At 28.4% G+C, this 72089-nt stretch overlaps 1 protein-coding gene across 2 annotated transcripts; it reads right to left on the minus strand.

Moving 5' to 3' along the window:
- Positions 1-12005: 12005 nt before the first annotated feature.
- LOC111282156 (translocon at the outer membrane of chloroplasts 64-like) lies at positions 12006-26652 on the minus strand. 2 transcript variants are annotated; one of them, XM_022870143.2, is made up of 13 exons: positions 26252-26652; positions 25013-25165; positions 24365-24489; positions 23809-23934; positions 20755-20937; positions 20496-20640; positions 19003-19171; positions 17810-17944; positions 17513-17713; positions 13812-13939; positions 13672-13723; positions 12810-12879; positions 12006-12455 (listed from the first exon to the last, which is right to left on the minus strand). In XM_022870143.2, exons 1-13 carry the CDS (start codon positions 26452-26454, stop codon positions 12373-12375), a joined length of 1773 nt encoding a protein of 590 aa, XP_022725878.1. In that variant the 5' UTR covers positions 26455-26652; the 3' UTR covers positions 12006-12372. The 2 variants fall into 2 exon arrangements, with proteins under 2 accessions (XP_022725878.1, XP_022725887.1); XM_022870152.2 differs by having other exon boundaries at positions 12006-12623; positions 26252-26643.
- Positions 26653-72089: the final 45437 nt, after the last annotated feature.

A 72089-nucleotide genomic window follows, 5' to 3' on the forward strand; every position in this document is an offset into this window, starting at 1 on the left:
CATAGTGAAGGTATTTTTTTGCCAAAAACGCCTTCAATAATCCTCTAAAAATTTGACTACGAGATTATTGAAGGCATTTTTACTAAAAGATGCCTTTAATAATCTAAAAAAAAATTGAAAGGTAATTATTAAAAGTATTTTTTTTAAATACCTTCAATAATCTGATATATTTTTTAAATAGCATGTTTATTGGAGGCATTTGATGCCAAAAAGACCTTCAATAATTATTTAAAAAATTTGAAAAGGAGATTATTAAAGGCGTTTTTAGTCAAAAACGCCTTTAAAAATCTCATCTTTAAAATTTAAGAAGATTATTGAAGACGTATTATGAAAAAAAAAGCCTTCAATAAATTTTTTTAAAAAATTTGAATCAATTAGTGAAGGCATTTTTAGTCAAAAACACTGTAATAATCTCATCGCATTCATTGATATAAAAATTATAAGTGAAGGTGTTTCTGCCAAAAATACCTTCAGTAATCGCTTTAAAATTTGACTATTAGATTATTGAAGGCGTTTTTACTAAAAGACACATTTAATAATCTCACAAAAAAATTTAAAAAAATTATTAAAGGCATTTTTTTTTTAAAATGCCTTCAATAATTTGGTTCATTTTTTTAATAACTTGTTTATTGAAGGCATTTTATGCCAAAAACTCCTTCAATAATCCAGTCTAAAAATATTACGAGGATTATTGAAGGCATTTTATAAAAAAAAAACCTATAATAATCTCACCGTCTTCACTAATATAAAAATTATAAGTGAAGGCATTTTTCAACCAAAAATATCTTCAATAATCCCCTTAAAATTTGACTATGAGATTATTGAAGGTGTTTTTACTAAAAGATGCCTTTAATAATCCTAAAAAAATTTTTAAAAAAAATTATTGAAGGCATTTTTTTTAGAAAATGCATTCAATAATCCAATTCATTTTTTTCAATAGCTTATTTATTGAAGATGTTTTATGCCAAAAACGCCTTTAATAATCCAGTCCAAAAATATTATGAGGATTATTGAAAGTATATTATGCAAAAAATACCTTCAATAAATTCTTTTAAAAAAATTTGAGTGGATTAATGAAGGCATTTTTCGTAAAAAAATACATATAATAATCTCATCGTCAAAATTTTAGTGGATTATTGAAGGCATTTTTGGTATAAAATCGCCTTCACTGATATTCCCCAAATAACAATGAAGGGAATTATTGAAGGTATATTTTGCAAAAAAATACCTTCAATAAATTCCTTTAAAAATTTTAAGAAATTAGTGAAGGTGTTTGTAGTCAAAAATTACCTTCAGTGATATTCACCTGATAAAAATGGAGAGAATTATTAAAAGTATTTTCTATAAAAAAAATGCCTTTAATAAATTTCGTTAAAAAATTTAAGGGGTTAAGTGAAGGCAAACATTATTGAAGGCATTTATTTGTTGAAAATGCCTCTATTTGTCAGATGTATACGAGTGTGCCTTACAAACTTCAATAAAATTATCACCAAGCTTAACGCATCCAATCCCCAACTTCAAGCTTCATCTTCATTAATCTATTATTTCTCTTTCCAAACCAACTACAATTTACTTTCCTTTTCTTTTAACTTTTAGTATTCGAGCTTTGTTTTTTTTAACCCTATTTCGACTATTCCTTAGTTATTTACTTTAGCTTTTACTTCATTCTACTATTCTTTCAGCTTTATAATTTACGATATTCTTTTTAGTTTAAATATTTTTCCAAAACCCACATTCCTTAAATACCCATTTGGAACTCATCATCCACTTCTCTTTCCCTTTCATTTTTTTTTAGGTTTTTTTTTGAACCAGTTTTATCTTATTTTAACCCCAACTACAAATACTATAGGCTAATTCTGGGTTAACAGTAGAGTTTTAAATGTTTTATATCAGGTAGCTAAGGAAATACTTCACAACAAGGGGTTCTAACTTCTATAAGTACTGGTTTTGTCATTATTTTTTATTTAAAATATAGTAAAATTAAGTATTTTACATGTTTGTTTTCATATAAATTATTTATATAAATTTGATCTGATAATATAGCAAGTATTAAATGGATAAGAGTTGGATACAAAAGTCAATATTAAGTCAAGTACAGAGATGGAGTGGAAAATTTTTTTAATTTTACATTTGAGAATACAAGTGAAGATAATATGATATTATGTCCATGTGTGAAGTGTGCTAATATCGATTGGTAAATGCATAAAGTTTTTTTTTGAACATTTAATTTGTATTGGATTTATCTCAGGATATATTAATTGGTATTTTCATGGAGAGTTTACACTGTTAAGATCTTTCACTAGAGTTCCTTCAACTTCAAAGGCTCCCAACACCAACATAATTCTTTTATAGCAGATGATATTAAAGACATGTTGCGAGATGCTTTTAACATTTATAACCAACATTTCTGTAATTCGTCTCCCTAAAATGATGGATTTAATGAGTCAAATGTTGAAAAAAATGAATTTGGTAAACATGAGATAGGTGTAGGTGACCAACAACCTAGAGGAGAAGCATCAAAGTTTTATAGGTTGCTTGAGGATATGAATGAAGAACTTTATGAGAGATCAAAGTATTCAAGGTTATCTTTCTGTATTCATCTTTTTCACTTGAAATACTTATGTGGATGAACGAGAATCTCTTTGACTTTATTATTGGATTTTATAAAAAAAATATATTTTTTTTAAATCCCTGAATCTTATAAGGAATTAAAGAAGATGATCAAGGATTTGGATCTTGGATATGAGAAAAATTCATAGTTGTCCCAATGATTGCATATTGTATTGAGGCGATAGAAAAAATCAAGAATCTTGTCATTTGTGTGGTATTTCTCGTTGGGTGAACAAAAATCTCGATGAAAGGTTGAATGAGGATGGTGATGCGGTCTATGTATAAAAAAAAATCTATAAAAGTTTTACGCTATTTTCTATTAATACTAAGACTTCAATGACTCTTCATGTTTTCCAAAACTATGGATTCTATGAGGTGACATCATGAGAAGTGAATGGATTATGGATCATTGAGGCATCCTGCAGATTCTTTGGCATGAAAATCATTTTATTCTAGGTTTTCAAACTTTGCATCTGATCCTTGAAATATTATGTTTGGACTAGCATCTGATGGATTCAACCCGTTCAAAATGATGAGTATTTCTTATAGTACTTGGACAGTTGTATTGATTCCATATAATTTACCACCATAGATTGCCATGAAGCAACAGTCATTTATCTTGTCTATAATAATTTTTGGAAAAAAAAGTCTGAGTAATGATATAGACATCTATTTACAACTTCTTATTAAAGAGTTAAAGCAATTATGAGAAGAAGTTGAACCTATGATGCATAAAAAAAAAATTTAATATGCGTGCTGCTTTATTGTGGACTATCAACGATTTTTCTGTTTATGAAAATTTATCTGGTTGAAGCATAAAAGTCGTTATACTTATTCATGTTGTGCTGTGTAGACATATTCGAAGTGATTACCTAATGGTAGGAAGTTCTATTATATGGCACATCATTAATGGTTAAATGGTAATTATCAATTTAGATTTTAAAAACATCTATTTGATGAAATTGAAAAGTTGAAGAGATCGCCTTTACAAATCAGTGGGTTTAATATCTTGTCAAAGTTAAAAGATATTAATTTCACTTAAGGAAAAATGACTCAATCAAGGAAAAAAGTGAAAAGACATATTTGAAGGTGTCTGGTCTTATATTATTCAAGTTGGTGATCTTGATGTTCAAAGTGATGAGGAGGACAATGAAGAAGATGACCCCAATGAGTCTGAGTTGTGAAAAAAAATAAGTATCTTTTTTAAGTTGCCTTATTAAGAATATAATTTATTACGTTATAACCTTAATTTGATGCACATAGAGAAAAATATTTGCAAAAATTTCATCGAAACAGTTCTCAATGTGAATAAAAGATCAAATAATGACTTAAAGAGTCAACTTGACTTAGTTGATATGAAAATTCACCCTGACCTTTATCCGAAGTTGCTTTTTAATGGCAAATATCAATTGCCTTCTATTTGTTTTGGGTTTTTAAAGTTGAGAAAGATGTGTTTTGCAAGGTTTTAAAAAATGTGAGTTCTGGATGGCTATGCGTCAAATATATCGAGATATGTGAATCTGAAAGAGCAAAAACTTTCTTTATTGAAGTCACATGATTATCACATTTTAATGCAAGACTTACTTCCCCTTGTTTTACGTTCATCAATGTCAAAGCAAGTCACATCAGTGATAATTAAATTGAGTAACATATTTAAAGCTCTATGTAGGAAAGTTCTGAATGTGGAAGAGCTTGATAAACTTTAAGATCGAACTGCGATTACTTTATGCTATTTAGAGAAAATTTTTCCTCTGAACTTCTTCACTATTATAATGAAATTTGGTTATCCACCTTCTATATGAAGCAAAAGTCGGTGGTCTGATTTATTATCGATGAATGTATACTATCGAAAGGTATTATTTGTTAATAGCTTGATTATATTGTTAGTGTTGATCATTTCACTCTAGTTAAAAAGATATATGACAAATGTTTTATGCCATAGGTTTTTAGGGAGGTTAAAGTTTTATAGTTGCAACAAACGCTATCTGAAAGGTTTTATTGCTGAAGGATATTTAGTAGAAAAGTGCAGACAGTTTGTTCTCATTATTTGGAAGATGTTGAAATAAGATTTAATAAACCATCGAGAAATATTGGTATGCAGCATAATGACTTTGCCTACAATTATCTTTTTGAAAGTTTTGGACAATCAATAGGCAAAGCTAAAATAATGGAGTTACTTGATAAATCTTGGGCACAAGCACATCAATATGTTCTTTTTCATTATGACTCAATTGAATCATTTCGCACGTAAGTTTTTTTGCAAGGAAATAATTCATTCCATTAAGCATAATTTATTATATTTATGTTATTGTTAATACTTTATCATGATGCTTTGTAGTGAGTATAAAAATAATTTGAGAGCTTGTGCACATTATCGACGATCAAACCCTCAAAAGATTGATAAGTTGTTTGTCGAAAACTTTTATGAATGGTTAAAAGCAACTGTAAGTAATGCCATACTTTCCATTATGAGAAATCTACATAGAATGCTTATGGTATAACTAACATTAATAACATATATATATTTATTCCACTTTTATAGGTTTGGAGTGGAAGGCTTTTTAATGAATAGGTGAAGTGTCTTTCATAAGGTTCAAACAAAATTATGAAACGATACAAAGGTTTCATCATCAATGGATTTAGAATTCATACTAAATCTTATGAGAGATTTAGAAGTACACAAAATTCAAGAGTTGTTGTTACTTCATCAACTACTAGCAATGCTAGTGCTAGAGACACAAACCCTTTAGAGGGAAATATTTACTATTATGGCATGATTAATGACATCATTGAGTTGGATTATTATGGCAAGTGGAAAGTTATCTTATTTTGGTGTGATTAGGCTGATGTGAATAGTGTAAGGGATATTAAGAAAGATCGATTTGGATTTGTACTTGTGAATTTTTCTCGATTAATTCACATTGGACAACAGTTCATCGATGAACCTTATGTTTTTTCATCTCAAGTCAAACAAATTTTTTATTTTAAAGACCCCAAAGAATTGGGTTGGTTTGTTATTCTTTGAAACACACATAAAGACTTATTTGATATAGGGTTAGATATTAGGATGATGTTGAACATGGAACTGAATGTTATCTTTTTGCTGAATAAAACTTGGATAAAAATATCTCTAGTACCTCTGCTCAGTAGGTCTGCTAAGATGTTAATGAAGACATTTATGAACCATGATGGATCATCCATATTTTGTAATTCGAGTGTTTAAGACATAATGTAATAAATGCTTGTATGTAATTAATATTGCATTCATTATTGTATATTTATTGTATTGTAAATTATACATTCTATTTTAATTTAATTAAATCGATATGTTCTTTATATATCGTTAGTTATGATTTCTTAACTTCTCAATGTCTTTATATTTTTCCTAAACTAATATCTTTTATAAATTCGCTTTTATGATGCAGCTAAGCTATAATACGAAGAAGTAGATTGAAAGGAATACATATAAGAGATATTAGTTCAAAATCATCTGTGGCACCTGTTGATCTTGGCTATAGATTGAATCTTTTGAAGGGGAATGAACATACTGTCAGTTCTAACTCATTCATTTCTAACCCTTCAACTGCTATTAGATCTAGCAATATGGGAGGTTTAGGTTTAGATAGTATCCTATTAATCGATTCTGCTTTTAATTTGAATGTAGGTATCATATACCCCATATTTAGAATTTGATTATAATGATTAAAGTATTGGCATTTTACAAATTGATTTTTTATTTTTTACAGTTGATAATAATGGTCAACGGAGGACTAAAGGCCGAACAACTTTAAAGGAACTATTTGCACTACCTCCGAACGAGTGTATTGTAATATCTATAAACTCTAATAAGCAACCAATTGGTGAAGAGGCTTAATTGTTGGCTGGATTACTAGGCATGATTGCCCGTAATGGAATAAAATTGCCTATTTATTATGAAACATGGCATAAACTTCCAGCAAAAATTAAGGTCTACGCTTTAAACTTTATCAAGGTATTAGTATAATTAATTACATATAAAATATAATTATTTTACATTTAGTTTATTGATTCAAACTTTTCTTTTTGCATTATTACAATCAAGATTTGTACTTGTAATACCAATTTCATTTGTGCTTAAGTCATTAAAAAAGAAATGGAAAAACTATAAACATAATTTGAAGTATTTCGATTGAAATACTACTATAAAGGCTACAAAGGAAATTCTACCCTGTAATGTGATTAGGTGGCAATATGAATAATTAGTTAGATTTTGGTTCTTAAGAAAATAAGAGGTACTAATTTATAACTTTTAATATTAGTTTTAAATAATAAGTGTTTTATGCTTTAAGTTGGTAATATTTGTATTTCTACCATATACACAATTATTTTTTATGACATAAAAGAGAATAGATTGGGATTGATAGTAGAAAGTAATAGAAATATAGCCACACAAGTGGATCAAAAAATTTTGCAAGAAAGGAAAAAGAAATAGTAAGTTTATGATATTAAATTTATCCCAATAAATGACCTTTTTGTGCCATTAAAAGGAAAAAATACAAATTAACAATTATTGTTTTGTTTTAATAGTTTTGATAGTTTCAATACATGATATTAAACTTATACAAAGTATTGAACTTAGTTTCCATGGTTGATATGTATAAAAAAGTTATTATTTACATCTATTTAGGACTTTTGTGCTGTTAATAGGTAAAAATACAAAATTGTTGTTATTGTTCTATTTTAACAGTTTGGATAGCTTTTATACATGATATTAAACTTGTTCGAATGATTAAACTTGGTTTCTACATTGATATGTGCGAAAAAGTTGTTTACGTCTATTTAGGACTATTTTTGCCTTTTAAAGGTAAAAATACAAATTAAACGTTTGGATGGCTTTTAACAATTTGGATGGCTTCAATACATGATATTAAACTTGTCTAAATAATTGAATTTGGTTTTCATAATCGATATGTGTGAAAGGCCAAAATGCTTTTATTGTTTACATTTGTTTAAGACTTTTGTGTTATTAAAGGGCAAAAATATCATTTTACAGTTATACTTCTATTTTAATAATTTAGATAGATTAAATACATGATATTAAACTTATTTGAAATTTTGAACTTGATTGACAGACTTGATATGTATGAATAAGTTACGGTTGATATGTATTTAACAATAACATATGTTTTTATATAGGAGATTGAGATGGGTGACAAAATTGGATGTGTGAAACTTTTTCACTTAACACAAAAAAAAAGACAAATCTTACTTGAATGTCGAAACACAAAAAATTGAGGTAATTTGTTACATCTATTTTACCAAAAAGTAAATATTTACTATTTTTAACATATTATGAATTAATCATTAAACTTGATAGTTTTATTTGATTAATTTACAGAAGAAAGCAAAAGAGAAAATGGCTGCTAAGATTGAGTAGTATCTGATGATTGTGTTAACATATAAGAATTAAAAAATCAAATTTTCACAAAAATTGCTGGAAAAGAAATGCATGGATGAGTTTGGGGCCTTAGATTGTGTCCAACACCATTTATCTACTATGGACGTAGCTTTCAGCAATTTACATTTTTAACAAGTCAGTCTTCGTGAGATATTTTCACATTGAGAGAGGAGTTGCAAACTATGCAACAATGTTTCTAGCAAGTGAAAGCAGAAAGAGAACATGACCATACTAAAATTGAAGAATAACGTGCTAGAATGGACCAAGAGCGTGCAAAATTTCAATAGTTGCATGATCGATTCGATCATTTTATGAATTTTAGCAAAAATAATTTTCAGGAACTAATCTCGATGGTTCACTAACTCAGGTATTATATTTAGTAAATATTTATATTTTTTTAATATAAAAAATAGCTTATTATTAAGTGTTAAAACTTGTATGATATTATTCAGTAGGTTTTTGAGCACTCTAGTGACCAAGGTGAAAAAGTTCTTTCATTAAATGGTAGTCTTCCAAATCTATGAATCATCAATTTCATACATTTTAAATTTTTTGGTTAATGTACTAAAATAATTTGAATGTTATTATACTAATTATTAAACTTTGTGTTAATTACATGCATATTTGAACATGAATTATGTATTTATTAAATTTAGTTTTTGAATTTAAGTTCGTTTTTATTTATTTTTATCATTTTGTATTATTGAAAATAATAAATATTAAAAGACATTTAAAAAAAAATTCTTAATTTTGCAACTTTCGTGTTTAATAATTCTACTAAATTCTAAATTTAGTTGCATTTATACCATAAAAAGCCACTAAAATTAGTAGCGTTCTTATCATAAAAATACTGCTAAATTAGTGTCATTTTTATGATACAAATGCCGCTAATTTAACGACAATTGTCTTGACAAACATCGCTTAATAGAGCGGTGTTTTATGATATAAACGTCATCATATTAATTACGTTTTTCTAATACAAACGTTATTACATGAGCGATATTTTTCAGATACAAATACTACTAAAATAACAACGTTTTTTATAAAACATTGTTATTTTCCTCGACGCTTGTATAATTGATACTCTTAATGGTGTTTTTTACAAACATCGCAAATTATTTAGTGGTGTTTATAAACTTTGCTAATCATTGAAAAAGATATCCCTAAAGACCTAAAACCTTGTAGTATATACATTTTTAATTAATTTTATTTTTAAAATTTTCACCTAATTAATTTAAAAAATGACTCACAGTTCCTTAGGTAACTTCAAAATGACTCTCAGTTCCTTAGGTAACTTTTAGGATAAAATGCAAATTTACTTTTATAGATACTTAATTGGGTAAATTTACTATCAATCTTTCAATTAATATAATTTACTTTCTTACTTATAATTTGGAAACAATTTTATCATCATATTTTAAATTTTGTAGCAATTAAAAAATATTTAGTAAAAAAATTATGTGAAACCTATTTTATAGATAAAAAAATATTTTTGAAGATGATATGACAGGAAAAAAAACAACTATGAGACTAAAATTTATTATTTTATTTTATTTATTCTTTTATCATGGTATTTTTTATTAAATATAATGTTACATAATTAGAATTTTATTTTGTTTTATTTTATTCTTATTTTATCATGACATCTTTTATTACATATAATATCACACCATTTTGTTCGGTTAATCTTCACCTTCTTTCCTTGTCATGTTACTTTTTTAAACAAATTTCTTTTCTGAACTATAAAACAATTTCTTACAAAATTTCCTAATGAATATTCTTGATTGCTTCAAATTTTGAATCATGATGATAAAGTTACATTAAAATTAAAAGTATAGTTGCAGCAATTGATAAATTAATGATAAATTTAGACTACTTACTAAAGTAAAATGATAAATTTTACCCTATACCTAACTTTCATTTTTCTCTTTACTCATCTTTTTCTTTTTCATTTTTTTTCCTTCATCTATTTCTTCTCTTTCACCCACATGATGATGGGTGTGCCAAAATCTAGTTATTTATAATCTTCCTAATTGAGTTTAATGTTACGAGTCAAGTAAAACAAACTTCTTTTCATATGCGGTTAAAAAAAACCTACTCACAGTCATATAATTTCCTTATCTTTTTAAATATCTTTTTTAATTCATTATTTTCACCTTAGGTGGATGTTAAAAAATCTAGTTAATCATAAAACTTCTAATTGAGTTAGTGTCAAAAATCAAGTGGTATCAACTGATTTGGGAAATTGACAAAAAAAAACAACTCATTATATAATAAAATATAAATTAGGAAGATTATTTTAGTCTTTCACTATTTTTGAAAATATAGTTTAAAGGTATATTTAGTATATAAAACTATGATAAAATAAAATAAAATGATATCATGAATAAGATTAAATTAAATAATGTTATCTTATCTTGTGTTTGATATGTGTAAAAATTAGAATACGGTAATTTAGTTATTGATCAAAATTATTTTTTCTCAAAGTTTATATAATTTAGATTATTGATATAATTTTTAAGCGTATAATAAGTATGTAAGTTCAATTTCATAAATTATAAATAATTCTCTTTATTTTTAAAGTATTGAATCATTATATGCAAAGAGGATAATTAATTATCTTTGCAATTCTATTTTTTTTAAATACAAATAAAATATGATTTAAATTATTATTATCTTATCTTATCCTTATTTTATACATCAAACATAATCTAAATTCATTTATTTTTAAACTTACATTTTTACCTATTTTAAATTATATGCGAATCACATTCCTATTCTCTCTATTTTACATTTTTAAATATCTATATCTTTTGCTTTTAATATTTTATCTGAATAATATAAGTGCCTTTTACTTAACCCCAATAAGAGTGTTAAAGATTAGTTTGGTTAAAAATTATCAAAACTAAAATATTTTATAACATAAAACTCAATTGATATCTTTAAAAATCAAGTTCGACCTCCATCTACCTACTTAAGTTAGGTTTATAATTAAAAAAATCAATGCTTTAATTCAAATATATTTTAGATTTAAAATTTAATTAAAACAAGGACAAATGCCCTCTTCGCATCAAAATCTATATAATATATATGTAATTTTTAAGTGATCAAGGTGATTTTTTAAAAAATTGTCTTTGGGGTTACAAGTATCACTATAGAATGTTTTACAATCATAAAAGAATTATTTCAATATTTAAAAGAAAACGTAGTTATAAAAGAAACTTTCTTTACATTTATCAAGCCACTTTATAAAATCAATATATATATATATATATATATATATGACACAATTATAAACTTATAAATTTAAACCAAAAATATTAAAATAAGAGCGAAATTCTAAAAGAGAAATTTAATATTAAAATATAATTTACCAAAATAATTCTACACATCTATACATAAAAAGAGACATTCCATTTGCAACCATAATTTTGGTTATCGCAGCCAAATATTTATAATTTTTTATTATAAAATTACTCTTATAAACCTAATAAAATTACAAAAGTAACCCTCACCTCCCGGCCACACCTAATTATTTTACCTTTTCTCACAACTCGACATCATCTAAACCAGACTTTATTTTCTCCGGTCCGGTGAAGTTAAAGGACGCCGAAAATAAGATATAGAAAGCGAAAAGAAAAATCAAGTGTTGTAACATTGAAGAGGGAAAAGATATACCTCAATTGTTTCTTGTGTGCCTAATTGTTGGGAGCATTGTCAATGTCATCTGGATGCTTTTTCTTATCAAGGTTTTTCGTTGTTAAGTGCAAAAATATTTACTTGGCTGTATTAACAATTTTTAAGAATAATACTAAGCAAAATCATATCGAATTCTCCAGAAACTAAAAGAACAACTTAATTAGAATGCAATTGAAATTCAGAATTCATGCAATTAATGCCAACAGGGACAAAAACCAAAAAAATAAAAAAAATCTTTACAAAGAAAGTTCTCAGCACCTGAGGACAAGCCAACAGCTTCATATAAACCAAAAAAATATAAGAAAGATATCTGTAAAAGCCAGTCTTAACCGAGATTATTGTGTAAACCTTACACAAGAATACAATATACATATATAAAAGAAAACAAAATTGACCTACACCTGCAAATTTCTGACAATAATAAATTAATGCTGCAGACACAAGTGAAGAGATGAAATGATAAAATCTCTCCAGACCTTCACAAGGACGAAAGCATATCTCACAACTCATCCTGGGACCATCTGAGATGCTTGAAAATCTCCATCTAATTAGGGCCCTTGATCCAACAAAATCAAGGAAGACTTCAAATATATGAACCACCCGGAATTTGATTATCTTCCAACCACCTACTGAAACACCTTCCTTAATCTCTCAGCAGAAAGGGCTGCTCTTTTATTGGTTGGCTCAAGCACCAGGGCATAACTAAAATCTGCAGTGCCAAAGTCCCACTACTGTAACACAAATCCAGTTCTATATACTCACCCTAGAAGCATTAAATTTTGAAATGTTTCTATAGGAAGGTCACAACTTGAATGTAAGCAAAGTTCAATGCTTTCATTCTAAAGTTCAATGCTTGTATGTGATACGACTTCACCCCCTTCACCAAAAACCATAAGCATGTTATATTTCTTTCTTCACCAAGTAAATAAATTTCAACTGCCAAGACAAATAATATCATATTGTTTCCATGCTACAAAACTTTTCTCAAAACATACAATCCACACAGGCCATGAGCACTCGTAATTCTCCATTCTGACCTAAATATCGCAAAGAAAAAACTCACCTTCAATTGCCTCCTTATAGTAACCAAGCATTTCTCTAGCAGTGCCTCTCCGTAAATATGCCTTTACATTCTGAGAAATATAATACGAAACAATATATTATAGCAACGAAAACAAAGAGAAGAAGAAAATACTAATAATAATCAGCATAAGGAAATTCTCCACTAAATCCAAGCATCATGCAATCCTAATGCATTCACTAACACGTTAGTCAATGGATCAAAAAAGGTAATCAAAACTGTAATTGGGAACTAAATGAATGGAAAAACATACATATTTGCTGCTTGCTTAAAAAAAAAAAAACCCACTTAATATGTCCGCTTCAAATCAAACAATTCACAAGAACTTATTTTCATATGCATGCTCTTGAATATATCACCCTTTTTCAAGAGATAAATTTCTGTAATTGTCTAAAAAATAACAGAAGAAATTGCAAAATTTGTTTCATGATAATACAGGCAACCAGTTTGATATTGGCAAGCATCTTAATATCAAACCAAACTCATATAAAGAAAGTCCAAATGATTAATAGACACATTTCATTTATCCATGAAAGTAAAATTTTTAAAACTTTTACTTCCTACAATCATCGTTCGCTTATTTGCTTTAAGAAGCAAAAAGCAAGTAGCAAAAACAACAATCAACTGGATCCTTAGCATGGATTAAATTACATCATATTATTAGAACAGAAATAAAACTCATTCAGTAATGTTGAAACAGATATCAGGAAAATTGTAGAAATTACGATTTTGAAGTAAAATCAAATCCTAAGCCAAGACAATGCAAAAAAAGAGCCATACATGGCCTAAATTATAAAACAACAGTTATACAATCAAAATAATTATCTTTCAAGAAAGAAATTACCTTTTTATCAAGGTTGATGGCTTTGGTACAATCTGCCTCTGCTTGGAGGAAACTAAATGGAAAACCAAAAAAAAAAAAAAAAGTATCAAGTACCAAAAAACCTCAATGGAAGGAGTCAATACTAAAGTGTAAAATATTACCTTCCTAATTCAAGATATGCTGCAGCCCTGTTGCTATAATATGTTGCATTATTGCCACTAAGCTTTATAGCTTCAGTATAAAACCCAATAGCCTTCTGCCATTGTTTATCTTTGTATGCTTGGTTGCCCTGAATCATTGAATTCGTAAACAGAATAAATTTACATAAGACAAAGAAGAAAATGTGCAAACCAAACAGTTTGTGCAAGACTGCTAACTATGTGATACCACACACTAGGCCCTAAGAAACAGCATGAGGATAAGCATATAACAAATCATGCACAAGAGGACATATGCCAAGCCTTAGCGAATAAGCTCACAAAGGGGGCAAATAAGTAAACATATAGACAATTTTTACTTAAAGAAACATGGTTTTCTCTGTTCCTTATCAAAAGTTAGCACTTAATGGCATGCACAGTGATCAAATTTCCTACAGCTACAACTACTTTTCAGAGCAGTCTTACTCTTAACAGCCCTAGCAAGCAATTACTTTTTTCCGTAATGTATCATATTCTATCCAATACTACTCCAATTTTTTCTCAAGTTTTTCAAATTGATTCATCTAGGGCTGTAAACTAATCAAACATGAACAAACAAACATACGTCTGTGGTTTGGTCATTTATTTTTAAAGGTGTTCGAGCTCCATTCATGTTCAGTAAGAAAATTACTCTATTTGTTCGAGTTCGGTTTGTTTAAATGGTAGGATGTTTGCATTTGGTTCGATTAAGTTAAATAAAATTGTTTGTGAACATGAAACGAACATGTTTACAAACATATATAAATGAACATTTCCATGAACAATAAACAAACCATAACCAAACAAATTTAAACGAATGAACCCTAAACGAATATAAATGAACCCTAAACGAATATAAATGAACCCTAAACGAATATAAACAAACCCAAACGAAATAAGCGAACCTTAAAATAGAATTAGGGTAAAAGATAAAAATATAATTTTGTTATTATTATTATGAATGAATAATAAACAAATGAGTTTTAAACGAACCTTAAACAAGCTTATTCACAAACATAAACGAACAAAACAAACCTCTGTTCGTATTCGGTTCATTTAATAAATGAATGTAAGAATATTATTCAAGATCATTTGTTAAAATTAATAAATGAACAGAAACCGAACATGTTCACAAACGGTTCATCAAAAGCTCTGCTCGCCTACACTCCTAGATTCATCTAATGATAACAAACAAGATATATAATAGGTAAAAGTACATGAACTCTAATTTGACTTGACAAAGTGAACTGTGACTGCCCCTCAAATTCCCTGGAACAATGATAGCTTCAGGAAAGAGTTATTAGACATTTTCAACAATTGGTGAGATTTAAATCTGAAATTTCATCATATATTATCACTCAAGTTCAAAACTGACAACAGTACTAAGGAAAGCCCCAATCAGTCTTCATGCTTACCATGATAAATTAAGAGACTGAAGACTTAGTGAATCATGATATTCCCATTGGTTGATGTTGTAATGATAAGGATAAATAGTAACTCATAAGGGGTAGAAACTGAAAAATGACACTCAGTTACTTCAAACACATTCCATGCCAAAAAAAAAAAAAAAACCCTACAAGAAAAGTTTCTACGTAGCAAAATAAATTGATACATATGATAATCTAGTAAATTTCAACATAAAGAAAATCCAACACCCATTTCAAAAGGATTTAAGCGCTTGCTAAATGAATGCTGACCAAGACACTGTCTCCTGACTCCTTTTCCCCAATGTCTCAAGTTTTGATAGAAGCTGTGGCTAGTACTTGGACTACTCAATTTTACAGTTCCAAAAATCTTGTTTGATGCTAAAGCAATAAATTCTAAAGAAATAATGATGCAGAACATAGAGATGATAATTGAAGAACTATATTATTTATGAGATGTCATCTTGCACATCAACTTCCACATATTCATCTGCGTCTGCAATCCATTCAGGAATGTCATTGGCCACATCAGTTTCTGCCACATCATCAAGTTGACAAGAGACCCGTTCCCTCTAGTTTGGATTTGTAGATTACATTTTCTACATACATTTTGACAGATTCACCATCTAAAATTCAGTATGATAAAACATCAATTTTAAGGTTTTAGAAGAGGCATTATCATGTCTCCAAATTGAGAACTTAGAAGAAAGCCTATTTGTATTTTAAAGAGCTTCTTTTCTTGTAAAATTATTATGGTTCTGAGAATCTTATCCTTTAATATTTTACAGGTATGGTGATCCCAGAAAACATATAGCCCTAATTGCTTCAAAAGGGAAAAAGTAACGTGCTACGAGCAATGATTACAAGAAAGCATGTCTTCAGGATCTTGATCTTGTTCCTCAAATATGCTTCAAAACAAGAGGCAAGTTGATAAAGATGTGAATCAGATAGGTAATAATAGTTGAGAGAGTGAGAGGTTCAAATGATTCAAAAGGCTAAAGACAGCATTCCAACAAATGGAAAGTTTCCTTCTATTATCCATATAAAACTCGATTTGATCCTTGAAGCATACCCTAGAATCAAATCTTCATAAGTGATTCACTAATTAAACCTCCAGGAATCTATTTTTGTTCTTTTATTCCAGGTAAAATTTCCTTGATGTATCAGCTACTGTAGGACAGGAGTTCTAATAGACAACCCACTCATTTGTTCCCCACAAATGGAAAGTTTTGGATACAATTCGGATATCAGGCAGATTACCATATATAAAAATAAACAAATCCACAGATTCCTTATAGTCGAGCTCCTAGTCAATTACTATACCCCAAGAAGTAGTAAGAATTACAATCCCCATCCCACCTAAAATCTGAAAATAATGCCATAGCTTCTATTGCTCAGGTTAATCAAGAATTCAAGACGAAAGTTTTGAAGAATCAAAGTTGAGAAGCAAGAGAAACAAGTTGACAAATCAATGTAGTATGACCAGAAAAAAGATACATGAAACAACCTGATTTGGGTCTAAAAAGATTTAAGTTTATGCAAGTGGTCTCAAAAAGATTGAAGTTGTACAAGTTAGGTTAGAAGAGTCAGACACCAAATTCTTAGTGGTTCAAGCAGATGATTAGTCTAGCAAAAATCAAACCTCTATAAAAGGAAACCAGGATCCATTTTTGTAATGGAGCCACAACACTTCATTTTATCGGTCCAACCAATCCAACCATAAATTAGTCTAATTCAAAATATCTGTGACAAACTACTTGGTGAAAATTATTCGATTAGTTTTATTCTACTAGACTAAATCAGTTCAGTGCTGAGATGAAAGAAGCTCTATTGACCATTGATGCCACAGGAAATTTGTTGTTGACAGTGCCATTCATGGGTTTTGCTGGAAGTTGTTTTGCATTACATTTCAAAACTTGAGGTCCACTTTTCTACAACGACGGGATAATGATGCAGGACATCAAAAGGAAAATTGAATGATTAAATTACTTAGGGTTTTTGTCCAAAAAGAAAAAATACTTGGGGTTTCTTTTATTTGTTTAGTATTCTCGATTCTTTATCTTAATTAGTCTTTACTTGTTTACCATGAGCAAGGTTTAGAAGCAGCCCATAAGTTGTCTTTTAATCATCATCGAAAAACCCCAACTATGATAAGAATCCACCAAGACATTCCATATTGACCTTATCGAAAATTTATGAGCCATATTAACTACAAGAGGATGAAAAATTGGCAAGTTTGAAGGCAAGAAAGTTGACACTGACCTTTTCTTTGGCAACCTCAGCAGCATGTTCCTGGTTGACAGCATTATGTGATAATTTAGACTTAGCGACAGTATCAGCATGCTCTTGCAGAGACGAATACATAGTCTGCACTGTATCCAGTAAAAATCGATCACCCCCATGTCTGGCTATGAAGGAAACTGAAACAGGGCACTTATCATGATATCCAAGTGGCAGTGTCACCTGAATCATTAACGAAATACATATAATTTTATATTCATAAAAATACTTCTACAACAATGTGCTTTTTACATACATCAATATATGAGAGAATTTCACCTGACAGCAACCAGATATGCTAGCGATACTCAACAGACTAAACATACAGTTCTCGTAGTCCTCTGAAAAGATTTCCTTGCTACCAAGTTTCAGAGGGGGATAAGCAGTGGTAGGAATCACCAGAATTCCATCATCCTGAACCCAATTCATAAAAAACAAGTTACCTCAAATAAAGCAGGCCAATAGAACCAAAGTGTGAAACAATACTACAAATAAGAGAACTGTAGGTGGACCCTGTAGCAGTGGCATGCATGTCTAGAGCAAAAAAGTGGAAAACATATGCATAATAATGCAACATATAAGCCTATCAAATGTAGCACTGAATCATAAACTAAAAAGGGGAAAAAAAAGCAATTGCAAACATCATTAACAACTATTGAGTTTTAATATTAATGCAAATGTTCTCAAACCATGTTGAATGATAAATTTGCCCATAACATTGCTTTCTATTATGTTTATAGGATGAATACAAAAAACCAAGTTTGAAAAGAACAGACAGTCTCTGAGAAAACTATCATCTCCAGCTTGTCAAACTAACAAAAGAAATTGTACACTCTAGAATCACAGATAAAAAGAACATATGAATCATGAGGTATTAGCAAATACTATAAACAAAAATCAGAAGCTCACTAGAATTGTCAGCCATGTCTTAAACAAACTAAAATAGTAGCTTGGTCTTCTCTCTCCCCTTCCTGTTCTTCCTCCTCCTCATAGCTGAGGGGTAAAACTTTGCTCTATCTGGTACACCATGCTTTGTAATGATGTGACTTAGGACAAACATGAAGGACTATGTTTTAAGTCCTTATCAGTAATTAACTTATTGATCTGAATAGTGCAAACATACAGTTCGAATTCATAAAGGAAAAAACAAGACTAGAGATCTGGTCCATATAAAGCTTAGTTGCAACTCAGATGACTAAGAGTTAGGGAACAATTACATGATTAAAATTAATACTACACCTGAGCTTGATGCACAACACAAATTCACATGTTTATGTACTTGGGTGTGTGTTGTGTATCAACTATGAGGTTAGATGGGGCAATCATCTTTCAACTGCATACCAGAAAGGATATATTAAGTTGAATTGAAATTACATGCAAGATAAATTGCATTTTTTAACTTTACCAGGAAATGAATTGTTATATCTAACAATATATCTCCAACATAAAAAAAATCTAATAAAACTCCTCACCTTCAAAAGAGAATTGACTGCCAAACGCATCTCAGTCCTAATCGATTTGCAGATTTCAATCTCCTTATCTGTCATATCCAGTGTTTCATTTATTTGAGCAGAGATGGAAGAATCAAGAACAGGCCTTTTGGAATTAATCCATTCTTCATGCGTACATTTAAACTCATATCTGCATTAAGAAAGGGTACAAAAAATCTCACTCAAGGCTATGGCCCCTATGGTGTTAAATAAAGAACTGTTCCTTAGTAGTCTGAAGGAAGACAATCTGGCAGGTCAGTTACAGCATCAATAGATATCATTCACTAATAATATTCACCAGTTTACTACAGCACAGAAGAAGACATTTCAACAAGAACTTTCCTACCACTCCAGATTCCCAATTTGCACATCAAATTGCATGGCATTTCATTGTTGCATTTATGTTGTTAAATTGAAAATAAGGCATGGGAGTACAGAAAACTTTTCTGCAATACTAACAAAAAAATGAAGATATGCATGCTCAGGCCTCAGTGTAATGTTTAGTTGATGATGTGAAATTATGGTTACGTAAAACAAGATGAAGAACACGGGATAGAAAAGGAAAAACACAGAGAATAAGGATCAGGCTGGAGAAATAGTGGAACTCGGGAAGGTATAAAAGAAATGAGAGAGATATATCACAAAGAAATAAGAAACAATAAAAAAAGAAAGAAAATCCACTCCAAATACTTAAATTTCAGTAACAATCTTTTTGTTTTTGTACAGACAATAATACACAATCTAAAGAAAATCCACTCCAAATACTCAAATTTCGGTAATGATCAATCTTTTTGTTTTTGTACAGACAATAATACACAATCTAAAGCTGCTAGAAACTAAAATAATTACTTATAAGCTACACCATGAACCTCAATGCAGATACAAAATAAAAAAATAAACCCCAAATGTCCTAAAATTGTCTAGTTACTAGAAGTTACAACCAAATATATAGAAAGATACAAAAATTAATAAAATAAATATCTGAATGGTATAAATGTGAAATAGTTATACCTTTGTACAGCAAATTCATAATCTAGAACTGATAGAAATAAAAAAATGCAACGAACTGTATATTGCACCCTTAACCATCATTTGCAAATATGAAATACCAAAAATGCTAAATGTCCTAATAGTTCCTAAATAATAGAAATCACAACTGAACCTAGAAAATATATAAAATTAGTAACACTGTCAAAATGGTTAATCCTTCAACAAGGATACTCTTGCCACACCAAAAAGATTCATAACTTCATGGTTCAAGCCACAATGAGCTTAATAAAAAAAAAGGGTAACGTGTTCCAAAAATCACACTACAAACAGCAAAAAGAATTGTAAACCATGAAAGTTTTAGAACAAAAATTTTAAATTTTTGCACAATAATGGAAAAGAAAAGGTGAGAAAAAGACGCATTTGTCATCATAGGAAATAACATCAAATGCTAACATGTGTACACACATCATTAAGATGAAACTCACCTTTGAAGAATCTGTGCAACATTTGCAAGCAATCTCATGGATGAAATTTTTGAATCACCATTTATTTTCTGACCATAAAACTCCTTCAAGCTTGGGACCTTAGAACTAAAGTATTTGTCAAGATTTTCATGCTTCAATACTTGTCCTTAAGTAAGTCAAAAGAAAAGTCAGCAATTTTCGCACAACTCTAAACAACAAAGCAAAACAAATTCATTTACATAAAAGCTTATTGCCATAAGGCATATAGGAAAGAACATACTTCCAAAATGCTTCCCAGTGGAATTAATCACCACTTGCAAAACTCTGTCCATGGGAATCTTTAGCAGTTGAAAACAATTGTCAGCTAATAGAATTTGCCTAGGATTGCGTTGAACCGAAAATGGAAGTTGCAAGAGCACAAGGCCAACTCGATGTAGAATGTTAGGATCCTTAGCGAACAATCCTGCAATAGTAGTTTCACAAGTCAAATACAATCAAGTTTAATAAGTGCAAAATAGAATAGTGACAAGATTCTAACTAAATATACCACAAATCTAGCAGAAACATGAAAATTAATAAATAAAGAGAAAAAAGTGCAAAAGAAAATACAGTGCCTAATCAGTGAATGACCAATTGATACACATAATCATGAGTTATGATCATTACCCATACTATTCTGCTGAGAGCCTAAATTCAGCTCCGTAACGTATAACTAACACTATGTTTGGATTGAGGAGAAGGGAGGGGAGGGAAAGGAAAGCAAGGGAAAGAAGGAAACCATTCCCTTGTTTGGTTATTATTCAAATTAAAATAAAGGGAGGGGATTGAGTACCCCTCCAATTCCCTCAAAAGCTGCAATTTTCAATTACCCCAAATTGGGAGTAAACAGAGGGGAAAGGAAAGGAGTGAAATTTTTTAAAATGTGAAATGACTTCTGTATCCTTATTATTGTTTGTTCCTATTTTTCCAAAGAATACCGCTATAATCTTCAAAGCGACCTATGGATGCAATCTTTAAATCTTCAACATCTCATTCATCAACTATTTTGTTGGTCAATAACTTTGGTTTCTACAAGTTTTTTTAATGTATGCTTGGGTCTTAAATCTTTTTTTTTTTTTTCATTTTGTTAATACTTCACAAATTCTGGGGGAAAAAAAAAGACATGGAGAGACAAAGATATACAAGTTTATAATTAATTTTATCCTAATAAAAAATATTTAGATTCTTGAATTTACTCAAGGGAATAATTTTGAAAAGATATTGTTGTATAAAAATAATTCCAAATATATATTCTCTATGGATTAATAAAAAAAATCTTTCTTTAATTGATATTGTTTTTCTTTCATTCACTTTTGAATTTACTTAAGATAATTAGTCAAAACTATTCACATGATAAATAACAAAGTCATTTAAAAACAGTATAATTTGAGCAATGCAATATAATATACTCTTTCCTTTCCTTTCCTTTCCACTACTTAACCAAACAAAGGATTTTCATAATCCTTTCATTTCTTTCCCTTACTCATTTGAGGCTATCCCAACAAGGAAGTGAAGTATCTTTTCCTTTCCTTTAAAAATCTCTCTTTTCCTCTCCTTCAATCCAAACATAGTGTAAATTTAAAACCACACCATGTCAAAATCTTTTAGAAGCAGAGTACACATGCACGGTAAATGCTTCCATTAGTTCAATATGAGAACATGCAAAGCATTTTGTTCAAATCATACATCAATATGAATGTAGCTTATGCACGGAACATGCGTCGTTAAAACTTTAAATCCATGAAAAAGGTTCTCAAGTTTTTCAACCCCAATGTACCAAAATTATTGGACCAATGTATCAAATTGGGTTAATTACATCTTGGTAACTATAGTCAAATTCTCAATTTGGAACATAAAGTTTAAAAATTCACAATTATGTTTGAACTTTGCTTTTGTCCATCAATTTGAACACAAGACCAAAACCGATATCAAATGGATGACATGTCCAAAAACAGACAATAAAAACATGTTGCATGCCTCAAAATGCTACGTTAAAATGCCATGTGTCGTAATTTTATTGCATGCTTTGGACACTTCACCCATTTTACTAATGGTGTTAGTCTTATTTGAAAACTAATGAATGAAAGCAAAGTTCCTAATTAAAAATTTTTAAACTTTAGGTACCAAAACAGGAATTTGACTATAGCTCAGGTACCAAAACAGGAATTTGACTATAGTTCAGGTACCAAATGTGTAATTAACCTTATCAAATTTATGCAGTATGTAATGCATCTGTGTCTATGTACACGTTTTTACATGGCTTAAGAGGTATGCAACCTTAGTGGAGACTATATTGCACTTTTTTCTTTTGAATTTTGGTTGAATTACATTTATGATATTCTATTTTTATTAATTAATAGTTATTATTTACCTTAACAAGTTAAAACTCTAGAAACTTAAACTAGAGTAAAAAATAAATAGTTAGAAAACTTCAACTGAAAATAATTTTTAGTGAAACTTACCTAAAGAAATGAAAGAAGATAATGATTAGAGTTCATGATTAAGAATTTTTATTTACTAGAATAACTTGTATGTGTATTATTTTTATAAAAATAATTAAAATAAAATTCTATAAAACATAATATATATATATATATATATATATACGTGGACACACACACACACACACACTCACACAAACATATATAGGTACACACATAGAAAGAGAGAAGTTGGCAGCAAGTTTCTTAGCCAGAACTACCTCATGGGGAATTTCTATATCAGCATAGGTTATTGCTCAATGTTTATCTACCAATAATTTTATATAACTGGACCAACAACACAAGTAAACTACAACCTAATTGTTAGTAGAATCAGTTCGAGAATAAGACCAGGAGAAAAGGAAAATTCACCAAAAAAAGAAAAGAATATGGAGAAAATTCAACTTAGAAGCTGCTTTGAATAGACAACCATGACCAAACTAAACTTTCAAAGCCAAGAGAGCTAATAGTACTAGCCCCAACATAAAATTAGTTTAAAACAAGACTGATTTAGACAAGCATCTATACATTCAAAATTATCTTCTTTTTGTCACTAAATTAAGAGGAAAATAATAGAAAGCAAACAGAATTGCTTTCATTTTTATTCCATAACTTCATCAAAACATAGGCAAAGAACTAGAGCATATTACAAAGCCTCTTTCATACAAGGAAATAATAATCAAAGAAACTTGAATCAAATAATAACCACTCTATATGATATGCCGAACTATATAACTGCATTTTCCCATATTCCATATGACAACATACAAAATTTACATTGCATATCACCACACTTGATATTTCTTCATACGTACCAACAGTGTCGAGACTCGATGAAACAGGTATAATTCCAGTGTGAGAAACAACACCATATGACGGTCGGAATCCAATAACACCACAAAAAGCCGCAGGTACCCTCACGCCACCAAGAGTATCAATGCCTGCACAAAGTATGTTACATGGAAAATTAGAGCCAATATTACAAAGGATCTTCTAGAATATAATTTTATACAGGATCACGAAGATCTCATCTGTTTGATCAAAGTGACACATTAGGAAAATCAGACTTCCATTCAATAGCAAAATTAGATAAACAAATATCACCAGTTAAAAAGTAGTGTAGTAGAATATCTTAAAATATTACAATTAAATTAAAACTACAGAGATTTTAGTGAATAAGATTAACTTCATCAAACTATCACTTTAGGGATATTCATTCTTAAGATTATATAGAATAAGCTCAATTGTCTAAGGCAACTAATCAATAACATCAACATTTCCCTAAAAAGTCATATATTATATATATGCCAAGACCAACGATGCAACTTGCAGAAACTGAGAAAGCTAAGCATTCAGAAGCACAAAGCACACCTAAAGAGAAGTCCACAAAATTAGCAGCAACAGCAACAGCTGCTCCACTAGAGGATCCACCTGGAATGCATGCAGGTGCAGTAGGATTTGTTGGTGTGCCATAGTGTTTATTTTCTCCATGGATGCTGAAAATCAAACACGCCAAAAGCAGCTAGCATCATGCAAATCTTAGGAACCAAAAGATTAAATCATGTGTGAGACCAAAAGATTAAATCATGTGTGAGACTATTATGCCTAGACCAAGAGAGATTTCCGTCCTTAGTAAATACGGACCAACAATATGCTTGGGAACCATGAGGGAAGGAAGGATAAAGTAAAGAGGAGGAAGGAGAGGGTTTGGTTCCCCTTGTTTGCATGGCTTAAAAAATAAGAGGGAAAGGGAAGGGGGTACATTATCGACCTTGTTTGGTTAAGGAGAGGAAAGGGAATGGAACAATAACTTGTAACTTCATTTTACCATTATATCATTCAGGAGTTAAATAAAATGAAAAAATAAAGATAATTTCATCTTTGCATTAAAAAATTAATAAGTAATCATCCCCCTCCAATTTTCCCCTCCTTTCTTTACCTTTTCCCTCCATTCCCCCAAATCCAAAACACATTGTTGTATACCCAAAGCCTGCTATTTACAAATATAATGGCAAGTACCTATATGCCAGTTCATCCACAACAGTTTTCCCAACACAAGTTGCACCTCCTTCTACAAGGGCCAAAACCACAGGAGATGTCTGAGACGAAGCTTCATGCGTCCTCACCCAGTCTGGATGGCCAAACCCAGTCACATATCCTTCAATGTCAAATCTGATAAGCATGATATACACATCAGCTACTAGAAGCCAAATAGACAGTAACAGACATGATGTTGAACATATGAAAGAGCAAAACCATGTCGATATGCATGTGTAACATAAATAATCTGAATTGACAACTTAAATGCCTAAAACACAAGAGAATATCAGAAATTGAAAAGTTCAATTGAATTTTCCTATTCAACTCTTTAACCATTTCCCTCAAAAGGAGACAAAAAAAAAAGAATGAAAAATAACCAGCCAATCAGAGCATATCTGTGCAGAAAGGCCTAAGGCAAAATCCTGCCCTCAATATCTTACATATGCTTTCAGAAATTAATGGGGCTCTCAATATCACAAAATAAATGAATTCCACTCCAAATTTCGGACCAAATCCTTGAAATAAATAACCCTGAAATACGAGAAATTCTAAAATATTCATAATAGCAGAGAAAAACATTTATAGATTGTTCCTTTTGGGTTTTGCTTCCTCATAAGTTGCTAAGCTAATATGCAACAAACATTCAACATAACAATTCTATATAGACATAAACTCACGAAGTTTGCTACAAATAATTAAAATGTTCATTTTTAATTATTCAAAATTATTACTTCTTTTGATTCCAAACCATTCTGTATACATTTCACTTCAAAAACACCAGAACAGGTAGCAAAAGAAACAACCAAACTCTTATTAAGGTTTATGAATATCAGTGAGAGTCTTTGTCTTATAGAAAGCGAGCTATTATTTCTTATTCAAATACCAGCTTCACATAACTGGATTGTTAATGGCCAAAAAAGAAGCATTCACTCAACTAAGTCCAACTCCGCTACGCCACTCCATTTGCAGCTGACACTAAGTTGAAGCAACAAAATCCCACCAATATTTTGGGCTTTCTTTCTTGCCCTAAAGAATAAATATGCCATACATATTGACCATTAACCTTAACCACTTTACCTATCTACTAAATTAAATGCAACAATTAGCAACAACAATAAAATAAATCCATTAATTTTCATTTCCCATCACTCCTCCACTTTCCAATAACCACAACAGACTCATAAATAAAATATAAATAAATAAAAGAAAACAGCATACACTTCCGAGACGGCGAAATTGAGACTGGTGAGAGGGTGGGGAGCTTTGGGAGGAGCAGGCTGAGGAGGTGGAAGCAGCTCTAGCTTCTGGATAAAAGCTCCAAAGTCAGCTTTAATAGTTTTCTTAAGCCTTTTGGTCAAGAGAACAATTCCGGCTAAACCCAACCCCAGCAACACCCATAGATTGGCGGCGTGAGAAGCCATTTCTGCTGCGCTCGATATTTGAATAAGGCCCTAGAAATTTGAATGACAAAGAAAGAAAGTGATAATTATAATAAAAGAAAGAAACGGAGGGCGGAGGCGTGGCGTTAGCTTGGGTTTTGAAGGGGATTTGGCTTTGGCCTTCGGGTGGATGAGGCTATTGGATTTCTACTTTCTCCAAGAAAGGAAGTTTTTTATTTTATCTATATATAAATATATATATATATATATATGAAAAATTATTTAGTTTTTATTTATTTTATATATATATTGGAGAAATTATTTAATATTTTATTGGTGAAATTTTTTAATTTTATAAATAAAATTAAAATAATAACACATATTTTTTATATATTTAAAAAAAATTAATTTAAAAAATAAAATATATATATTATCATTTTAACTCCATTTATAAAACTAAAAAACTCTAATGTATCAATTAATTTATATATATATATATATATATATAACCCTATCCTAAATGCACGAAACTCAAGTCAACTCCAATTCTAATCACTCCGAACATTAGATGAATTCAAACCAAAATACATCAAATTTGAAATTAAAATAATTTAAAATTAAATTAAGTATAAGTTTATTAAAAAATATTACTTTAATAAAATAATAAATATAACACAAATATATATAATAAATATAATATAAATTATAACTTATTAAAGTTATTGAAAATATCGAATAATATATATCTTTAATATTAAACTAGTATAAATTATATATATATTATGTAAATTATAAAATTTTTTATAATTTATAATATGATTTAAAATAAATTATATATTTTTAATTATCAGAGATATAGGTATATATTAATATTTATAATAAATTATATAATCTTTTATAATTATACATAATATCAACTATCATGTGATTTAAAATAAAATGTATAAAATAAGTCATTGATTTATGTTTTTACGTTTTATTTATGTTATAATTATATTGTTAATTTTAATTATGTAATTTAAAATAAATTATATAATGAATTACAATTATATTAAAACCCAAAATAATAAGTAATTAAATTATGAGTTACAATTATATTAAAATAGTTATTTATATTGTAGTTGTATTGCTAATAAAAAGATAATTGTATATTCAATGTGTGCCATAAATAAATATTTAAAATAATTTTTATATGATTATAGTAAATATATAATTATGTATTATAATTAAAAGTTAAAAAATACTTATTATATATTTATATTAAATTAAAATAAATATAAAAATTTTTCAAAAGTGACAACATGATTTTCATATCTAATACATTTTACTCGTACGACATAATTTAGTTAAACATATTTTTTAATATTTTATATGTGTTAAAGTTTATGTCGACATGATTAAATATAAAATATATTTTTCTAAAAACAATACGAATTTTCTTATATTATTTTAGTCTCATATTATTGTATCATTTTTAAATTCGTCGAATCTAATAAAATCATAATTTTTTATTTATATAAAATTAACTTCAATTTAAAGCATATAAATCATAATATTTATTTTATTTTTAAAATATTATTTTTTTACTTTTATTTTTTAATAAAATTTGACTTATATTTTTTAATAAAATTTGACTTAATCTTGATTAAATAATTTATTTAAATTTAATATAATTTAATTCTAAAAATTAATAAATTGAACAAAAATTACCTAAACCAAATGATCTAAATCAAAATAATCCGAGTATCAAACGCGAAATACCTGAACAGATACACCCAAACCAAAAATGACATGAACTTGCCAAAATGACCCAAAACCAAAATGCCTTGAAATGACTAAAACGATCCAATCCAAAAATGATTCGACTTTCTTAGGACCCGAATATGATGAGAATTGGATTGACTCAACTTAAACTTAACACAACCAATCCAACTGACAAGTCTAAGATACATAGATACATATGATTTGCCACATTAACTCTTATGCGAATAATTTTTCTATTTGACATATAAAAAAGTTCTTAAAATTTATTTTCATAATGACACATAGGATTTTTTTTATTTTATGTTATTTATCAAATAAATATATTTAAAAATATTATTAATTTTTTAAATTTTTTAAAATTCAAATAAAAAACAGAATTATATACATCTAATTATTTATGTTTAAAATCAATTTATAGTCAAAATATAATAGAAAAATTCATATATATCATAGTTAATTCAAAATTCAAAAATTACTTTTTTAATTTCAGATGTTTTCTCTTACCAAATCATGCATCTTCTTTATGTATGAAATATTATTTCTTATATGGAATATATATAATTTTATATAAATTAAACCTTAAAAAGTTAGCTAAATGAATTCAATTCAACTATTTAAATTAAACTAAATTTAAAAAATAAATTCATACTACATGTTTGATTAATTTTAATTAGCTACTTTATTTTGACCAAATTGTTCACAATTTTATCGAATAATTTTAAACTTTAGATAATCATAAAATCTTGATTTATGACTACAATCATATTACAAAACAATACCATTGACATCATTGCCAAGAAACCAAAATTATATTTGGTGTTTCTTAAAGCTATTTTTGGATTATTAAATACAAATCAATAATTTCATTATCAATTAATTGGGTGAGAGTTTGGACTATTCAAAAAATAATACAAATTACAAAAGTAAAAAAAAACTATTAATTTTCAAAAAATTTATCTTTTAAACTCATTTAAATTTAAATAACTATTCAAAAATAAATATCCAATGAGAAACGAGAGTCAAAATAATGATCAGATAAAAAATTTGATTTTGAAAAAATAAATCAAGTGCTTAATTGAAAAAAAAAAAATTTGGTTTCAATTTATCCCAACTTCTTTAAAAATAGAGGAGTACTGTAACAGTGAAGAGGAGGATCGGAACTACAGTCTAGCGAGCTTTGGCTTTTGATATCTAAGAAAAAAAAAAAAAAACCGTTAGTAAGAAGCTGTTTGGAGAAAGCACTTCAATCTATGAGTAAAATTTGAGTCTTTGGGGATCCCTGAGAAAGGAAGCCTCGACTACAACAAAAGAGGGAAATAATCCCATGCAACCAAGCTCCTGAAGAAGTATGTTACTTGATTCTCACATAAAATTCCTACTCCTTCAATTGTTAATTATTGTATAGGGACTTAAATCATGCCATTTCTTTTATACATCAATCCTTCAACCCTAAAAGAATTTATTATTCCTTTCAAAAGATAGGTTTCAAGGTTTTTTTTTTATTTATGTATGTTGGTTCAATTTATTTTGCTCTAATCTATAATTGGAGAATTTCACTTTAGGATACAACTAGCAATTAAATTTCTGTTAATAAAAGTACTGAATCCTAATAATTATTTCGATTAGAAGCCACTTAGCAAGTATATTTCTTTTTAGAAAAAAAAAAAAAAAAAGATGAATACTTATCATGTAATAATATGATATACAAGAAGGTTATCGCACATCACTTTTCATTTGATTGTTTTGGGCTTTGAATTGTACTTATGTCGGTTACGAAATGTAAAATTTAATTATCAATAATTATGAATTCATTTAATTTTTATCAGCAATTTTGAATTCAGAATCATATCATATGTAATATAATATAACAAATTACAAGATTATTAGATAAAGTTCGTTTTCATGAATGATTATGCGGACATCTCCTCTTGAAGACACATAGAATAAATCCTATAATTTAGATATTTTTTTAATGTATTTTCTAACATATCTCTTTTTAAATCAAAATATATATGTATATATGATTTAGATATAATTTTTTAAACTCGATTTTCTAACAATCTATACATATCTCTTTTTAAATGTAAAAAATTCAAATATAATTTTTATCTTTATAAATTTCCTAATAAACAAAGATTTTAAATTCGATTAGCAATACTCTTCTAAAGGAAAAAGTTTGACCTATATTTACTAAAAAATTATGAGCTAAAATATTCTTTCCATGACAAGGAAAAGGTAAAACTCTATAAAAGTCAATTATGCATGATAAGCTTTATTTACAAAGATTAATTTAGACAAATTTTCTTTTAATTAATAGAAAAAAAGAAGTATTTCTTTAACATACTTGGATGCATTACGACAATTATTTCACAAATAAGTTGTAGACACCGATTTTGTCCGGGTCTATTGTCTTCATTTTCAGTTTAATAATAATAATAATAATAATTAAAAAAAAGAAAAAAAAAGAGAAAGATTAAAAAAAAATAGATGGCTAGAAAATGGTGGCGCTGCCGGCCCCAGCAACCCCATTTAACCACTAGATTAGTCCCATCAGACCAACCATGCTTGACCTTTGCCACCCCTACAACCACGCGTTACAGACACCTACAGCCACATTTACAGACTCCTAGATCACTTGCCCGAACATACGTCCGATTCTATAAAGACCCTAGCTTCCTTCCTTTCCAGAGGAGGATCCATACATAAAAACCCCAACTCATTTCATTAAAAAAAAAAAAATCTCTCAGACACAGAAGCTAAAAAAGCAAACAACCGAAACACCAAAATAGAGAAACCAAACCAAAAAAAAAAAAAAAACAAAAAAAAAACAAAATAAAAACCACACAGTCCTCCTCGTAAGGAGGAACCCAACGCCAAAAAAGCTACCTACAAAAAAAATAGTCAGTCGATTAAAAAAAAAAGGGAGACCGAAACTTTGAGCCTTGATCTACGTTGATCAGGGTTGTTTCTGGTGAAAAGGATATTGAATCCAGAAAGCACACATCGAGAAGAACATTTTGACATTTTTTTTGGATTTTTCGACCACCGATGACCGGCGCGGTGTCTTTTGTGGTGTCTTTATGTTTGTCATTTTAATAAAAGATTTAGAAGATGCATCCACATTTCTTCTATTATTTTCATCTTCATTTTGCTTTCCATTTGCTTTTTCCATCATTTTTTTGCCATTCTATTTTTGTGTGCCAATATTCTTTTCATCTTACCATTTTACAAGGTCCCAAATAATGAACATGAAGATAATCATGGCAATAATCTTGGATTTGAATTTGAAAACTTAATTCATGTTGATGAACTTGATAATAAGGAAGATTCAGATAATTACACATTGTCTCTTGATTTGTTAAAATTAATGGAATATGAAGATAAGCCAATTGAACCCCACCAAAAAATAGTCGAATCAGTAAATTTGAGAGATGATGAAAATAAAAGAGAGGTTAAAGTTGGTACATCTATTTTACTATTTTACAAGGTCCCAAATAATGAACATGAAGATAATCATGGCAATAATCTTGGATTTGAATTTGAAAACTTAATTCATGTTGATGAACTTGATAATAAGGAAGATTCAGATAATTACACACTATCTCTTGATTTGTTAAAATTAATGGAATATGAAGATAAGCCAATTGAACCCCACCAAAAAATAGTCGAATCAGTAAATTTGAGAGATGATGAAAACAAAAGAGAAGTTAAAGTTGGTACATCTATTTTACCAGCTAAAAGGTAGAAGCTAGAAGAGCTGGTCCGAGAATATGTGGATATATTTACATGGTCTTACTAGGATATGCTAAGACTCAGTACTGATATTGTAGAACATAAGTTACCTTTGAAACCAAAATTTAAACTAGTACAACAAAAGCTAAAGGACATAAAACTAGAGATGTTGCTAAAAATTAAAGAGGAAGTGAAAAAGTAATTTGATGCAAGATTTTTGGATGTGGCAAAATATCTTGAATGGGTAGCCAACATAGTACTAGTTCTCAAGAAGGATGAAAAAGTGAGAATATGTGTCGATTATTAAGACTTAAATAGGGTAAGTCCCAATGATAACTTTTCTCTGCCCCATATCAATACTTTAGTAGATAATACTGCTAGGCACTCCACATTTTCCTTTATAGATGGTTTTTTAAGCTATAATCAGATCAAGATGGCTCAAGATGATATGGAAAAAACCATATTTGTGACCATATGGGGAACATTCTATTATAGAGTCATGCTTTTTGGGTTAAAAAATGTTGGTGCTACTTATTAAAGAACAATGGTGACTCTCTTTCATAATATAATGCATAAAGAGATATAAGTGTATGTAAATGATATTATTGTAAAATCTCGTAAAAGAGAGGATCATGTAGTCAATTTTAAAAAGTTGTTCGACAGGTTAAGAAGATTTCAATTGAAGTTGAATCCTACCAAATGTACATTTGAAGCCAAATCAGGAAAACTATTGGGCTTTGTGGTCAGTGAAAAAGAAATTAAAGTTGATCCAAATAAGATACAAGCCATCCAAAACTTATCTCCTCCTTATACCTCAAAAGAAGTGTGAGGTTTCTTAGGGAGATTAAACTATATTGCTCGCTTCATCTCTCAACTCACTTATAAGTGTGATCCTATTTTCAAGCTTCTTAAAAAATATGATCCTTAAGAATGGAATAATGAATTCCAAGAAGCTTTTTATAAGATCAAAGAATACTTGTCAAATTCACCTGTGTTGGTGCCACAAATTCTAGGAAAACCTTTGATTTTGTACTTGACAGTGCATAAAAATTCAATGGGATGTGTGCTAGGGCAAAGAGATGAAACTGATAAGAAAGAACTAGCAATTTACTACTTGAGTAAGAAATTCACTGATTATGAGTCTAAATATTCACCATTAGAAAAGATGTGTTGTTCATTAACCTGGATAACTTGAAGGCTTAGATAATACATGCTTTATCACACTATTTGGCTCATAGAAAATTTGGATCCTATTAAGTATATCTTTGAAAAACCCTTATTGATAGGAAAAATAGCACGATGGCAAGTTATACTTTCAGAATATGATATCATTTAAGTGACTCAAAAGGCTATTAAAGGGAGTGCAATAGCTGAATTTCTTGCTGATTATGCAGTCGAAGATTATGAGACAATGAAATTAGATTTTTCTGATGAGGATGTGATGGCCATTGAAAAAAATGAACCTGTTGAAAAATTATGATGGATGTATTTTGATGGAGCTGCTAATGCTTTGGGTCATGGTATTGGGACAATTTTGATATCTCTTGATGGGCATTATTACCCTATCACAGCCAGGTTAAATTTCAATTACACAAATAATGTGACTGAATATAAGGCCTGTGTTATGAGTTTACAAGCAGCAATTAAAAAAAGATCAAAGTGTTAGATGTGTTTAGCGATTCAGCTTTAGTTATTTATCAGTTATGAGGTGAATGGGAAACAAAGACTTTAAGTTGATCTAGTACCATAAATACATCTCTGAGTTAGTCAAACAATTTAAAGAAGTTTAGTTTGAGCATCTACCCAGAGAGGAAAACCAAATTGTCGATGCACTTGCTACTTTAGCTGTAATGATTAAAATAGATGCAAATACTAAAATCCAACCCATCAAGCTAAATATGAAGGATGTACCAGTATATTACTCAGGTGTCGAAAAAAAAATTGATGGGAGGCCATGGTATCATGATATCATGCAATACATTAAAAGTCAGCAATATCCAGAACATGCAATAAAAAATGATAAGAGGACTATAAGAAGATTGGCTATGAGTTTCTTCATTGATGGAGATATCTTTTACAAAAGAGGTCGAGATCAAGTGCTCTTAAGATGTGTAAATACAGCTGAAGCAAAAAAAATTATTGAAGAAATGCATGATGGAGTTTGTGAGACATATACAAATGGTCATATGATGGCTAGACAAATTATGAGGGCTGGCTATTATTGGTTGATAATAAAGGGCTATATTGATTATGTTAGGAGATTTCATAAATGTCAGATTTATGCTGATAAGATTCATGCTCTACCATCAACATTAAATGTTTTGGCTCTTTCGTGACCATTTTGTATGTGAGGCATGGATATCATTGGTCATATCACTTTAAAAGCTTCGAATGGGCATAGATTCATTTTTGTGATGATTGATTACTTCACCAAATGGGTAGAAGCTGCATCATATGCTAGCATGACCCAATCTGTGGTATGTAAATTCATAAAAAGAGAGATAATATGTAGATATGGGCTTTCAGAGACAATTATTTCTGATAATGCTAAAAACTTGAACAATAAAATGATGAATGAAGTATGCACTCAGTTCAAGATCCGTCATCATAATTTGATACCGTATCATCTGAAAATGAATAGGGCAGTGGAGGCTGCGAATAAGAATATCAAAAGAATCATAGAGAAAATGACTGAAACTTACAAAGATTGACATAAGAAGTTACTTTTTGCTTTGTATGCTTATAGAATATCAGTTCAAACATCTACTGGGGCCACCCCATTCTCTTTGGTATATGGAATGAAAGATGTGCTACCGATCAAAGTAAAAATTCCCTTATTGAGAGTCATGATGGAGGTAAAGTTAGAGGAAGTAGAATGGGTTCAGAATCGCTACGAGCAGTTAAACCTTATTGAAGAGAAAAGATTGTCAGCACTTTGTCATGATCAATTATATCAAAAGAGGATAATGAGAGAACATGACAAGAAAATTCATCCCCATTGCTTTAGAAAATGAGACTTAGTACTAAAAAGAATCCTTTCAAATTAACATGATAATAAAAAAAATAGACACCAAATTAAGAAGGCCCGTATGTGGTGAAAAAGGTCTTTTCTGGTGAGGCATTGATTTTGGAAGAGATGGATGAAGGTGATTTATCTATTCCAATAAATTTAGATCCTGTAAAAAAATATTTTACTTAAAAAAAGAGAGAAAAAAATGTTAACTTATCTAAGCTAAAAACCTGAAGAGGTGGCTTGGATGTGAAGCAGAAGCATCATCAGAAGAAGATCCTATAACACAGGGGCAAGTATAGTTTGATGAACTTTAAAGAATCAAAGAAGTCATCTGGTTTAGTTTTAGAGAAAGAATCTGGAAATATTTTGTTCATGATTATCTTGTGATCATTATTTGGGCACCTTTGTTTCAACTCAAACACTTTACGATATGAAATACGTTATCTTTCCTTTGAAATAATGCCTATCCTTTCCTTTATCCTTATATGATATTTTTGTTCATCGTACAAGTGAATAAGAGAAATGTGTGATTACATTTTATTTGTCTTGAACTTAAAATGATGAAAAGAAAAACAAACATGAAAGATCTCAGCATTACTTTTAAAGTTGACAAAGATAAATGAAAAAGGATGAAAAAAGCATGACAAGACATTGATGTTGTAGACATTTGAAAAAGAAAAGTATTGTTAAAGAAGAATACAATGGTCAGAAGTTAAGAACAGATTGGTTATATAGCAATTGTTGAGAATTCAGATAAAAAAAATAAAAAGTGAGAGATTTTGAGAACCTTTTTACTACAATGCATAATTTTGATTGCATTATATGCATTGCATTTAGAGCACTCAGTATATGCATCCATGAGAAGTTGTAACAAAGATAGAAAATTTTCATTTCTTAATGGAAAATAAGATTTTGATAAAGACAATGATCAAACAAAAGAATTCAAAAGAGGAAAATTTACTTATTCAAAGATGAGAACTCAAATTTGAAAACAAATGAAAAGATTTCAAAGTTGTTGAGCTTCTGCTGAGAAGAGCCCTTTTAAATATGAGAATTTTAAAGTTGTTGAGCCTCTACTGAGAGAAGCTTTTCTAGATAAGGTTTTAAAATTGTTGAGTCTCTGTTGAGAAGAGCTTTTCCAAAGATGAAAATTTTAAAGTTGTTAAGCATCTACTGAGATGAGCCCTTTTAAAGATGAAAATTTTAAAATTGTTAAGCTCTTGCTGAGATGAGCTTTTTCGGATGAGATTTTAAAGTTGTTGAGCCTCTGCTAAGAGAAGCTTTTCCAAAGATTAGAATTTTAAAGTTGTTAAGCCTTTGCTGAGAGGAGCTTTTCCAAGATGAGAATTTTAAAGTTGTTGAGCCTTTACTGAGAGAAGCTTTTTCAAAACGAGAATTTTAAAGTTGTTAAGCTTCTGCTGAGAGAAGATTTTTCAAAATGAGATTCTTTAAAGTTGTTGAACCTCTACTGAGAGGAGCTTTTCCAGATGAGATTTTAAAGTTGTTGAGCCTCTGTTGAGAGGAGCTTTTCCAAAAATGAGAATTTTAAAGTTGTTGAGCCTCTGTGAGATGAGCTTTTCCAGATGAGATTTTAAAGTTGTTGAGCCTCTACTAAAAGGAGCTTTTCCAAATAAAATTTTAAAGTTGTTGAGCCTCTGCTGAGAGAAGCTTTTCAAATATGAGAATTTTAAAGTTGTTGAGCCTCTGTTGAGAGGAGTTTTCCAAGATGAGAATTTTAAAGTTATAGAGCCTCTACTGAGAGGAGCTTTTCCAAAATGAGAAATTTAAAGTTGTTGAGCTTCTACTAATAGGAGCTTTTCCAAAATGACATTTTTTAAAGTTGTTGAGCCTTTGCTGAGATGAGCTTTTTCAAGAAAATTTAAAGTTGTTGAGCCTCTACTGAGAGGAGCTTTTTCAAGACAATTTTAAAGTTGTTGAGCCTCTACTGAGAGGAGCTTTTCCAAAATGAGAAATTTAAAGTTGTTGAGCTTCTGCTGAGAGGAGCTTTTTTAAGAGAATTTTAAAGTAGTTGAGCCCTACTGAGAGGAGCTTTTTCAAGAGAATTTTAAAGTTATTGAGCCCCTGTTGAAAGGAACTTTTCCAAAATGAGAAATTTAAAGTTGTTAAGCCTCTGCTGAGAGGAGTTTTTACAAAATAAGATTTTTTAAAGTTGTTGAGCCTTTACTGAGATGAGCTTTTCAAAAAAAATTATAATAAATAAATAAAAATAACAATAAAGCAAAAAATAATAATAAAAAAAAAGAAAAACTTTAGAGAAGTCCACAATATTACTTTCAGATAAAATCGTTGTGTTTGTCTTTACCTTATTTTTTATTCTTAGAAATAGGTAAAGAGGGACAGTTGTAGACATCGATTTTGTCTGGGTCTACTGTCTTCATTTCCAGTTTAATATTAATAATAATTTTAATAATAATATTAATAATAATAATAATAATTAAAAGAAAGAAGAAGAGAAAAAGATAAAAAAATAAAGGGCTAGAAAATGATGATGTCGTCAGCCCAACAACCCCATTTAGCTACCAGATCAGTCCCATCAGACCAATCATGTTTATGACCTTTGCCACCCTGACAAGCACGCGCTACAGACACCTACAGCCACACCTACAGACTCTTAGACCACATTTTTGAACATACATCGATTCTATAAAGACCATAGCTTTCTCCCTTTCTAGAAGAGGATCTATACATAAAAACCCCAGCTCATTTTTTTTAAAAGAAAAACCTCTCAAACACATAAGTTAAAAACGCAAACAACCTCAACACCAAAACAGAAAATGAAACCAAAAAAATAAGTAAATAAAAACCACACAATCCTCCACATAGGGAGGAACCCAGCATCAGAAAAGCTACTTACAAAAAAACTTAGTCGATTAAAAAAAAAGAGAGATCGAAACTTTGAGCCCCGATCAACATTTTCGGTGAAAAAGATATAGGATCTAGAAAGCGCACGTCGAGGAGAATGCTTTGGCATTTTTTTTGGATTTTTTACCACCGGTGACGACGACGACGACGGTTGGCCAGTCCCCTGATTGTTTTTTGTGTGAAAGAAAAAGGGAATTTTTTTTTTTTTAAGAAGAAATGATCGAAATTTTTTTTTTTTAGTTTTATATAAGCGTCCAAAACCCAAAACGACGTCATTTCACTAATGGCCAAAACGACATTGTTTTAGCCTTTGAGGATCCACGCGTCGACCTGTGATCCAACCCGAGGTCCGTGCAGCCGACCCGATTACCTAACTCATCCTCATCCTCAGACCCAGACCAGTTCAAGTGAACCAGACCAAATCGTTGCTAAACCGCTGATACCAGAATCGAACCGTCCCTGAACCGTCAGACTGAATCGAGTCGTCGATCCAACCGGACCCGCGTTGACCAGACCGTTGACCGATCTGATTCAGGTAAAAAAAATTATTTTTTTAAATTTTTTTATATATTATTTTTATAATATTTATGCATACTAAAATATTTAAATTTGTTAGAATAATTTTTTATGTAGTTAAAATTTCTATAATTTTGTTAATTTTAAAATAAAATTTAAAATATAATAAAATGAAAAAATAATGAAACTTTATAATAATAATATTGATATAAATAAGAAAAAAATAAATTTTATCTAATGATGAGATTTAAAGATATTCCGAGTAGTGATGCCTATGAAATCTCTAGGTGAGAAGATTTTTTTAAATACTACCAGTGTATTGGAGTATTTATAAAAAATTTTCAATACAATAAAAATTTTCTTTTTGTTAACAATAAATAAAAATTAATTAATATATTAAAAAATAATAATATAAATAAGAAAAAAGAAAATTTTATCCAATGATGGGATTCCAAAAGTATTCCGAGTAGAGATGCTTTAAGAAATCCTTAGATGAGAAGATTTTTTTTAATATTACCAGTGTATTAGAATATTTATAAAAAAACTTCAATACAATAAAAATTTCTTTTTTTTCTTCAAAATTAAAAATAACACAATTAATAAAATTTTTGAAAAGGAATAAAATGTGTGCATCAACATTTTATTATTTACATTGCATACATGACATAATTGTTTTACGACAAGTAAATTCGGACCTCCAAAGATGAGATTCTAAGGTATTTCGAGAAGTGATGCCTAAGAAATCTCCAGGTGAAAAAGAGTTCTTCTAATGTTACCAACGTACTGGAACATTTTAAGAATTATTTCAATAAAAAGGTTCTAATTTATTTTTCTCAAATAATATTTGAATATAAAACAATAAATAAAAAATAAAAAAATCAAGAAAATTAATTTTCAAACACCGAAAATAAGACTACTTTTATCAAAATCGAAGGATAACATGTAGTTAATTGGTATCGTTTAAATGAGCACTTTGGGGGTGCTAATCCTTCTCTACACGTAATCGACTCCCGAATCCAGACTGTTGCGCAGACCTTAAAATTATTTTTTTAATAAATTTTAATTAATTTTAAGATTTCATTAAAAGGATATGTTTTAATAGGTGGCCAATCGTACCTAGCGAAAAAAGATTGGTGGCGACTTCGTTATTTTTTTATTTCGTTTTCAAATTCATTGGGCGGACACAAAACCGTTACGACACAAGTTGTGCAAGTTGTTGCATATATAAAATTTTTCAAAAATTTAATTTTTTGATCTTTGGTTTTAAAATCTTTTCAACAAAAATTAATTAATCTAAAAAACAATATAGCTACCTTTTTTCTTAAACATATCTCAATATAAGAATTGCAGTTAACACTAAGAATACCAAGATAATTTTGAGAAAATTAGAGCTAAGCATTGGTTTGAACAAGTATACTTATTGATATATTGATGTGCCGCCATGTTTAACCTAAAAAAATGATTGAAGTGCCTTAATTGAGTATGTGAAGAAATTTGGTTTGATCTTTAATGAAAATTTTATTTTTCAAAAAAAAAAAAAGAAAGAGAGAGAGAATTGGCCAAAAGTTTAGTCCCTCAAAATAGATAATGCCAAAAGGAAAAAAAATCTATATCATGCCAAAAGGAAAAAAAATCTATAACTTCACAAGACTTTTTCAATAAGATAGGTTATGTATCTCCTTCAATTGAAAAGTTAGATGATTTTTTTGTCAGGAACCTTTAAATAATTTAATTATTTATTAGTAGTAATTAAAATGCATTATATGCTTTTAGAAAAATCCACATATATATATATATGTGTGTGTGGCTGCTTATTATTAATGGATCAATCAGGCTCAACATCAAAATTTAAAGTGTTAGTTACATTTTTGTATCTAAATTTTGAAAAATGCATAGATTAATACCTAAAGAAATAAAATATACAATTTGTACCATAAATTTTTATGAAACATATAATTTGCACCCTAAATTTTTAAATTATTTATCATATTAACTCAAATTTTAATCCCACTATTTGTTTTAACTTATGTAAATTCACCACATATATTATTAATATTTTTTCAATAAAAATGATTTAAAAAATATTTTTTTTTTACTTTAACCATAAAAATTGTCCAGGATTGGTCGATTCTTAATTTGTCATGTGATATTTATATGATATTTTTATAAAATATTTAATATTTTTATTAAACAAATAATATGCATATAACAAAATTCTACTAATTAGATACCATATAAATGAGTTAAATTAATAATATTAAAATTTATATTAAAATGATACATTATTTAAAAGTATAGGGTGTAAATTGTACATTTTTTTTAAATTCAGGTAAAAATGTAATTAACTAAAATTTAAACATCCCTCCCTCCCACTAGATTTCGGGGAAAAGGTGTCCTTTATAATATTTTACCATTATCATAATAAAAAAGAAGCTGTAGGCATTACCATACATGAACATAAATATAAGAGACATTTTCTTCCGTTTAGTGACCATAAGGATTTTGTTCATACTTGGTATACTAATATTACAATGGAATCCAACGTAGAATAATAAAAGGGAATGGTGTTTTGAACTTTTAGGACATGGAAAGGAAAAAAAAAAAAAACACCAAACAAAATTTAAAGTGTTCATTACTTGTAATTATTACAATATTAGTTAAACAAAGTCATTCATGAAATTTTGAAATGATATTTTGTTATTTTTTTAAAATTTTAATATATTATTACTTTAATACTTTAAATTACATAGATAAATTTAATCTGTCCATTGTGCATGTGGTAATCTAATTTATTTATATTTGATGCATCAACTTAGAATGCTTATATAATGATTGAACTGTAAAATGAGATCCTATTAAAAAAATTAATTTTAAATAAATTTTAGAATTAAGTTTACTTGATTTTTAAGATTTTAAAATTTTAAAACTATTTTTTTATGAATTATTATTGTATAATTTACTTATAACATCTATATATTAACCATTAGTCTCTAATCGTGTACATATAAACTTTTTATTTCTTGTTAGTTTTTTATTTTCTTTTATATAGATTCTATTGAGGAAGCACGAAATATGAAAACACTCCCTCCACTTTCTCATAACTAAAATTTAAGCATGGTAGGGGAAGGAAATTAAAAAGGGTAGCTAGTTTTCCCTTTCTTTTAGGCTAATAGTTTTAAAAATTAAATTTTGACTAAAGAAATTCTCAGATTCATTGATTGACTAACCATTTGATTGTAAAATTTTGATGAAATGTAGATGACTTAAATTGAATGAAAATAATATCAAAGACATTCAATACATCATAAAAGCATTAAACTTCATCTCAATTTGTCCTATCTAATGCAAAACATAAGAAAAATGAAAATACAATTATATAACAATATGAAAATTTTAGTACATAACTTTTATAAATAAAATAATATACCTTATAAATAAACTATAGAGTAAATTTCATCAAGTCCTTTAAGGTTTTGCCATACTTGGCATGGTTTATTATTTTTTTTTTGTTTTTGAAATTTTTTGTTTTCTTTTCAAAATTTTGAAAACATAAAATATGTTTGTATGTAATGTTATTACATATTGAAAATAAGCAAATAAATTGTTGCAAATATAATAATTTAATACAATAAATCAATTTTAACAATTAAATAAATAATATTGTATTTATTAAATAAAGTTATACTATTTAAGTAAAATAATTTAATGCTAATATTAAATAATATTATTTATTCACATTATAATTTAATAACATTTAAATAATATTATAATAAAATAAAATATTAAATAATATAATTAGAAGATATTAACTTAATTAATATTGTAAAAGTAATAATTATATGAAATATAAATTTTATTACATAATAATAATATGAGTTATATAATTCTAAATTAGATATTCAATAATAATACGAATTAATATAATTATAATGACCAACATTATTTAATTTAGATTTTAGTAATATTAAATTGTTTCATATAACTAAAATATTTTATTAATGTTATCAAATAATAGTATTAAATTATTAGATATTAAATATTCAATATTATATAATTAATAAAATATATCAAATACATATAAAATAATATTATTTAGTATTTAATATTAAGTAGTCATTTAATTTATAAAATAGTTCTAGGGATATATTTAAAACTAATATCAAATAATTATTTAATATTATTTAATAAAAAATTATAATTATACTAAATAATATTCCCTTTATTCTATAAATACTATCCTAGTTTGGCATTTGATTGTCAAACATTTTCAACTTTGACTTTGTTTTATTTTAAATATATTACTAATTAAAGTATAAAAAATTCTAACAACCTTGAATGAAGAGGTATTTAAATTTATTTTTCTAAGAGTTTATTAATAAAATATTTAAATATTAATGGTCAAAGTTAAAAAATTTGACTACAAAAATAACCTAGACATCATTTTTGGGATGGAAAGAGTAATACCTAGTAATATTACTAATAATAATTAGTAATATATTAAAATTATATTAAATGACATTATTTAAATTATATCTAATATATTAAATATATATTATGTAAATATTATATGCTCATGTAATTTATAGTCAATATTTTATATATTTTTTGAACTTGCTATACTCAAATAAAATTAATAAGATAAATTTGAATTATTTAATTTTTAATTACTTTTTAAAATTAATTATTATTTTATATTAAATTTAATATTATTTTTAATTTATTAATTTCATTTATAATTTTTATTATAAAATGTATTATATAGTATTATTTTAATTTATAACCATTCATTTACTTATGATGAATAGTGACAAAAATAAAAATTTGTCAGCAAAATAATGAAAATAAAAAGTTTTGATTGCAACAATTTGTGAAATTTTATTTTCACTTTTTTTTCTATTTTAAAAACAAAAATATATTGTTAAATATGTTTTCTATTGCTTTTTTTTTTTAAAAAATAAAAAACAAAAAACAAAAGCAATGCCTAATGACCTTTTTCCATAAGTTAAAACATATATAATGTGTTTGCTACAATAAACTCTTGAAGTCAACCTGCTTTGGTATGTTAATCTCAAGTTTCTCTTCGTCATTATTCATAATGAGATCTCAGTACATGATTTCAACTAACAAGGTTTGTTTTTAGTTTTTGGCTTTCGTTGATTAGTTTAATCAATGTTTTTAAAGATAATTGTATTGCTATAGGGTGATGCTTTTTAGTCTGAAGAATGCAAGGGCAATTAAAAGTTGGTCAACAAAGTCTTCAAGGATCAGATCGGTCGGAATGTCAAAGAGTATGTTGACGTCATGATTATGAAGAATAAGAGCTTGACCAAACATCTAAATGATTTGGAAGAGACCTTCAAGACCCTTAAAAGATATAATATAAAGCTCAATATGAGCAAATGCACTTTCAAGGTCATGTCGGGTAAGTTCCTCAATTATACGAGTAACAAAAGTGGGATAGAGGTAAACCTTGAGAAGGTCCAAGCCATTCTTGACATGAAAACACCAACCTTAGTTAAGAAAGTTCAGAGATTAATGGGAAGAAACTTTGTCTTGAGTAGATTAATGTCAAGGTTGGTAGATTGGTACTTGTCGTTCTTCAAAATATTTTGAAATGTCTCAAAATTTTTTGAAATATCTCAAAATTTAAATAGACACCTAAGTGTTAGAAAGCTTTTGAAAAGCTTAAACAATTTTTGTCCTCTCCGCTTATATTATTTAAACCAAGACTTGACAAAGTGTTATACCTCTATATCGTGACAATCGATCGGGCCATTAGTTCAATATTGGTTTGAGAAAAAGAAGAAAGGTAAAGACCAAAATTCTTTGTAAGCATAGTATTGACAAGATTTGAGAAAAAGAAAAAATAATGATGATTGGAAGAATAAAAAATGTGAAAGATTTTTGTTGATGGGTCAACTACCAGTTTGGTAGAAAAAAAAGGACCTTTGCCCTCAGAAAGTCAAAAGGTAATAAAGGAATAGGTTGACAAACTATTAAAAGTAGGTTTTATTAGAGAAAATTACTACCCTAAATGGATTACTAAAGTCGTAATGGTGAAAAAGCATAGTAGAAAATGGAGAATATAAGTGAATTTCATTGATTTCAACAAAACCTGCCTAAAGGATAATTTTTCTTTGCCCAACATAAATTGATTGGTAGATGATAGTGCTGAGTATGACTTGCTCAATTTTATAGATGCTTACTCCGATTACAATCAAATCAAAATGTTAAAAGAAGATGGAGGAGAAAATTACCTTTATAATCAAGAAAGGTCTATATCACTATAGGGTGATACCTTTGGATTGAAGAACGTAAGGACAACCTACCAAAGGTTGGTTAAAATTTTTAAAAATCAAATTGGTTGGAATGTCGAAGTGTATGTTAATGAAATGATTATGAAGAGCAAGAGCTTGATCAAACATTTGAAGAATTTAAAGAAGCTTTCAACACTTTTAGAAGATATAATATGAGGCTCGATCTGAGCAAATGTGCTTTTAGGCTCAAACACAATTAATGTTATGACCTATCAGTCATTTAAACAAATTCTATGAAAACTTAAGCTGTCAAAAAGATTAATTAAATGGGTAGTAGAGCTTAATGAACATGACCTATATATTTTTGCCTAGGTCCACTTTCAAATCATAGGTGCTAGCAAATTGTATTGCTAAATACACTTTGGTCGAAGCCAATGAGCAGCCCAGAAAAGTTAGTGCTTGAAAGAAGTAAGAAACATGGAAGTTTTTTTTTGATGGATCAGCTACTAGTTAGAGAAGTGGGCTGGCTTAATTTTGGTTAGCCTATAAAATGTGCAGTTCTCATACACTTTGAAGTTTGGGTTCATAGCTTCAAACAACGAAGTCGAATATAAAACATTAATAGTCGATTTGAAATTAACTACTGACCTAAGCATAAAGAACATCCTTGTATATAATGATTAACAGCTAATTATTGGTTAGGTAAATAAAGAATTTAGGACTAAAAAAGAAGGAATAAAAAAAATCTAGACAAAATGCTAACACACTTAGCTATATTCTTTAAGACAAAAGTCAGAAAGATACTAAGATAAAAAAATACCTGGTTGACTCACTATCCAAGCTGGCATTTAGGATAGCAATAAATAGCTCAGCCTATATTTTTGTGGAAAAATTGATAAAAAAATATCAAATGAGAAACAGGTCTGCCAAATTAAAGAGAAAGAATCATGGATGACCTTAATCAAAGTTTATCTAATCATAAGTAAACTGCTTAAGAACAAGGTAAGAGCTAAAACCTTGATAAAGAAAGCTACTTGGTACATCATTATCAATGAAAAATTACATAAAAAGTTTTTTAGTTTGCCTTACCTAAAATGTGTAGATGAAAATGAGGCAAATAATGTACTTAGTGAAATCCATGAAAGAATCTATGGTAACCACCTCGAACTTTGGCCACCATCTTACAAAGTACTCAAACAAGGATACTACTAGTCAACCATTAGAAAAAAAGCTATTGAACTGGTGAAATGATGTGATAAATTTAGCGGTTTGCACACATACAACATTTTCCCTCGACTGAGCTCACCTTTATCATTAGCTTTTGGCCATTCATACAATAAGGAATGGATTCCTCAGTTCTTTCACCCCTACCATAAGGTAAACGAGATTTGTGTTAGTAAAAATTGGTTATTTCATTAATTGGCTTGAAATTGAGGCCCAGTCACTATAACTAAGTCCAGGTTGAGAAATTTGTCTAGAAGAATATAATTTACTGATTTGGTCTACCTCAGCCTTAGTAACAAACAACATGAAATAGTTCGACAATCCAAAACTTAAGGAATGGTGCTTTAACCTTAACATTGATTTAAAGTTCACCTAGGTCAAACATTTTCAATCCAATGGCCAGGTCGAGGTAGCTAATAAGACCATACTTAAAACCCTCAAGAAAAAGTTGGATGAAGTTAAAGGTAAATAGGTCGATGAGCTAATTGGGTATTGTAGGCCCTCAAAATAACCATAAAGGTCCCCACAAGAGAAACCTCTTTCAATTTAGCTTTCAGAATAGAGGTTTTAGTTTTTATAAAGATCAGTCTTTCTAGTCTTTGAGTTGAGCTCGAAATTGAAGAGGGGAATAAGGAGGCCCTTAGGACTAATTTAGATCTAACTGAAGAGCAAAGGGACACAACTCTAACTATAATAGTAGCCTACCTATAGAAAGTTTTTCAATTTATACAATAAGAGGGTTCGATGAAAGTATATAAAAAAAGATGACTTGGTGCTCAAAAAAGTGAAAGCCTAAAGAGTTGATGATCAAGGTCAAAAATTGATTTCAAATTGAGAGGGCCTCCATATAGTGAAATAGTTCATCTAAGATGCAACCTACAGGTTGCAAGATATGAATGTAAATCACATTTCGAGGACATAAAATGTCGAAATATGGATAATTTAAAAATTTACTATTAGTGATGGCCATAGAGCCAAGCTTACACTTATAATTTTGAAAAACATTTGTACTGCCAAAGTTTTAAGCTGGATGAAAGCTATAAATTTATCCTGAACATCTATTTATTACACATTAGATCTGAACTGATAATGTAACCTATAAGTCTGAGGTCAAAGCTTGAATAAAACTAAACTTACACTACCGAGCTACTACAGACCGACTAAGTATTTATTTGTCCTACTTTAAACTTAACTATTTCTCTATTTTCCCAAATAGATGGGTAAATTCATAAGATTGAGGTTTGCAAAAGGTATCGATCAAAATCATAAAATCGATCTCAAACTTGTATATTTTTTAAAAACATTTAAACAAACTTGTTTATTACTTATCCACTTGTTTTTCTTATTATGAAAAATTGAATATCGAGCTAAGACTTGGTTAAATACTTACATGTCACATAAGATGAGTTATAAAGAAAGGAAACTATGAGTTGAGATTTATGTAAAAAGATATTTAATATATAAAAAAATGTGTTATATACAAGATTTAAACAAAAAATTACAAAAATTATCAAAAAGAAAAAGAAAACTATCCTAAGCCCCCTTATTGGGCTGCTCCTTAGCCTACACCTCGAGCTACTCTTCAACCTGCTTCTTAGTAGCTGATGTCTAAAGTTCACCAGCTACAGTCTCTACCTCATGCTCCCCATCTTGTAAGGCCTCAATTTTAGCTTCAAAGGTAACATTCCTAGTAGTTTCAATCTCTATTTCCTCATCATCTTTAATAGTTTCAAAAGATGCTACAACTTGCTGGGACTTTAGGTTATTGATGCTGATCAAGGACAAATCTAAATCAGTAAAGAGAAACTTTACCTTTTTTAATGCTAAGTTAAAGAAACCAAATATTTGGTTTCAAATAAAGTCAGTCTACATGTTGTAGAACTCTTTGGACTCAAGAAAGTTCTCCATAACTTACCGCTTAACCTTCTTTGCAACTTTAAACTCTTGCTTCGGCCTTTCCATTTTAACCAACGTCTTACTCGACTTATGGTCTAACTGTTGCTATAAGGACTCGATTATGGCTTTTTGGACTAACACGTCCTCAAGCCTCTGAGTTAAGTCCTTAACCTTTTTATTGAGCTCATCATTGGTTTTTTTAAAATCAACATTGGAGGCCTTGAGCTTCTTCGTTGCCTTTTTTAGAACATTAAGGTTTTGGGCATAGGTATTGAGGTCTTGCTCAGTCTTATAATGGTGAGTAAAAGTTTGATAGCAATTCATCAGGCTTTGACTTGTATTTTAGGAAATAGAGGTAGGGAGTTGATAAGAGATTGTAAAAATAAAATCGAGCTTAGAAATTATAAGTTACTAGAATAGAATTTGATTGAGCTTAAAGATGCACTAACCTTTTTTAGAGAAAGTAACCCTGGTGATATTTCTTATCACCTTAGGATCCTTATAGGCATTCTTCGAGGAGTCAAACTCCATAGTGATTGCCACCCTCTCCGAGTTGGGCTGCAGTTCAGTTATAGGTTAAGGAAGGGAAGCCTCAGTCCTTGATCTTTTTTAAGCTATTTAGGTTTTATTCTTCTATTTTAGCTTCTAAAGTATGGTAGAACTTTTGTCATCGACCTAGTCGGGTTGAAAAAGTTGTAGATCTATTATTTTAATGCCTCTTGAATGAGCATTAAGTTGAAAGGGGACTTACCTTTCTTTTTTCCCTTGAGAGGTTGTACAAATTAAGATATGTCAAAAGCTCCACCTCGGTTAAACATATCTACAAAAGGAAAATAAACTAGAAGTTAGAAAAAATCATAAAGGATAAGTGAATGCAAAGTTTCCTTACACATTCTTAAAGATACTAGGGGAGGTTAGCTCGTACGCATTTACAATCAACTTCCATATTGGAGGAAGTCTATTACTTTGTCCTAAACACCAAGCTCATTTATGGTAAGGGGGCTGACTTGGACTTCTTAAAAAATGTCAGGTTTATTACTTATTTCCCAAACCCCCTTCACCTTTTCTATGCAACAGAAAAGTAGCTTCCAACTCTTGAGCTTGAACAATTAGCAAAAATTCTTTTAGAAAGCTGAGCTATCACATAAAATTAGCTTTTCTCATGTAGATGCTTTTTAACTATAAAAAATTCCTTGAATAAAAGGATGGTGGGAACTAAACTTAATTTTCTACAAAGAATAATAAAACTTACTATATATCAAAAAAATTTTGAGCAAATTGAATGATAATTAAGTTGTAAGAAAAATGAGCTCAACAATGAAAAATATGCAAAGGAAACCTAAGACCGGCCACTGTAGACTCCTAATACACTCAAATTTTATTGTCATCAAAAGGTGTAATGACTTAGTCATCGGAAGTCAGCAACATTATATTGTACTCATTCTTTGAAAAGTCAAATTTGACCTTTAGTAGAAGAGTGATGCATCGAGCACATGTTAGGGCAGTTTTTGGGATTGGCCTTGCCCTTTAAGCTTTGCATCACCTTCTTTGCAGTCAAACATAAGAAGCATAGGGTGTAGAAGGGAAAAAGGTTTTCATCATCATTGTTATTAGCAATTTCCACTTCCCCTTCACCGTTATCCCCCTCATCAGCTTGGTCAAATCCTTTCCCTTGCTAATTGTCTAGAGCCTGCTCGACCCCAGAATCTTCATTACTTGATAGCTTGACTTTTAAAGAGAGAGCAAGCCCTTGAGATTAATTTAAAAGCTATATTCTTAATTTAGAATTTTGAACCAATATTTGATTATAAAAAAATCATTTAAATAGGTTTTAATTTAAAGGAATAGAAACATTATTTTATGGATAATTTTACTCTTAGGGGATGTAATTATAATTTAAGTTATTAGATAAATTAATAAAATAAATAGTTCTATTAAAATTAGATAGTGACAGATTTGTATCATATATTGGCATTTTTGTGATAGATTTTTAACAGATTGGTTTAAGATTTTTTTATATGGCCACAATATACTACAATTATGACAAAAAAGTGTGACATAATTAGTAATAGATTTATATTTTATGATAAAATGTAACAAAAAAATAGTGATAGAACTAGTAATAATATTTCAAATGGGTGATAAAATTATGGCAAATTTAGTGACAATATATGAAAATTGTTACTAAATATTGTAATAGATTTTTCAATATTGTGATAGAATATTATGAGAGAATATTTTAGCAAATTTTAGCATTTAATATTTTAAAAAACTAGAAAATTTCTAAAAATTCAAAATATTTTTTGTATTAAAGGGACTAAATTTCAAATTTCATGCGAGTATAGGGATTAAATTTCAAATTTTGTATGAGTATATGGACCATTATAATTTAATAATTGATTTCATCAATTTCAATTGCCATGTTATCAAGTTAATGCCACTTCATTAAAGTTAATGACACATTGAATGCACTAAAATTTTAGTATTTTCATGCTCATTTTTAGTGTAATTTTCCATATATTTTAGCTTGTTCTTTAGGATTTTTGGCAAAATTACTCTTAAATGCACATTTATATCATGTGTAAGTACAAATTAAGAAATTGAGGAATTCTTGACAATTTTGATGAATTTTTTGGGGGACTTTTTGTGTAATTTATGCAATTAGCCTAAATTAAAGTCAATAGACAAAATTGACAATTAGGGAGTTTTTTTAACTTTTCTAGCATAATTTTTTAGTATTATTTTCATAGTTTTTTCTAGTAAAATGTAGATAAAAATATTCATAGAATGTTTGGAATTTTACAAAAAAAATTATGAAAGAGGTAAGAAAAGTTAGTGCTTGAACATGTATGCATAGGGGAATGATTGAAGGAGAATTGCAAGGCATACTCAACTGGGTTTAAAAATAATAAAGCTAGGGGCTAATGTGGCATTTTAACAGGCCTTGATTGGATATTAAATTGACTTAGGCCAGCAAATGCACATGAAAAATGGATTGCAAAGTATTGAAGAAAAGCCAAGCAACTAGCACCACTCACACACTGTGTACTAAAGTAAAAAGCATGAAGGCTCTAGTGCCCAATCAACTGAATATCATTTTAGATTTTTTTAGGACCTTAACCTTGTCTTCTCTGCCTATAAATAGGGGGAGAGGATTGGCCATAGGAGGAGAGTTAGTTTAGGATTTAATTTTTTGTTTCTTTACATTTTTGTTTTTTTTTTTTTTTTTTGCAATTTACATTTTTTTAGTTACCAAACATTTTATTCTAGCATTTGCCCTTGAATTTCATTACAAATTTACTATTTCTTAAGTGTTTTTAAGTGTTCTTTAAGAATCTTTCAATAAAATTTTCATTTACACTCGTTTTCTTGTTTAAATCTATTGATTTCTCATTGATATTCAAAGTAGTTTTTGAATCTACTTGTTATAACCTACTTGCGGTTTTTGGATCATATCTCTATCAAATATTACTTGGTTTTGTTCAATTTTTTTTTCAAAGTTTCCTAATCCATAGAGCTACAACATATATAAAATTTAGCTTCAAACTTCTAACACATTGATCAGATCAAAGTTGGAAGTTACACATGGATCTAGGTGATAAGTGTAAGCTAGGCATGTATACTGACTTTGGCATGGATTCTTTCTCCACTTTGGCAATTTGTTTAGCTTTGTTTCTTCCGTTTATCTTTAGTTCTATTAGGTACCTTGCATAATTTAATTTTATGCAATTTATTTCACACTTTCAAGTGCCGTTTGGTTAATTTTTGTTGAACATGTTTTGTTTGTCCAGATTTTGCACTATTTTTGAATTTAAATAAGGTATGTAGCAGAGGCCAAAAAATGTAGTAGAGGCCATTAAATCTAGGTATGATCCTAAGCCTACTTTTGTCCATAAATTTCCAAGCCTATATGATAATGTAAAGTGTATAATGGAGTTTATCATAGTGATAGGTGTACCTTTAACCAATAATTACAATCTTACTCAAACACTTACACTACCACACTTAGGGAGGTTATCCTAAGAACATGTGGGATATTAGTTTAGGGCATTCTTTTAGTTCACCACCTCAGTACACCCTTACTTATCCTACCAAGAATTCACTTCCATAATATCCTCTACCATTCCAATATTCTCCACCATCATCGTAAGTTCCTTAAGTGCCACATTATGCTCCACCACAACAACATTTTTCTTCATCATGGTGCCATTCTTTTTCATATCACTTTCCATCTATACCATATTTACCATCACACCTACTCCATAAGAAAAGAAACCATTCCTTAAGGAGATGCTCATTAAATTGCTTTAAAATCAAGAAAAATACCCACAAGAACTAGAGGCATGCATTAGGAATTTTAGGCAATATGGTCAAAATACACATACCTTAAATACTTGTCTTTTAGATCTTATGACTATGACTATGAAGTTAACACCTTGTTGGAAGGAGAAAAAAGAGTATAAAATAAGAGATCATTTGAAAAGAGAAGGTACAAGATAGATTGATGATGATGATAAGCACATAGTGTTGAAGATATCACATTTTGTAAAAGTTATGGAAAAAGAGATAGTGGAGGCTAAGGACAAGTTTAGGGCTAGGGAAGTTGATGATGATAGATCATTTAGGTGTGTTGAGATAAAGAATAGCATTTAAGAAGAAGTTGAGCTTGATATTTCACTCATGTCATTTCTAGAGTTCTTTGATGATAATTTACCTAATTATATGGAGATGCATGAGGTAGATAATGTGTTGATAAGGTAAGCTTACTAAATAAATCACTTAAGCCCTTGGACACATTCCTTCTTGAACTAGTATTAAGCTTAAGGATAAAGATGAACTCATTAGTAAAAAACTTACTTATCTAGTAGCTTCTCTATTCCATGATCCTATGCTCGAAGCATTAAACACCTCATTTTTAGAGATTCCTCTAGAAAGACCACTTATGGAAAAAAAGGTGAATGAAAATGATTTTGGAAAAGATGGCTCAATTTTTTACCTTGATTTGCAAAAAGGTTTTAGCAATGGTCCTAATTAACAAGAAAGTGAACCTTATAGTTTAACCATTCTACTTCTTCAATTACTTGAGAATCTATTGTATGATAAATGAAAATACATGTGTTTGAGAACCCACTGTTTAATGATAAGGGTTGTTTGACTCTATCATTAGACACAACCCTTATGAACTTTATACTTATATCATTCATGGAGGATTTTTTCATCTTAGAGCCTAAACCCATATTTTCTATGATGGTACCCATATCATTGTTACTAAAGCTAATGACCATCTCTATTGGTCCATATTGTAATATATTTAGATTTTTCATGAAAGTGGGATACAAATCTACTCGCTTGCATCACATGCTCTTGAAGCTTATGATTACATATTTGGTGTAAAAAAAAAAAGAATGAAGTGGATAGATTCAAGAAGGAAATATGACATTATTCTCTAACACTAATGATAATCTAGCTTTTGACTTTAAATAAGACGTTTCTTGGGAGGCAACCTAGTTTTAACTTTCATGCTTTGTTTTTGTGCATGCTTGTGTACATATGTGTTTCCATGATTATTTTTTCTTTTGCCTATTTGGTTTTTCTCATTTATTCATAGTTGTCATCTTTGTTCATTTGATTAGGTTTTATGTACTTGTTCATGTGTTCATTTTTTTTTTTGTTATACTTTTCATTGAACATATGATGTAGTTTCTTTGTATATTTTTTCTTATTTTGTAGGTTGAACGAGTAAGAAGTGAACATTCGGCCACCATCCATCCATGATGATAAGGGAGTTTCTTTATTCCTCTCTTTTATGCTTTATTGCTTGATACGTACACATTGAAAACAATGTGTTTTTTAAGTTTGAGGGTAAGAGAAAATTGCTCAAATTTTGAAAATTTTTTAAAAATTTCCTTGATTTTTGCCTTGAAATTTATTATTATACTTTCTTTGATGAATTACTTATGAAGCCAATGATAGGTAGTGATCGATAATGAATATAGCTTTAGAAAATGATTGAATATGCACGGAATATGAGATGATACTTAGGTTTAGTGAATTATTGAATATGGTATACATTTGTGAGTGATACTTTTGAACATTGAATTGCATTTTTTATGTAGTGTTGATTATGTGAGATGAGATTATTTTTGCTTGGCCTTTAGAATTTGTTTTGATCATTTCTCGAGGTAAAATCCTAGATGACACATGATCAGGGAAATGATAGAAGCCATTTTAAACCTTGATACAATACTTCTATGATCACCCCATTTGAGCCTTATGATGCCTTTTCTTTGTTTGGAAACCACATTACAAGCCCAAGTCTTTGTTTTGATATTTTCTATCTTTTTGGTCCCTTGCCCTATATGCATTTAGGACATTCATGCATCGTTTGTAAGCTATACATTATTAGGGAGAAGAGGTGGAGTTTGGAAAAGAATGGGGAATTAAAAAAAAAAAAAGAGAAAAATAAAAAAGATAAGATAAAAAAGCAAAATCAATAAAGTGGTCAAAAAGCAAAGAAAAGAAAGAAAATATAGGCAAAACCAAAGTTTAGGGGGTGATTCTTTAGTCAAGCTTACCTTTCTTATCTTGAAAGCTCAATTATAGATGATCCTAGATAAGTAATGCATTGTTAAGGTACTTGAGCCTAAATTACTTTTATCATATCTTAACCGTAGCCTTACATTACAAGCTTATTAAAGTCCTAAATGATCCTTGGTCATGTGTTTATCTACATTAGTGGAGAGAGATGTGATAAGCAAATTTATGAGCATAAGCATACTTTATTGATCCTTGTTATTAAAGTTTCATGTTTTGCAAAACATTACTAGATTTCATGCAATGATATGTGAGAGGTGTTGCTTGCTTGTGGAACCATATTTAGGAATGATCTTAGCCTAGGTTAATTCTTGTATATTAGCACTTGTTCATTATTTTGCTTTAGTTATATCCAATATTCAATTCATGAGGTTTTCATGTTGAATGAAGCATTGAGAGTATATGATGATTCTTGCTCAATCTTGTTTTGTTTTAGGACAAGCAAAAGCTTATGTTTGGAGGTTTGATTGCACTAAAATTTTAATATTTTCATGCTCATTTTTAGTGTAATTTTTCATATATTTTGGCTTGTTCCTTAAGATTTTTGGCAAAATTACTCCTGAATACACATTTGTCTCATGTATAGATACAAATTATGAAAATGAGGAATTTTGGACAATTTTTATACATTTTTTGGATTTTTTTTTGTGGAATTTATGCAATTGGCCTAAATTAGTGTCAATAAGCAAAATTAACACTTAGGGAGTTTTCTTGACTTTTCTAGCATAAATTTTTTAGTATTATTTTCATATTTTTTTCTAATAAAATGTAGGATAAAAATATTCATAGAATGTTTGGAATTTTTGTAGAAAAAAATAAATATGAAAGAGACGAGAAAGGTTAGTGCTTGAACGTGTATGCATGGGTGCATGATTGAAAGAGAATTGCAAGGCATACTCAGTTGGGTTCAAGAGCAGCAAGGCTAAAAGCTGATGTGGCATTTTAAGAGGCCTTGATTGGATATTAAATTGACTTCCTTAGACCAGCAAATGCACGTGAAAGATGGATTGCAAAGTGTTGAATAAGTGTTGAAGAAGAGCCAAGCAATCAGCACTATGCGCATGCCGTGTACCAAAGCAGAAAGCACGAAGGCTCTAATGCCCAGCCAACTAAAGATCGTTCTAGAATTTTTTTAGGACCTTAAGCTCCTCCCCCATGTCTATAAATAGGGGAAAGGGCTGACCATAACAGGAGGGTTAGTTTAGGATTTAATTTTTTGTTTCTTTACTTTCCTACATTTTCTTTTCTGTACTTTACATTTTCTTAGTTGTTAAACATTTTATTTCCAGCATTTTCCCTTTGAATGTCAATTCAATTTTACTGTTTTTTAAGTTTTTTTAAGTGCTATTTAAGAATCTTTCAATAAAATTTTCATTTACATTTGTTTTTCAGTTCAAATCTACTGATCCTTGATGTTCGAAGTAGTTTTTGAATTTGCTTGTTCTAACCTGCCTATGATTTTTGGATCATATCTCTGTCTAATCTTGCTTGTTTTTGTTCAATTTTTTTTCATAGTTTCCTAATCCATATAGCTACAACATATATAAAATTCAGCTTGAAACTTGGAGCACATTGATCCAGATTAAGGTTGGAAGTCACATATGGATGCAGGTGACAAGTGCAGGGCAGGCATTGATACTGACTTTGGCGTGGATTCTTTCTCCTCTTTGGCGACTTGTTTGGCTTTCTTTATTCTTTATATCTTTATTTCTATTAGTTAACTTGCTGAGTTTAATTTTATGCAATTTATTTCATACTTTTAGGTGCTGTTGGGTTAATTTTTGTTGAACATGTTCTTTTTATCCAGATTCTGCACTGTTTTTGAATTTGAGTTCAGTAAGCTGATTTCTTTGTAGATTCATGCTATTTTCTTGTTGATTTAGTTAGTTAACTCATAGATCTAGGTTGCTTTATCTTAGATGTAGTTCATTGCCATTATTTAAATGTAGGTTGAATTTTTTTCTACAATTTTATGCAATGCATTTCATGTCAAGAGTGGTTTTATGTTCTGTTCCTTTTTTTATGAATGTTCTCTTCACTTTGGTTCTGCAATTTAAACCTAAATTTAGTTATTTACTTATTTTTTCGTTTAGCTTACATCAAATTCTATTTGTTCATCAATAGGAGTCAAAGAAAATTCAATTTACAGCTTGCATTCATTGCTTACCGTTTTTGGTTTGCTGCATTTCTGTTTGGTTGTATTTTCTTTTAGGTTCTGTTCATTTTTTTTTCATTAATCCATGTTTCATACAGGTTGTTCAGAAGATGTTTCAAATCCAATTCAAGATAGGAAGCTTTGCATGTTAGTTTTGATTACTCTGCATGTTAGCTTTGTTTACTTTGCATGTTAGTTTTAATTGTACGTTGCAAAATTTCATTTTCCTTTCATTTTCATACATACATTTCATGTTCCAGAATTGAGTAAGTAGATTAGACTTGCTTAGTTTCACATCATTTGCACAAGTATTTCATGTTGACTTTCAACTATGTTTTTTTATTCCAGTTGTTACTTGTTTTTGCATTTTTGGTTTAGTTATAATTTTTTATTTGCATTTTATTCATTATTTTCCATGTTTAGATTATTTTTATTTTTAGTTTTATTTGGTTTTAGTTGATTACTTTATTTTTCTTTAGTAGAATTTTAAATTTGCATATTTGTTTTTTTTTTTACTTGTTAATTTTATTATAGTTAATTTTCATGCGTATTTTTTGATTGAACCAGTCTTTATTATTATTTATATGATCTGTGCATTTACAGAATTATTTAGTCAATATGATCAACAACCACGTCAGCTAATTAAAGGAAGATCAAGTAACATCATTATTAATTAGACCAACATTGTTAAATTAAATTAGCATGAGAATCAAATTTTTGCAAATTATTGTATAAAGACTAAGTTAACATCGTTATTAATTAAATCAATATTGTTAAATTAAACAAGTATGAGGATCAAATTTTTGCAAATTATTGTATAAGCACTAAAGTTTAAATTTCATATAAATATAGGGATTAATTGCAAAATTTGACCTTATTTCAAACAAGAGAAGCTACATTTAATGTATTATATAGATTTTTAATGATATATGTATATTTATGCCATAAAATTTTTCCACGTGTCTTATTGTATGCTGACATATTACTAAGTTAATGTTGATTAATAATTCTATTAACAAGGGACTTAGACAATGAAACATAATAGTTTAGGGGTTTATTTAAATGCAAAAAAAAAAAAAAGAAAAAGAAAAAGAAAAATAGGGGCTTAATTAGATGTTTTGAAAACACTTCAAGAGCTTATTTTCGATTTTAGCTTAAATAAAATGTCTGGTTTTATTTATAGTTGTGAGCATCTTTATAATTATAAAAAAAGTATAATCAATGGACCTTCACATATATCCAAATATATAAATAAGTATTAAATGAAACACGTTAATTTTATTAACTTATCAAACTAAAAATGTTGCTTACAATTGCTTCGTGATAGCACAGTCCTTACACTTTTATCATTTTATTTTTAATGGTGTTAACTAAATATACTACAATGTGGCGATTAAATTTAAAAAAATTTAAACTTTAAAGGTAGATTTAGTTTGTATAAAATCGCATGGTATATTTTTTTAAATTTACTCAAATCTGAATTAATCACTAACAATAATTAATATATAAAAATTAAATATCAATCACTCAAAATCATTAATAATTTTTTTATTAAAAAAATTATTAATTTGTTTATATATAATAGCCTTATTTCATATTAGCAAATGACTTTTAATTCGCTTGATCTTGTGTTTTTATATAACCTAATAATTTTTAAGAAGTTGTTTTTATGATGTTAAAATCAAAATTAGAGTGGACAATGGAGGCATGTGGTATGTTCACAAGTCACGAGTTGATGAAATATGTGACCTTCAATAACATAATTACAGTTGATAAAATTTGAATTGACTTGGATAATTCATAAAAATTCTATCTAGTTTTTGAGTAAACTCTTCGTATGTGTGTCTATATATATATATATATATATATATATATATATATATATATATAAACATACTATTAAAACTATTCCTTAAGGGATAGTATATTGATATGTGACAAGTTTTTTCTCATCACTTGTCATTTTTAAAATTAATTTTTTTATATTTTCTAAAGAGGTAGTATGTTGACATGTGGTGAACTTTGGTCGAATTTTATTTTTTAAAAAACTCTTTTCAAAAAAATATTTTTATTTGCTTAATTATAATTTCAATTATAATAAAAAATAAAGACTATAATAGGAGGCTAATAGAAGGAGGAGAAAGTGTTGTTGGCAATCACAAAGTTATTCAACTTAAAAAAAAACTAAAACCTAGATAATAAAAAGTCCCTAAAATTATATCCAACTCATCAATAAAAAGTCAATCTAAAAATTTCTAAGACTAATCAACATATTAAATCTCAATTACATATTAAAACATAAAAATGCATCTAAAACAATAATCAATTGAAAAAATAACTTACACAAAAATCAACTAAAAAACTTATCAAAAAATAACAACAAATCTTTAAAAAAATTATCAAATCTAGAATTTGTATATATTTTTCTTAAAAAATGTCTCCTAAAAAAATAAAATTAAAAAACTAAAGACATAGATTTAGGATTTTTGTAATAAATTTTAAAATAAAAATTAACAACAATCAATCAACATAAACAATCATATAAAAAACTTGTTAAAGGCATTTTATGGTTATAAAGGCAGATGGACTTTTTTCCATAGAGGGAGACTTATCAATAAAGTAAAGGCAATTTTGTCATTCTGACCAGAGTTGACATGGTGGGTCAACTTGAATTCTTAGCATCTAAATTAGCTTGCACTACAACATTTTTTTCATATACTAACATGTACTTATATTGACGGTCAAATTATGTAAGTAAAAAGCATTTATACTGATGGATTTTTGTTACTATCAATTAGACAATGCCTATACCAACACTTTATTCTTCCGTTAGTATATATTGATCCTTTTTTAACAGTATATAAAAAACCGTCAGTATACATCATTATATACTGACGGATTACATTTTAAGTGTCGGTATAAGTGCCAACTAGTAAACATATCCATAGGTAAATGATACTTATACCAATGGAAGTAATTGATTGTCAGTATAACCATAAGATATATTGACGATTGTATTTAACCGTCAGTATACACTATAAAATTTTTTTTGATATAGTGACACTTGGTTATACTAATAGTCAAATTGCGTTAGAAAAAGAGATTTATGCCAATGAATTTTTAATAGCATTAGAATATACAATATCTAAACCAACATTTTGTACAACTGTCAATATAAGTAAACTTTTTTTGATGATATATTAATATCAGTCATTATAAGTATACTATATATTGACGATAACTATTATTACCGTCAATATAAGCTTTAAAAAAATATTAATTCTTAATTTTAGTTCCAATTTTAGACTTGCCTCAATCTTTCTCATAATATTAAGCTCTAATAAAAATTTTCAAAAATTACGATTTCTCAAAGTTTCCTTTTTAATAAAATTAAACACTAAATTAAATAATTGGTGGACAAAAAAACAACTTACTTACAACAATTTAAAAAAAAAATCTAAACTAGTTATGCATCTAAACCTTTAAAAAATTGTTCCTTACGTTCCCACAGTTGATGTCATTATTCTTGTTGCATTTCCAAACAACCAAAATTAGGTATGACATCAAAAGTATACCACCTAGTACAAAAATAAAATACTCAAGGCTTCTTACCTTTTTGGATTGCTAATCCATTTCACCTCAGAATCTTAGCAATTATGATAACAATAGGAATAGCTGGGTAAAATAACTACACATATCAGCAAATAGTCTGATGACAATAAGATTTCTATTGCCATATAGTCCAAGGCATAAAACTTTAATGCATAAGTAGTTAAGTACAGATGAAGACCATATTTTTTCTGCTTTATATATCAAGACATTGGATAGGAAAATCTATCAGTGAATTTGAAATGTCTGTCAATTTCATAATCATTTACACAAGCATGCCATTTTCTCTCTAAAAGAATGATACATATGTAAGACAAATCCAATTAATGCTCAAAGAAAAACTTGTAAAAGATTAGGTACCTTTAAAAAAACATGTAGTAGTTATAAACAAAATTGTTTACAAAACTTATTAAAACTAAACAAAAGTGTATATGTTTACAGCAAAGTGTATATGTTAAAATCCGGTCCTTATGCTCCCACATCTTGTATATAAAAACCTTTTAAAAAAATCTAAATTATTAAAACAAAATTAGTGAAAAATTTGTTCCCGCCATCCTTACTTACCCTTTCTCTCCCATCTTTCAATCCTTACCTCACCTGAAAAAAATCTCTTCCACCACTATAGTCCTCGCCTCATCTCACTTTATCTTGCCACTCTTCTCTCTTTCTCTCATAGCTTTACTCAAATATTCCCTATTTCCCTAAAACCCAAACCCAAATAACCTTACATTGATTACCTTATTTCACATATGTAACTTTCTTGTTTTTGTTCTAAGCTACTTTCCTTCTATCCTCTACCTTTCTTTTGCTTATTCAATCGAAACTAATCTTGTGATGGTAACAGGTTGTCTTTTTTTTTCTTTCCCATTCAAAATTTTCTCATGAGAAAAAATGGCAAAGATGATATTTTTAATGAGTGTATATTGAAAGCGGGAAAAATGTTTTCTAAAGCCAAATCTGTAAATGTCTTTGCATACAAAAATAATTTAAATACTTTGAAAACATGCAAAACTATGATGAAATATTTCAATTACTAAATAGAAAACATACTCGATGTAAACCATTGTTCAAATTTGTTGCCTCTGCACCTATCTTTAGTTTTTTCCACAAACTCCTGTCCAAAGCATCCTTGCCTTAGTTGCATGTAGTTCTATAACAACATCTTTGATTCTCATTCTATCACTAGGGATAATTTTTTTTTTTTGTTTTTGTTGATGGTTTCTTGAAGAGTCAAGTGAGGAAGAAAAATTTACAATTTTGATTGAATATAAAATCTATTATCTACTGATAAATATATATATCAACATTTGTAAGTAAGTTAATTAATTATTTATAAATAAAATGTGATGTAAGGTGGTGGCATTTGTAATCAAATACTATACATATGGTGACTTTTTCAATTAAATATATAGTGCCAGCATTTGGTAGCATAATAAGATTTATATAATTCACTACAAGAAAATGGAAGATTAATGGCAGTTTTGAAGTGGGCTTTCACTCACAAACGCCACTAGCTTCCATGGTTTCATAAAACTTAAGGTGTTTATTATCAAAACACCATTAAATATTCAAATAGCAGTGTCTTTACAAATAAATGCCACCCAAGACTTGATATTAGTGGCGTTTATCGACTAAAACACCTTGAATAATCTTATCTTAAAAATTTGAGTGAATATTAAAAATGTTTTTGGTAGAAAATGGCTTGAATAATCTAGTTAAAATAATGGATAGGGGATTGCTGAAGGCGTTTTTTGGCAGACAACGCCTTGAATAATCTCCTTATAAAAAATATATGCGATTATTGATGGCGTTTTCTGCAAGAAATGCTTTTAATAATTCTACCAAAAAAATTCATAGGATTATTGAAGGTGTTTTGGGTAAAAAATGCCTTCATTAAATATCTTATCAAAATTTAAGGATCATATAGTTGTTAATCATAAGGTCATAGGTTCGATCCCTCCCTTTAGCTTTTTATGAGTTTTTGAAGGGATTATTTGTAAGGGACTATTCTAGGCATTTTTTGGGTAAAAATGCCTTCACCAATCGATTTAAAAAATTTTGGAGAGAGAATATTAAAGGCATTTTTGGCAGAAAAATACCTTCAATAATCTATAAAAAAAATTTGAAACAGATTCTTGAAGGCATTTTTGGCCAAAAACACTTTCAATAATCTAATCAATAATTTTTATGAGGGATTATTGAAGGTAGTTTTGGCCAAAAATGCCTTTAATAATCCATACAAAAAAATTGAAATGGATTCTTGAAGGCTTTTTTAGCCTAAAATGCCTTTAATAATCCACACAATAAAATTTTATTAGGGATTATTGAAGGCAGTTTTGGTCAAAAACATCTTCAATAACATTTTGTTAGGGATTATTTAAGGCATTTTCTTGTTAAAAAAACCTTCAGTAATCCCATAAAAAAACCTTTGGTTTAATTATGTATATGAAGTTAATTGTAGGTTTATTCCTAGAAAACATTTGAAGTTATTTGTAGGTTTATGTCCAAAAAATATTTGGTTTATATATGTGATACTGTAAATTACATTTTGGAATTTACATTATGAATATTGTTGTATTTCAATAAATTGACACATATCCAAATTTAAAACTGATAACATTGTCATATTAATATACTTTTCTCAAATAATTGTACTCAATATGTGTGTATTCATATACAATAAATATATACCAATAATATCAAATAAATACCCCAATCTACAAATTGAAATTATTCATTCAACATGGCATGTTAAAAACGTTATAACAAATGATCCTCATATATTTTCATTCAACCAATAATGTCTAACCTAAAGGTTTATCAATAAATAATAATACATACTCACACCATTCTTTACAGACTTCATCAAGTTCATCTACCATGAAGCTTTCTTTACTTTCCCACTAAAAAAATATAAGAAGTAAATGTTAATAAACGAGAACATAATTTAGCTTTTTATTTTTTTAAAGATATAACAACTTTATGAAATTTATACTAACCTTGAATGGTGTGGTCATAAAATCATATAAAACTATCTCCGCATAAAACAAAGGACGTAATATCCATATTCAGTATATCCAGGTTAACGAGGTACCTGAAAATTAAATTGAGTAGGTTTAGGAAATATTTATCAGAAGTAAATGTTAATAAATGAGAACATAATTTAGCTTTTTATTTTTTTAAAGATATAACAACTTTATGAAATTTATACTAACCTTGAATGGTGTGGTCATAAAATTATATAAAACTATCTCCGCATAAAACAAAGGATGTAATATCCATATTCAGAATATCCGGGTTAACGAGGTACCTGAAAATTAAATTGAGTAGGTTTAGGAAATATTTATCTACACAAACTCAGCATAAAAGAATAAATTTCACATTTATCAATAATGACACCCATTTTTTCTTTGACTTCTTATCAAATGTAGATATTACCCTAAAGTGAAAAGAAAAAAATTACTTAATACATAAATAAAATTACTTATGAAGAAACAGAAGATATATAATATAATAACATGTAATACCCCTGTATAAAAGTTTGAATTTTGGGGTTAGGCATCATTGTTGGTTGAACTGAATTAATTAAATATGGCATTAAGGATTTGGTATCAATCACAATAAACTGCCAATGATGACTGCAAAATAATAAGAATGATATACTCAGATTAGGCATCATATCAAATTCAGATAAGGTTGAAATAATTATTTGTATAAATATAACTTACTGCACATTATACGGGAGCAAATAATAATTAATCAATTTTTCATGCATTCAATCACATGATTAGCACGAAAAGTGATTGTGCCACTCTGGTTACTAATGAAGTTGGGGTTAATGAATCTAAATATGTAGGTCAACTGTCTAGCCTTGACCTCTTTATATAGGAAGCTATACGATAAGAATCAACAATATCAGTTAGTAATACACTGTAACATAGATTAGTATATATGGAGTTTACATATTTTTATTTATAAGCTAACCTCATATAAGCAACAATATCAACAATTGATATTTCATCCAGTTCACAAAATTCTTGAACCTCATCCACACCAATGTAAGAAAATGATGGTTTATCAAATAACCCTTCCTCAGACTTAATGGTTATGCAGTTTTCTTCAGATAAATGATCGAGTGAATAATTAGATGACTCATCCATGGTAGCCTAAGCAAGGGTTACACTTTAAGTCCTAGCATCCTATAACAATATATAATGAAATATAAGCATTAAAACCAAATCAATAAATATAATAAACAAATTAATAGTAAACTTATAAACAAAATCATACTTCATGGTTGGTAGCGGAGGTTAGGATCCTTGCCTGACTTGCAACAAAAGCTTGTCTTAGTAGATGATGCTATCCGACTAGCCTATAGGCATGCTATGCTGCATTGCCACCAACATGGCCTCAAAAGTAGTGAGTCTTTGTTGTTGCACATTGAGGCATTGCTCCTGATCATCAAGTCATTGCTATTGTTGCTCAATGATTGTATCATATTGCACATTTGTCATTCGTAGGATTTTGGATTGATTACTAAAAACTTTTGATGGCAACACAAATTTACCAACCCCATAAACTTGACTAGACCTTTCTTTAGCTCTTAATGCTAAAGATAATGGATCTTCACCATACAGGGTTGCCAGTTCATCGGATTTAACTTTGGTAGCATAATTATCCTGAAAGATAATAACAAGATGGCCTATAACAACAAATCTATACAAACTAGTATAGAGTAATGCATATAACCATAATGCCAATCATTCATGATATTAAACAAGTAGCTATACATATAATCTTTTCAGCCAATTCTTTGGTTGCTTTATCTACAAAGGATCCATCATTTCGTAGATGTCCTTGTTTCTAGACATCCTATCTAGAAATTTTAGTGCTAGAGCTCTTTGATTTCTAATAAATTATCATAATAAAAGAATCAGAATCTATGAAATGAATATTCATATATATATATATATTCATTTATGAGTATAAAATATGTGTGCAAATACTTACAAGCTCATACTTCACATTTGCATATCCCTTTCTCACTATTCAACGGTGATATATTTGTTTGGCCCAAATGTTCCTTTGGTTTTCTTTGATTTTCTCCAAAAAATGAAATTACGTCAATCACATATGAGATATCGAATATATTGCATAAAATGTTATAAACAATTTTTTTGGTAATAGGTTTGCATACTGAGAAATCTTTTAATAGTCGATCTTGAACAAAATTTCTCCAATCTTCAACACTTATTACATTTGCATATGATGTAGAAAGAATAGCTAATACATCACCTTGATCAGCGAGCGGTAAAATATATTGGGTTGTTAATTTACTTTTAAAGTCTCTGAATACTTTTCTAGTAGATTGTAACACAATCTTTTACAGTCAATTGGGATGTTGAACCATTCTTAAATAATTTAACACAATTAGTATGAACACATTGAATTTCAATTAAATGATCATTTAATAAATTTTATGAAATAGTGGAATAAACGTACCATAACTGATTGCCATATACCATCTTTTAGATCATTAGGAACTCGTCACGAATTGGTGTACATAATTGAAATACTACTCTGACGACGACACCATTATGAGTAGCCAACTTGATAGCTCCATTAGATACAGGCTGCCTATTTTGATTGAAGTTTATGTGAATTTTTGTGTCACTCACTTTAATTTGTTTATTTCGTGCCCTTTCTTTTTTTTTTTCATCTACAGGTGTGCCTTGTGCATGTTTAGTAAAAGGAGGATTATGTTGTTTGAAGTCCATAATACCTATGATTTTGATTATAATTATATAAAGTATACCAAAATAACTATCTAAATTTAACATTATATGTAAAAAATACAACGAATATCATACTACATACAAAAACACCATTCAACAAACCAATCAGCAATGCGTTCAGAAACACCATACAACAAACCATTTAGAAACACTATTCAGGAAACCATTCAAAAACACCATTCAACAAACCAATATCAAACAATATTTAAAGAAAACTACATAGATATAGCATACATGCAAAAAAACATCTTGAACAACTAAAAATAAGGACATATCGATAAACAGAGAGGTGTGTGTCACTGAGTTGTTGAAGGTCGATGGAGACGATAAAGATAAAGAAACCAAAAGTCAATCTAAAAGTGTTTATTGGTTTGGTTTGGTTGATTAATACAGCTTTTAATTGTTCTTTGTACTAGTAGCTTCCGATTCTGATGTTCAAAATAGGGGAATGAATATAAAAATTATAAGTGAAGGCATTTTTCTGGCAAAAACACCTTCAGTAATCCTCTTAAAATTTTACTAGGAGATTATTGAAGGTGTTTTTTACTGAAAGATGCTTTTAATAATCCCAAAAAAATTTTAAAAGAAAATTATTGAAGGCATTTAGCCTAAAAAATGCCTTCAATAATTTTGTACAAAAATTATTGAAGGTGTATGATGAAAAAAAAACCTTCAATAAATTCTTCTTAAAAATTTAAGTGAACTACTGAAGGCATTTTTAGTAGAAAATTGCCTTCATTGATATTCTCTTAATAGAAATGGAAGGAATTATTAAAAACATATTATCCAAAAAATACCTTCAATAAATTTCTTGAAAAAATTAGAGCAAATTACTGAAGGTGTTTTTCTAGCAAAAATACCTTCAATAATCCTCTTAAAATTTTACTAGTGGATTATTGAAGGCATTTTTTAGTAAATGATGCCTTTAATAATCCTAAACAATTTTTAAAAGGAAATTATTGAAGGCGTTTATCCTAAAAAAATGCCTTCAATAATTCTATACAAAAATTATTAAAGATGTATGATGTAAAAAATACCTTCAATAAATTCTTCTTAAAAATTAGAGTGAATTATTGAAGGCATTTTTAGTAAAAAAATGCCTTCATTGATATTCCTTTGATAAAAATGGAAGGAATTATTGAAAGCGTATTATACAAAAAATACCTTTAATAAATTCTTTCAAAAAATTAGAGAGAATTACTGAAGGCATTTTTCTGGTAAAAATGCCTTCAATAATCCCTTAAAATTTTACTAAGAGATTATTGAAAGCATTTTTTTATTGAAAGACGCCTTTAATAATCCCAAAAAATTGTTAAAAGAAAATTATTAAAGGTGTTTATCCTCAAAAAATGCCTTCAATAATTTTGTACAAAAATTATTAAAGGTGTATGATGCAACAAATCCTTCAATAAATTTCTATTAAAAATTAGAGTAAATTATTGAAGGTATTTTTAGTAGAAAACTACCTTCACTAATATTCATCTGATAAAAATGGAGGGAATTATTGAAAGCGTATTATGCAAAAAATACCTTTAATAAATTCTTTCAAAAAGTTAGAAGGAATTACTGAAGGTGTTTGTTTAGCAAAAATGCCTTCAATAATCCATTTAAAATATTACTAGTAGATTATTAAAGGCATTTTTTAGTAAAAGCTGCCTTTAATAATCCCAAATAATTTTTAAAATGAAAATTTTGAAGGCACTTATCCTAAAAAAATCCTTCAATAATTCTGTACAAAAATTATTGAAGGCATATGATGTAAAAAATCCTTCAATAAATTTCTGTTAAAAATTGGAGTAAATTACTGAAGGCATTTTTAGTAGAAAACTACCTTTACTGATATTCCCTTAATAAAAATAGAGAAAATTATTGAAGGTGTATTATGCAAAAAATGCCTTTAATAAATTCTTTCAAAAAGTTAGAGGAAATTACTTAATGTATTTTTTAGGCCAAAATGCCTTTAATAATCCCCTTAAAATTTTACTACGAGATTATTGAAGGAATTTTTTTTATTGAAAGATGCCTTTAATAATCACAAAAAATTTTAAAAGTAAATTATGGAAAGCATTTATCTACAAAAAAATGCCTTCAATAATTATGTACAAAAATTATTAAAGGCATATGATGTAAAAAATACTTTTAATAAATTCCTATTAAAAATTAGAGTGAATTATTGAAGGCATTTTTAGTAGAAAACTGTCTTCACGGATATTCGCTTGATAAAAATGGAAGGAATTATTGAAGACGTATTATGTAAAAAACACTTTCAATAAATTCTTTCAAAAAATTAGAGCAAATTATTAAAGGCATTTTTTCTAGCAAAAATGCCTTCAATAATCCCTTAAAATTTTACTAGTAGATTATTGAATGTATTTTATCCTCAAAAAAATACCTTCAATAATTTTGTACAAAAATTATTAAAGGTGTATAATGCAAAAAATGCATTCAATAAATTTCTCTTAAAAATTGGATTGAATTATTGAAGGCATTTTTAGTAAAAAATTACCTTCACTGATATTTGCTTGATAAAAATGGAAGGAATTATTGAAGACGTATTATGTAGAAAACGCTTTCAATAAATTCTTTCAGAAAATTAGAGTGAATTATTGAAGGCATTTTTAGTAAAAAAAATGCCTTCATTGATATTCCTTTGATAAAAATGGAAGGAATTATTGAAAGCGTATTATACAAAAAATGCCTTTAATAAATTCTTTCAAAAAATTAGAGAGAATTGCTGAAGGCATTTTTCTGGTAAAAATGCCTTCAATAATCCCTTAAAATTTTACTAAGAGATTATTGAAAGCATTTTTTATTGTAAGACGCCTTTAAAAATCCCAAAAAATTTTTAAAAGAAAATTATTAAAGGTGTTTATCCTCAAAAAATGCCTTCAATAATTTTGTACAAAAATTATTAAAGGTGTATGATGCAACAAAACCTTCAATAAATTTCTATTAAAAATTAGAGTGAATTATTGAAGGTATTTTTAGTAGAAAACTACCTTCACTAATATTCATCTGATAAAAATGGAGGGAATTATTGAAAGCGTATTATGCAAAAAATACCTTTAATAAATTCTTTCAAAAAGTTAGAAGGAATTACTGAAGGTGTTTGTTTAGCAAAAATGCCTTCAATAATCCATTTAAAATATTACTAGTAGATTATTAAAGGCATTTTTTAGTAAAAGCTGCCTTTAATAATCCCAAATAATTTTTAAAATGAAAATTTTGAAGGCGCTTATCCTAAAAAAATCCTTCAATAATTCTGTACAAAAATTATTGAAGGAATATGATGCAAAAAATCCTTCAATAAATTTCTGTTAAAAATTGGAGTAAATTACTGAAGGCATTTTTAGTAGAAAACTACCTTTACTGATATTCCCTTAATAAAAATAGAGAAAATTATTGAAGGTGTATTATGCAAAAAATACCTTTAATAAATTCTTTCAAAAAGTTAGAGGAAATTACTTAATGTATTTTTTAGGCCAAAATGCCTTTAATAATCCCCTTAAAATTTTACTACGAGATTATTGAAGGAATTTTTTTTATTGAAAGATGCCTTTAATAATCACAAAAAAAATTTAAAAGTAAATTATGGAAAGCATTTATCTACAAAAAAAATGCCTTCAATAATTATGTACAAAAATTATTAAAGGCATATGATGTAAAAAATACTTTTAATAAATTCCTATTAAAAATTAGAGTGAATTATTGAAGGCATTTTTAGTAGAAAACTGTCTTCACGGATATTCGCTTGATAAAAATGGAGGGAATTATTGAAGACGTATTATGTAAAAAACACTTTCAATAAATTCTTTCAAAAAATTAGAGCAAATTATTAAAGGCATTTTTCTAGCAAAAATGCCTTCAATAATCCCTTAAAATTTTACTAGTAGATTATTGAATGTATTTTATCCTCAAAAAAATACCTTCAATAATTTTGTACAAAAATTATTAAAGGTGTATGATGCAAAAAATGCATTCAATAAATTTCTCTTAAAAATTGGATTGAATTATTGAAGGCATTTTTAGTAAAAAATTACCTTCACTGATATTTGCTTGATAAAAATGGAAGGAATTATTGAAGACGTATTATGTAGAAAACGCTTTCAATAAATTCTTTCAGAAAATTAGAGTGAATTATTGAAGGCATTTTTAGTAAAAAAATGCCTTCATTGATATTCCTTTGATAAAAATGGAAGGAATTATTGAAAGCGTATTATACAGAAAATGCCTTTAATAAATTCTTTCAAAAAATTAGAGAGAATTACTAAAGGCATTTTTCTGGTAAAAATGCCTTCAATAATCCTTTAAAATTTTACTAAGAGATTATTGAAAGCATTTTTTATTGAAAGACGCCTTTAATAATCCCAAAAAATTTTTAAAAGAAAATTATTAAAGGTGTTTATCCTCAAAAAATGCCTTCAATAATTTTGTACAAAAATTATTAAAGGTGTATGATGCAACAAAACCTTCAATAAATTTCTATTAAAAATTAGAGTGAATTATTGAAGGTATTTTTAGTAGAAAACTACCTTCACTAATATTCATCTGATAAAAATGGAGGGAATTATTGAAAGCGTATTATGCAAAAAATACCTTTAATAAATTCTTTCAAAAAGTTAGAAGGAATTACTGAAGGTGTTTGTTTAGCAAAAATGCCTTCAATAATCCATTTAAAATATTACTAGTAGATTATAAAAGGCATTTTTTAGTAAAAGCTGCCTTTAATAATCCCAAATAATTTTTAAAATGAAAATTTTGAAGGCGCTTATCCTAAAAAAATCCTTCAATAATTCTGTACAAAAATTATTGAAGGCATATGATGCAAAAAATCCTTCAATAAATTTTTGTTAAAAATTGGAGTAAATTACTGAAGGCATTTTTAGTAGAAAACTACCTTTACTGATATTCCCTTAATAAAAATAGAGAAAATTATTGAAGGTGTATTATGCAAAAAATGCCTTTAATAAATTCTTTCAAAAAGTTAGAGGAAATTACTTAATGTATTTTTTAGGCCAAAATGCCTTTAATAATCCCCTTAAAATTTTACTACGAGATTATTGAAGGAATTTTTTTTATTGAAAGATGCCTTTAATAATCACAAAAAAATTTTAAAAGTAAATTATGGAAAGCATTTATCTACAAAAAAAATACCTTCAATAATTATGTACAAAAATTATTAAAGGCATATGATGTAAAAAATACTTTTAATAAATTCCTATTAAAAATTAGAGTGAATTATTGAAGGCATTTTTAGTAGAAAACTGTCTTCACGGATATTCGCTTGATAAAAATGGAAGGAATTATTGAAGACGTATTATGTAAAAAACACTTTCAATAAATTCTTTCAAAAAATTAGAGCAAATTATTAAAGGCATTTTTCTAGCAAAAATGCCTTCAATAATCCCTTAAAATTTTACTAGTAGATTATTGAATGTATTTTATCCTCAAAAAAATACCTTCAATAATTTTGTACAAAAATTATTAAAGGTGTATGATGCAAAAAATGCATTTAATAAATTTCTCTTAAAAATTGGATTGAATTATTGAAGGCATTTTTAGTAAAAAATTACCTTCACTGATATTTGGTTGATAAAAGTGGAAGGAATTATTGAAGACGTATTATGTAGAAAACGCTTTCAATAAATTCTTTCAGAAAATTAGAGTGAATTATTGAAGGCATTTTTCTAGCAAAAATGCCTTCAATAATCCCTTTAAAATTTTGCTAGTAGATTATTGAAGGCATTTTATCCTCAAAAAATGCCTTCAATAATTTTGTACAAAAATTATTAAGGGCGTATGATGCAAAAAATGCATTCGATAAATTTCTCTTACAAATTGGAGTGAATTATTGAAGTCATTTTTGGTAGAAAATTGCTTTCACTAATATTCCTTTGATAAAAATGGATGGAATTATTTAAGGTGTATTATGTAGAAAACACTTTCAATAAATTCCCTCAAAAAATTAGAGGTAATTAGTGAAGGCATTTTTCTGGCAAAAATGCCTTCAATAATCTCTTTAAAATTTTACTATGAGATTATTAAAGGCGCCTATAATATACCTAAAAAATATTTAAGAGGAAATTATTGAAGGTATTTTTCTTAGAAAATACCTTCAATAATCTAGTCTAATAAACTTGTCCCTAAACTTAGTGCAACCAATCACCAACTTTAAGCTTCTTCTTTATTATTCTACTATTTCTCTTTCTAGACTAACTACAATTTACTTTTCTTTTTCT

Source organism: Durio zibethinus, chromosome 17, assembly GCF_047325235.1.
Source record: "Durio zibethinus cultivar Kanyao isolate XHJ-2024 chromosome 17, ASM4732523v1, whole genome shotgun sequence".
In the NCBI taxonomy this organism is placed as follows: domain Eukaryota; kingdom Viridiplantae; phylum Streptophyta; class Magnoliopsida; order Malvales; family Malvaceae; genus Durio; species Durio zibethinus.

What these genes read in the sequence shown, in the direction of transcription:
- LOC111282156 (XM_022870143.2), bottom strand. Translation starts at nt 26,454, where the DNA reads ATGGCTTCTCACGCCGCCAATCTATGGGTGTTGCTGGGGTTGGGTTTA. An exon ending in GTGGATGAACTGGCATATAG is followed by an intron (nt 24,490 to 25,012) that starts GTACTTGCCATT and finishes TTTGATTTTCAG; the next exon opens with CATCCATGGAGAAAATAAAC. An exon ending in CACTGGGAAGCATTTTGGAA is followed by an intron (nt 20,641 to 20,754) that starts GTATGTTCTTTC and finishes GACTTACTTAAG; the next exon opens with GACAAGTATTGAAGCATGAA.